This window comes from Ochotona princeps, chromosome 11 (assembly GCF_030435755.1).
Source record: "Ochotona princeps isolate mOchPri1 chromosome 11, mOchPri1.hap1, whole genome shotgun sequence".
Lineage (NCBI taxonomy): Eukaryota > Metazoa > Chordata > Mammalia > Lagomorpha > Ochotonidae > Ochotona > Ochotona princeps.
In genome coordinates this window covers 58,814,542-58,886,374 of record NC_080842.1, presented here as the reverse complement: position 1 = coordinate 58,886,374, position 71,833 = coordinate 58,814,542, and the positions used below count along the sequence as shown (strand labels likewise).

Below are 71,833 nucleotides of genomic sequence, written 5' to 3'. Positions count from 1 at the left end.
AAAAAGTTATAGAGACGAGAGAGTCCTTCCATTGGCTGGCTCACTCTCCAAATAGCTGGGTCATGCTGAAGCTTCTCCCACGTGGATAAAGGGACCCACACACTTAGACCACCCTCTGTTCTTCTCCCAGGTGCATTAACAAGGAGCTGGGGCAGCGGGAGAGCAAAGTCGATATGTACTCAGCAGAAGCCAACTTTGAATGTTGATCTGTTCCGTAGTCACAGTATCTGCCAAGAAGCTCTTTCTTGGTGCTGGGCACTGTGGTGTTGTGGCTGCCACCTGGAGGGTCAACAGCCAACCCTCCACAGAAGACTTGGCTGCCAAGCTGTGATGTTCAACAGGTTAGAAGTTTCCAATGTATCTTTGACTTGAGATATTTTCAACTTACACTAGAGTCAAGGGCAGGTAATCCTGTGGTTAGTGAAGACGCATCTGAACGTGAGCCTCGAGAGGAACTGAAGGGAAAGGGGCAGAGCACAAGGGCTGTCTGCTGTAGCCTGGAAGACAGAGAGGAGAGACAAAGGCCCTTGATGACGGCCCCGATTTGCTTGATCAAGCCTTCCCTGAGCCTGCATCTACATTTCTCGTTTCCCTATAAATTCTGTAGGTTGTTTAAACTAATTTGAATTAATTTTCTGAATTAAATTGAGAATCCCTTACCCCAAATGCTTTTGCCTAGAAACATTTGGGTTTTGGGGGAAAAAAAAATCTGCAGATATTAGCAGTGAAACATTTCTAATCTAAAAATGTAAAATTCCAAATCAAAACCTTTTGAGCTGGGGCCTTCAGAACTTTTTGACTGGGGCCAATACAGGGACATATTGGCTAAACCCCTACCTGCTAGAGCTGGCATTCCTTATGGACACCAGTTCATGTCCCGGATGCTCCATTTCCAACTTGGCTTTCTGCTTATGACTGGAAATACAGTGTAGGATGACCCAGTTCCTTGGGTCCCTGCATCCACATGGGAAGACAGGGAGAAGCTCCTGGCTCTCAACTTCAGGTCAGCTTGGCTCTAGAAACTGCAGTTATTTGGAGAGTGAACCAGAGAAAGGAAGACCTCTTTCTCTCTAAAAAAAACCAAACCAAAACAAAACAAAAAAACCCCTCCTTGTCTCTCTGTAAAAATCTGCCTTCTGAATAAAATTTTAAAATCTTTTTTTAGAAAAAGGCCAGATTTGGGGGCTCTCGGGCGTTTGGATGAAGGATGCAGCTTGGACAGCACCTGCAGCATCATGACTCCCGTCATGTCTTTCTTGGCCTTGTTCCTAATCATTAAATTGACTCACTGCAATGAGAAAATCAGGGAATGACGCTCAAGAGGAAGTTGTACAACATTTCTTCCTCAGCTCCCAGGGGAATTTGCAAGAACATGAGGAGTGACATGTACGGTGGCCAAGTCCTGCAGACCCGGGAGCCACGCTGTGGGAGGGACCTACAGGTGAGCCATAGAGCTGTGTCTTATCGCAGTCGGCTCCGTGGTCCAAACTGAACGCCTTGCCCAGTGCTATGGTGTTTATTCCAGAAAGGCCCACGTCAAAAATCTTGTTGTGGAAACAAAATGAGCTCAAAAGCTTTCTTTTATACTCAAGTGATTTTTTTTTTTTTACAATAAGTAAGTGGAAAATAAGGAGTTGCCATTACGTATTTTGTCTAGAGAGTAGCTGTTGCCATAAAGCATTTGAGAAAGTTGAATAGGGAAAGAAAGAAAAGCGGTTTCTCTGACATTCACATCTTTTTACAGAGGTCCGGGTCCGTCATGATTGAAGCACCTGAGACATCTCTAAGCTCCTCCTCTACAAATCCTTCTACCACCAGGCCTCTCTTTGCTTTCGGAGGTGGGACCCCAGAGAAGCGACACAGTCACATTCCTGATATGGCCACAAGAGGGAGCTCCCGGTAATAGACTGCACCTGTAAAGAAACTACAGTCCAGTCCCTGAAAACTGGCAAAGAGAACTTGATTTAAAAGCTGCCTTCTGGTAAACCCAAGCATCTTCCTTGTGTGCATGCAAAACGCATTCCAGTCTGTGCAGTGAGGCCTCTCTGGGGCTGAGAAGTATTGTCCCATTAAATCTAGGTCATTTGATTTTGGGCATGAGTGTGTCTTGGGAGCTGCTTCCACATTTTGAAAGGTGAATTTCAGAGCAGTGAGATTAAAGATTCAAAATGTGGGTGGAGTTCGTGCTGAGCCCATGGGCTTGGCAAATTGACAAAAGAGCCAGAATGACTATTTACCATGCAAAAGCTCTGGTCTTCATTCCACCATTGTTTCTGAAGAATGCCCCATCACCTCCCATCCCCGCATTTGTCTGAGTCTTTTCAATTCATATTTGAAATCATTCTCTCTCTCTTTCTCTGTCTTGCTCTTTTTTATTATTATTATCATTTTGCCAGGGACTTTGGAACATTATGAGACTGTGGGTAATGACAGACTATAATTAAGCTTAAAACAGATTTTTCTTTTAGGAACGAGAAGAATCCACCCGAGCTCAGACTCCAGATTGCCGGGGCTGTAATTTGCGGGGCTGTCACAAAAGGGGTGCTTTTTCCGCATGGTGCACGGTGATGATGAGCAAGAAGCCAAAGTTGCGAGGTTTGAGCCTGGCCCCGCGCACTCTCCCGAGCAGCAGAATGGACGCTTAATTAGCTAAGTGGAGCTGGGACCTGATTACAGGCCACATCCTGCTATTGCGCATCATCAGTTGTCATTGTCAGAGCGGCAATTGTGCTGGGATGTTTCCCTTTGTCGCCTGCTCCAAGCTCGTTTCTAGGACGGGAGCGGAACCATGGGGTGAGTCTCAGGCCGCGAGGCGGGAGGGGGGGGGTGTTCATCCTTCTGGCGAGTTGCCCGAGGAACAGTTTGGCAGGACTCCGGAAATGACAGACAGCCTGCCTGCCGCCCTGACACCTGTAGCCTGGGCACTGCTGTGGTCCCAGATATATATCTATGTATCTGTATCTATACACACACACACACAGAGTAATATACTTAGTAAACATGAAGACTGCTTGTTTGTATTACTATGGATTCTGTGTAGGTTTGTGTGGTTTCCTGGGGTTAGGATTGAGTTTGATCTTTACTGGTTCTATATAAGCTACCAGGTGAAGTCTGAACTTGATTGCCTACTACTACTACTACTACTAATAATAATAATAATAAATTTGTGTTGAGCGCACCCCATGAGCCAGGCACAATTCATCTTCCAAAACACATGAACTGTGTGGCCACAAACATACGTCCCACCCTTGAAAAGGCTCCGCAGCTCGTTTCTTTTCTTTTCCCTCATTTCAGTTGAGAGGCAGGGCAAGACAGAGCTCCTGCATCCTCTGTCACTCCTCACATGCTTGCTACAGCAGGGCCGGACGTCCAGAACTCAGTCCAGGTCTTCCACAAGGGTTGCAGAACTCTACTCCTTGAGCCGTCATCTCCCACTACCCAGATAACACATGAGCAGCAAGCTGGACCCCAAGTGGAAGATGTAGGACTTGAACCAGGCACTCTAAGAGGGAATATGGATCTCCCAAGCAGTAGCTTAACTGCTGTGCCAAATGCCCACCTGCGCCATCTGGCAGTGACTTTTGAACAAGGAGCCCTGCATGTTCATCATGCGCTGAGTCTCATGAATTTAGCAGCCAGTCTTCTCTCTATAAAATAAAAAACTATTTATTTCACAACTGCAACATGGGAACTAAATAAGAAAAGATCTGTTTTGCGCTTAGCCAAGTGCTTGGACAGAGTCTGTTCCCAGTAAATAACTGTTGCGTATCAGCCCAGCTTCATTTTCCTGTAATGTCATCCCTGGCAGGCCAAGCTCCCAGCCCTTGCCCAGGCAGGGACAGACTTGACACACACCGCAGCATCGAGGCGATAGGGGATCATAGGCGACTGAGAAGTCCCAGAGGTGGGACTTGGTTTCAGTTCTTGCAAACACAAAGGCGCATTGAACCTCTGCTGTGACTTTGACACTGCAGATGCAACTTCTAGAGGATTCTAAGGCAAGACACCCAAGCCATGTGATGAGCCAGAAGTGGCACAGGCATCTTCTAAAGTGCTGGCACCTCTGTCCTGAAAGCCCTCTGGATTCTTTTCAAACTCCCACCTTGTATTTCTGCTGTTAAGTGGAGTGACCAGTTCCATAATGACTTTGACCAGCTCTGTCTGCACAGGTGCAGACACGCTGTTGGCCCCACCACCCACTTCTGTGCCCTTCGCTTTTGGAAGGACGTACACTTTGATGGCACTGGAGAGGGCACCCCCAGAGCCTCCCAACCCAGAAGACAGGAAGTATAAATGTCCACAGTGCCCCCATGGCCAGTGGGAAGTGAGAGCTGCCAGACAAGTGCTTCACTTAGTATCCTCACTTGCGAGGTGCCTGTGGGAGCAGAGAGCAGCCCCTGGAACTCTGGCTGCCTCACTCCTAACCCTGTGACTCACTGCAGCACCTACGGGTCCCAGCACCCCATAGTGCAGCCCTGGCAGCAACGCCTCTGGCTCAGGGCCTGCCTGTGGGAACCCACGTGAAGACAATCCCTTTGGCAACCCTGAAAGAAAATCCACTCACAATGTATCTCTATATGTGTGTAAATGAACACACTGCGCAAACTTTCTTTTAATGGAGAAATAAAATAGAGGTAATCAATAATAATAAAAAAAAAAAACAAAATGGCCTTCATTTAGTTGCACTCCCAGCATAACTCTACCAGAAGCCTCGAGTATGATTAGGAGGCTGGTAGCGTTGTGTGAATGGGACTGGGAGACAGGAACTCAGGAAGAGGGCTGGGGACTTGGCCAAGGTCCCTGCTCTCCCACTGACCTCCTGTACTATTGGAGTCCTCTTCTCCAGATGTGGTTTTCCCAAGGTTAATCTCCTTCTGGAGGGATTTCTGATCTCCTGGCCTTGTCTGAACACTTGCTTTCTCATTCTGGTCTCCCGAGAGCTGCTAGAGCACCAGTTGGAACTGGTGAAACCGAGCTCTCACCGAGGATCTACATGCGCACTGATCAAAAGACAGTGTCCCTGCCATTACAGGGCTCGCCCGTGGCAAGGAACAGGCAAGAGGCAGAGCTGAAGACGTGGCATGGCAGGTGAGTGGTGGCGAAGAAAACCAGCGACAGGCTAGGGAATAAAGGTAAGATTGAGGGTAGCAGGCAAGGAAGGACGCTAAACAAATACACTTCTACAAGGTTCATCTGGAGTCTTCCATTGGAAATGCTCACTTAATTACTGTCGATGCATAAGGAATGATCCTAAAGTACAGAGACTTCAAATACTAATCTGACATTCTTCCTCAGTGCTGCTGCTGGCCCTGAAGCCAGAAAGTGCTCAGTCGGGTGGTTTTGTCTTGCAAACTTGTGCGATGAGATCAGACAGTGACTGACCACTTCCTTGGTGGTACAGAGTACCAGGTGAGTGTCCCAGAAAAACTTAAAGACACTGTGACACATTTTGTGGTGAATACTCCCTGAGGAGGCCCCATGACTCCTGCTCCCTAATGTCTACACTGTGTGTAAACACAGGATCTGTGACTGATTTTAGCCAAATAGGGAATGTCTTCCTGTGAGGCTGTTAAGATGTGATGTGATGTTCTTAGGTTATATTTTGCATATGGAAAGTTTCAATGACACTGCAGATGTACTCACTCAAGGTGCCTAATTAGTTGACCTTGAGTTAGCCTAGAGAGTAACACCAAATGGACCAGGCCTATTCCCCTGACCCTCAGAAAGAAAGTCTAGGCCTTCCCCAAAGTGAAAGAATACAAGCAGTCTCCTTAACCCCAATTCAAATGTTGATTCCTTAACCTCTCCCTTCAAAAATACGACTGCATTTGGAGATGGGGCAAGTTTGGAAAACACAGCCTATGACCCCTACATCGCTGAGCCTAACGCATGGCTCCTGCTGGAATCTGTGGCCGGTGTTCTCTGTCTCCATCATCTCCATGTACATCATGTGTTTGTTCTCACGGCTCCCCAGGCAGGTTGCTTTGAGGTACCCCTTTGCACGATGCCTGCTTGTCCCTGGGAAGATCCCCAGACAGACCGTAAGCCATGCGCTGCATCCTCAGTGACTGCTCAGCATTGGCATAACTTGTCTTCACAGAACCGTTCGTTCCACATACTGTTTTTGCTTTTCCCTTCATTCTTGGAGCCTGGTTCCATTTGCCGCACCTGGAAAGGCAAGAACGGAACAATCTCGGTTCCGGTGGCCGCGGAAGCAGGTGCCTGCAGCCGGTTCTCAGGGGTACACCCCCTCTAGAAGACCCCAGACTGGAAGTGTACTCTTCTTGGGCACCAGTGGCATGCAGAGACTCCAGTTTTGCTGTCTGGGAAGCCAGAGCTGCCCAGGGCTCTTCAGGAGTAGTACACCACCTCTGGTGTGCTCGGTGAGGAGGCCTTTGAGGACAAGCAGGCCAAGCCGAGAGCTGCTGCTCCCTTCCCTCTGCAACAGCCCCACCTAGTGGATCGGCCAGGGTGCTTCTCCAGTGGGGAAAGCAATCATCCCCAGTTGCCCCAGGGAAAGCCAGAAGAAAGAGGCCGTTCATCAGCTGGAGTCTCTAAGCCGCCTTCCTTGACCTCTTTAGCAAGACAATGGCCTTGACAGCCAGCCACTGTCCCCAGAAGAGGATTTTTCTAAATTCCTTTCATTTCCTTACCATAGCAGGATTATTATTACCGACTCTGAAGACAGCGAAGAAAGCCGCCAGGGTACGATGCAAAGGTAGCAGGAGGCGCAATCCTTCTAGTCCAGGAGATAGTCGGGGAAGGAAAAGAGGCAGGCGAGGCTGGGAGGAGCTGGCTCAGGGGGAGGGATAGTGTGTGTGTGTATCACTCAGACGCCATGAGGACGGGCAAGGCTTCTGCAGAACTGGTAGAAGCTCCAAATGTCTGGGAGAAACCCACCCAGTGGCCTCTTTCAACATGGCGCATACTGAGGGACTTTACTTCCAGCCGACAGCACCCTGTGGCCTCGTGGAAGCTCAGTCTTTGTGTACCCTGCAGAAGGGACTTGGACTGGATTGGGGGTGCCGGGAAGTGGAATGCGGTCAGGTGCTGGACATGTTTTTAAATGCAAATGAGCTGATATTTGTTCTGCTGACAAGGTTCATGACTTAGCTCTTCCAAAGCAGTTCCTCCAGAAGGTAAGAAGCCCTGTGCTGGGCAGTCATGTTTGGTGCATGATCCAAGGCCCCTGGGTATCATATTTTCTCAGCATCATCAGAATAAATATCTCCACATGGGCAAGAACTGGTCTCTTTTGTTTGACACCCAGTGTTCAGCACAGAGTGCAACACAGAGCAGAACCTTAAAGGCTTGAGGAAGGAAGAGAGGAAAGAAGGAAGGAAAGGAGGGAGGGAAGAAAGGACAGAAAAGAGGAAAGCAGAAGGAAGGAATATCCCCAATGTAATACAGGCATGCAAGAGAATGCAGTGTAGAGCAGCAGTCTGCCAGAAAGTGTAGCTTTGTGTTAGCATTAAGATGCCTGTAATTGGCTTCAGCATTCCCAAGGTGCAGAACAAGAGCACGGGTGAGATAGGTGTTGGTGCAGGCTGCCCTGTCCCTGGCTTGAGGAGCCAGAGCCTCATAGCCTCCTGGTTGTGATTCCATAAGCCCCAAGGCCATGGGCAGCAGAGAGGGTAGCTGGCTGGTGTCACAGGAAAGGCGCCCACATCAGTGACAGCTGATAGGTAAGTGAGTGAGAGAGGGCATGATGTCCAGCAGAAAAGGCTGGCTGGGGATAACACTGTCAAGCACAACCTGCCCAGCATCTCAAATAACCACACAGCAAAACAGACTCCTCCATCCTTCCAAGGCCCCCCACTGCCTTATCACATCCACTTGCTCTTCTTTAAATGGATTTACACCAGAGCACACATGAGAGCCAAATTTACCTGCAGCAGCATGTGGCACCTGGAAAGCCATACTTTTGTGTATTTTTGGATTAAAAAGAGAATATTTCACAGTGTGTCACAGCACACCTCCCAAAGCCACAGTCTCGGGTGTGCAAGTCCAGGTTCCTCCACCTGCTGGTTGTGTGAATCCCTAGCCTCTGTGTGCCTTGGGGATTTACCTGTAAAATGGGGATGGGAGGGGGATAGTGATTGGGCCTGCCTTGCAGAATTAGTGGTGACTAACTAAGTGACAGCTGGTACTGCCCAAGGGCCACGGAAGGGTTAGAGCTGATGGCTAAGTTCCATGTCACTTTGGACATGTAAAACACTCCATCTTAGCCACTTCATTTGTGAAAAGAGATGAAAATACTGGCCTTTCATGTGGACTGTAGAGATTCAATGCGCAGCATTGTGTACAGTGGGATCTGGGCAAGTGGCCACACTGAAGTGAGGATAACAGTTGCCCAGAAGCACTTGGAGCTCCTTGAAGACAATGCAAGGCAGCAGTGAAGAGCGTGGGTTGTAGGTGCAAGTTGCCACATTTAGCCAACAAAAGCACAGGGCCTTCTGTTAAATTTGAATCTTAGAAAAACAGCACAATTTTTAGCATAAGATGTCCATACCATACATATATGCACATATATATTTATGTGTGTATGTACACATATATGTATATAATGTGTATATATATATGTGTGTGTGTGTGTGTGCATGTGTGTTGTTTATCAGAAATTCAGATTTATTTGGCCATCGTACATTTGGTCTAGCAGTCCTATCCCAAAGGTAAACTCACGTTCATGGATCAGGTTATATCAGTTGTATCAATTTGAAAGAGTTACCCAACCATATTGGACCACTTTTTCTTAGCTTTGATACTCCTTAGTTGTATCTTGGTAAGTCCTTGAACTTCTTTGTGCCTTTGCTCCTCTTATTTGTAAGCAGGAAAATGAGTGCATTTGGGGTGGAATATTCCCTGCCAAGCTCTGGGAACTGAGCAAAAACCAACCATTCATTCCATCAGCACCTTTTCCACAGATACTCGGTAAGGAGGACTTTCAGCCTGGGTGTACTGGAGCAGAATGACAGCACACACATGGACTCTGAAGTGGAAATTCCCCACCCCCACCCACGACTTTAATGGTTACAGGAAATTTAACATCAGGTTCATGCCTTCAATTTCCTAACAGTTCCACCAGCGTTGGCTTGAACATGCTTATTTTTCCTTTACGAATGTCCACTTTTGCCTTCCTTTGGGCCTCATGACCATAAATCATTGTCTATGAGCCCATGCTTAGAAACAGCCAGAGCTAGACCTGATTCACTGGAGGGTTTCCTGGGTTATTTATTGTGACAGAAAATGCAAATGCATTGGGAGCCAACGTGAGGAAGGAAAAGGCTACCTCAGCAGGATGTGCAGGATGGAAATGCAGATGGAAATGGGAGGGGGGTCATTTTTAGTAAGTAGAGCAGATACTCTACTTTGCTGCAACTATGCAAGACTAGAAAATTCTCCTGACTTTCCATGTCACTGAAAGAAAGGTAAAGTTGACCTGCTTCTTTCAAGCCCCCAGGATGACATTCTATTTCACTGTAGCTCATAACAGTCAATACGGAAAACTGACAAAACAGCAAATAAGAAGCTAAGGTGTGGGGGAGAGAACGGAGCTTATAAACTCCAGCAACTCCCTTCGCATCACCTGCACTGCAGACAGATTTTCCCTTTGTGCTGCCAAATTTCCTCTTTCTGGTCTGTTTCATACCAAAAAGATCTTTTCCAACTGGCTAAAAATACATTCCCCAAGTTTGTGTGCATAATTTGGCAAAAGTGTTAGGAAGTGGGGGGCCCCAGCTCCCTACCCCGGCTCTGGGTCACCTGATCCTGAGAAGTTAAACTCAGAGGAAAAAGCTGCCTGCCTACTCCACATAGAGGGAACCCCAGGAGCCCAGTCCTGGCACCCCTCTGTGGACCACCCACCCTCCAATCCTAATGCAGTTGGAGTCAGGGGCAAGGAACCAGTCAGGCTAAAGCCAAGCCTGCCATATGCCATCATCTAACTGCAAAGTACAAATGCCTCCTGCATCCTGCACCCTCCATACCTGTGACCAGATTGTCAACAACCTGCTTTGGGAGTCAGCATGAGGAAGCTCACTTGCTGTACACCCGCAGCCAGGCTCCAGTGAAACCCTCATCAGCAGGGAAAGTGATAGTGTGGCACTCTCCCTACTTTTCAGGCAGTGTAGGACCCTGAACATAAAGATTAAGTTAAACGCCTCAAGTGGATTAAGAGATACCCTTAATGGTATTGGGGACATGCATCCTTGTCCCGCTGAACCACAGCTCATGGAACTCCGTCTGGGAGACATTGCTGCCTCTGCAAGGCCTTCCTGAGAGTGGGAAAGGAGGTGAAAGCCATCTCATTCCTCTTCCACATTCTATTCCAGGTCAAGGTTCTTCCCTGATTCCCGGGCTAAATCGAACATTTCCTACTTTTGATTTCAGTACAATTATTTGCTCCTGAGGCATATACCAGTCTGGGCATGCTTTCTTTGTGGAAAAGACCTTTCTCCTTTAAACAATGTGTGTGTGTGTGTGTGTGTGTGTGTGTGTGTGTGTGTGTGTGTGTGTGTAAATGTGTTTACATATATGGGTCTGGGCTGATCATGTGGCATGGCATGCTGTAGCACGTGCTTATATTCATTTTGAAACTTTCTTAAGTTAATGGATTTATTTGGGAGAAATCTGATTCCTATAAGGGAGTAACAATGCTGGTATAGGTTAGGCCTAGTGGTTAAGTCACTGGTTACAACATTCACATTCAACATCACAGTGTTTGGGTTTAATTCCAAATTCTATTCCCATTCCAGCTTCTTCTAACGTAGACCTTAAGAGGTAGTCAGTGATGGTTTGAGTCACTGGACTCCTGTTAGCCAGATAGATGGAACCTGAGTTGAGTCTCAACCTCAACTATTATGGGTATTTGGTGAGTGAACCAACAGGTGGCAATCCCTCTTACTCTCATTCTTCCTAGATAAAGAAGGAAGTAGTCAAAATGCTTCTATGACCTACTTGGGGCCTTCACACCAATACTTATGAGTGAATTTGACCTCTGAGGGGCAGAAGCTTAGCACAGCTCATACTCTAGATAAGAGAAGTCGGGCTCTACTTCTAGATGGGAGGGGCAGAATGGAATCTAAGGGAGTTGGTGCAGAAGGAGAGAGGCAGAAGAATCTTCTGTTTGACAGCAAGAACAAATGTGTCAAGATTGGAGGGCATGGAGAATCCTCCCCTCTACTGTCTGCGCAGGAGTCTTGATGTGGCAAGCTGGAACAGAGGACTGGGCAGGAGGCAGAGGGATGAGGCAAGGGAGAATTTCTGTGGGAGCAGAGAATGAGGATTAGGGGCTGATGCTGGATGAGCCATTGGAGATCAGCAAGCTGGTGGGGACAGCACCTCAGAAGCAGCACGGGGACCCTTGGAAACAGGCCTTCTGCCTCCTCCAGGAACACAAGAAAATCACGTACTCTTGGGTCTCGGGGTGTCCCACAAAGTGCTGCCCACAGGTCATGCTGTCAACTAGGGTAGCCTCCACCTGCCCTGAGACTTCCAACCACAAGTAAAGGGCCAGAAAGCACTGCATTTAAAACTTTTTTTCATATTTTTGTTTCTTTCTGAAAAGGTTTGCATTCTCAGTATTAACACCAGACCCTTCACATAACTGAGAAGACTCGGGTACAAAAGTAATTGGGATTGTCATATGACTTTTGAGCAAAGATGCTTAGATCCAAAAGGGTGGGGAAATGCTGTTGACCTCAGAGAAGTATGTCTTGAAGTCACAGTGAGTGCAAAACTCTTAGGAGGAGATGAGGACTGAGTCATAGCAATGTCACCGTGGATCAGGACAAGAGTTAAGAGCGTTGCTGGCTCCTGCAGCTCTAATCTTACGTTCACATGCCCTTCAGCCACCCAACCTCCAAAGCAATCAAGGAGATGGCAGAACTAACAGGCTGGCGACACATCCTGGTATCTCAGCCCAACCAGAAGAGGAGTTCTGTGTCATTTCTGGGGACATGGATGGCACAGGGAGCCTGGCTGATTTCTCTCTCCCTGGAACAGTGTGCTCTTGGAAAATGAAAGGAATTTGGTTTTCCCTTTGACTTGGTTTTGGTAGACTTCCAGGAGGAGATACCTGGGGCTGTGTACCCAAGCTTGCTCCTTGGGATTCACATAGAAGTTCTCACAGGTGCATGGGACTCAAGGGCAGCAGGTCCCTTGTTGCTGGCATCTCTTCCTATGCTACTTTCATTTGCTATCTGGCTGAAGGCAGATGTGCAACTTCCACAGGCACTTGCCTGGAGCAGAGGCCAAGGAGGTAGGGCTTGTCCAAGGCCTCGAGTCTCACCTCTGCAACCAATTTGTTGGGGTAAAAAGTCATTTGTGCCAATTAGGCCCTGGTTAGAGAAGGGTTGTCCTGTCTGGGAGACAGGTAAGTACATTTTCAAGGCTGGGTGATCAATGCAAGTGACATGTTACTTATGACTCCAATTCTTCTCAGACAGTGAGTACTCAATTAGCTCTCCAAGAAGCAGAGTGAACAAGTGTCCCACCTTGGTTAGGACTGGGCACCTTACACAGAGAGCAGTTCACTTCCAAGAGGAAATGCACCAATATTTTGCATTGGCCTTGGTCTTAATGAGCTTCTAATTCTCAAGTTTTGAGAAATGGCCCTCTTTACCATACTTCTCCACAAACACAAAAGAGCAAATTAATGCATAGATGTGTGTGTGTGTGTGTGTGTGTGTGTGTGTGGATCCAATGATAATGAAAAAGAACCAGGCCCTTCTCCCGCTATATGGGTCAAAGGAAAACTGCTGGCTTCAAGCAACCTTTGCTCCTATGATTTTATAATCTGTATTCTTAGCTCCTTTTCCACCAGAATGCCATGGATCAAGGGCACATACATAATTGTTCACCATTAGTGCCTGATTTGGCCAACCAGACATCCTTTCTGTTTGGTTGTGAGCTGTTGTGGACATACCCTCTTGCTTCCATGAATCATGTTCTTGTATGATTCCCTCATTTTGATTGACATTGGAATATGAGACTGACCTATTTCAAACTAATGGAATAGGGAAAGATGATGGGATATCACTCCAGTGAGTCCAAATACCTTGAAGAAAACAATAATTGAGCCGTCAAAGATGAAGTTCACAATGAGCTGTGGACAACTGGAGAGCCACAGCCAACAGCCAACTGTAGACAACTCCCAGGACTTGGAAGAACTCCAGCCTACAGCCTACTGTGGACAACTTTTAGTACCTGAGAGAGCCCTGGCCAACAGCCAGCTGTGGACAACCTCTAGGACCTGGAAAAGCCCCAACCAATAGCTGGCAAGCAGACAGGGAGTTCAGATTTATAAGCACAAGGAAATAAATGCTGACAGCAACCTGGATGGATACTTTCAGGTGATGCTCCGAGTGAGACTGGCCAGGCCAACACCTGGCACCTGGACTCCTGGCCCATGGCAGCTGTGAGCTAACATATTTGGTTTTGAGCTACTACATGTGTGTGAATTCACTGCACTGTGAAGAAAATTAATATGATACCATACCATATCAGCCATCAAATATCTGGCTGTGACCTATAACTCCATTGCTCATTGCACAATTTGTCACACATAGCTTTGTGTTGTGAAAATTTACTAAGACCTTGTATTGCTGACTATAACTTCAGGCAATTATGACTTTCTTCTTAACCAGACAGTAAGTGCTATGAGGGTCTCCCTCTGCTCCTGCACTTAAAAAACCCTCCTCTAGCCCCAAGAACCAGCATTGTGGCACAGAAATTAAACTGTCATCTACAAGACCAGCATCCCATACAGGTGCAAGTTTGAGTTCCAACTGGTCTTCTTCTGATCCAACAACCTGCTAATGAGCCTGGGAAGCAGCAGAGGATGGCTCAACTGTTTTGGTCCATGCTCCCACAAAGGAAATCAGACTAGAGTTCTGGGCTCCTGTCTTAAGCCTTGCCAAGCTCCAGCCATTGCAGCCATTTGGGAGTGAACCAAGATATTTTCTCTCTCTCTCTGCCTTTCAAAAAATTAAATATTGTTTAAAAAATTTTCTCAGCCTATCAAAGTACTCGGCACCCAGCTGGTTCATAGCATCAACAGAAATGGTCCACATCTAGTTGGAGAATCAAAGCGCGAGTTTATTCAACTGTCACAGGGAAAACTTCTCAGGGAACAGTCTGAAAGGGCTATTTCACAACTCCTGTGGTGATAGGCTATATAGTTTTCTTATAGGATGGGTATGCTCACTGAGTCTGGTTCAAACAACGTTTTTTATGTGCAGTTGTCAATCACATTAAAAATCATCAAAGATGCCTGGTAGCAGTGACACCCTTGGGTATTGAGTGAGGACATGCACTACATTCCCCCATGTGTGATGCCATCTATCTATGCTGGAAGGGATGAAGGATGGATTCGTTAGCTACATTTCCTATAGTGGCCCTGAGACATGATGCTCACTCCTTAATGGGTTGTGGATGATAGATATTTCCTTGGTTGAAGCAGGAGTTTGTAGAAAGGTTGTGTCACCTGGGAAGCAGCCACAAGATATCAAGCAAATAAAGAATAAGTACGGACACTGCTTCAGCCAACTCAGGCCTCTGTAGTCACCATTTCACTCTCATAAATCACAAGTCGTACATGATTTGTGATCTTTGAGCTGTCAGTTGTCCAACTCAACCAAGTGGGTTTTAAATTAAGAGATGTGCATCAAATAATTACTGTTCATGTATTGTGTGCCAGATCAGATCCCACACCTGCAGAGAACAAGCCCAAAGCTCTTCCTGCAGGAGTTCATAGCTCAGGCCCTCCAATGGACTCGGAAGGTAGCCAAGGTTCCAGGGGTTCTGGATCTGTCTATTGGACCATGCTTCCACAAATCAGACTGAGTGCATCAGTGGCTTTTCAGTGCTTTCCAAGTCCAAGTGGAGGAAGCAGGGAAACCTTGCCAAGGACACCTCATCAGGGTTCTTCAAGATTGTCAAGGTCATGGACAATAAGTAAGGGCTGAGAAACTACCAAAGATTTCAGCAAGCAACAGGAACAGTGATGAAAAAATACAATGTGGTATTCTGGACTATTCCTGGGACAGGAAACTAGGACATACGTGGAAAAACTGATGAAAGCCAAATCAAGTCTGGAGTTCGATTAATACTGGTGTAGCAGTGTTAATTTCTTAGTTTTGACAAATATGCCGCAGAATTATTTGATGTTGATATTAGAGGAAACTCTGGTGTATTTGGGAACTCTCTATATGTTTCTGGAGACTTTGGGGCAAACTTAACATTAATCAGAAATAAAAATATTTAGTTTAAGAATGTCCCCTGTGGTGCCTGTCTCCCACTTAAATGTAGAGTGAGCCAGAAAGATATTGCTACCCTTCGGGGGTGTCCCTTCGACTCTGAGACTCCAATGGACACATCCATATTCAAGCAGACCAGAGATCAAAGCCACATGAGGCATGAACTACTTTTTATTCATAGGCTTGCAGAATATACCAAATTATGAGGCATATCATTTGTTAACTTTATTTACTGACAGCCCACTTTGCTGGTGGCTGGAATGGGGGATATATAGCCTTAAAACACATCCATGACAGCCTACATCCTGCAAAACTTGCTTTCTTTTACATATAAACCATTTGGAATTCACCTAAGTTATGCCTTTCAAACACAGAAAAAAAAAATGGCACCAGACAGCCTGTTGGCCTATTTTGTCACCGTTTTTGGACATGCCTGACAGCCACAGGAATGGACAAGGAATGTACAGCCTGTTATTAGAGAAGAGACAGCTCCTGGTACAAGTAGTATGGGAGAGGAAGCACAGAGGTTCTCAGTTTCTATCTCAGTATGGTTAAGACAACCTGCATCGAGCGAGCGCTACAACATGTTCTTTTTGTGAATAATCAAGACACCACTCACTGCCTGGCCATTCTTCCCTCTGCCTACCTGGCACAGGCGATCACGTTCAATCTTCATTCTTCCTCCGAGTCTCTTTCTGCTTTCCACTGCCACCTTCCCATTCTCTTTCCACTGCTCCCCAAGTCTGAACCATCTTCCTCATCACCTACACAGCCAGTTCACTGTACTCCACTCCAGGGAGCTTTTGGCCACTGTCTCAGGAAAGAGCTTTCTTCAGAAGCAGCGAGTATGAGGCTGATACTTCTGCTGAAGAGTTGGAAAGGCGGCTGAAGAGATCATCTCCACATAGCGGGCAAACAAATGTCCCTCCCACAGGCCTGCATCTCACCTTCTTTACATCCCTAGCCAGAGAAATTTCTACCATGAGAGTTCCTGGCAGCAAAACCGTTGGCATCCCACGCTGACTTCTTACCTAAAAATACACAGCCTCGCACTCCACAAGGAAGAAAATGCAACACTGCCATTTCCAGCATGTTCCCAGAGGCTGCTCATGGCCCCGGGCCACTCATCATCTCTGCATTTTGATATGAATTCTCCTCCCACAGAACTCTCTTGTTTATCCAGCAGACACTGTGACAAGAACCAGATGAGCCCCAACCCTTGCTCAGAGTTGGGGAAGGCAAGGCTGCTGGCTAAAAATCATCTTTGGAACAGAAAACTACCACTTTCGAAAGACTTTCAGGAGTGGGACCTCATGTGTCCTAGTGGCTGCATAATGCTTGCTAATCAGTAAAGGACTGGTTGCTTGAGTGCCATCCTTTCCTTGTGACTGGCTTTTGGCTATGCCTATATGGTTACATTTATTTTATCTGTAGGTGTTGCTATGTCCAAAATCATAATAATAAAAAAGGACAATCTTTCTGTGGGAGTGTATAAGCAAATTGTCACAGAAAGAGAATACAATGCCTGCTGTCTGGAGTGAAAATTCAAGCATTGCCACCTGCTACTGGCTAACTGCGGGCAGACAATCCACTTAGATCTTTTGTCTGTCTCCTCTCTGAAATTAGAATGCTATCTCGAATAGACTGAATAACAATTTACAAGCAAATGAGCTGCACACAAATGGATGCACTAGCTATGTAAAGCTTGGCAGGAATGTAAGGCAGCCTTAGGACCCACTGCCAAGATCACAGTGCTCTTCAGGTTGACAGTGTTCCTGAGTCCGACCCTGTGCCATCTGGGGACAAGTCCTCACAGTGAGGCAGTGGCCTTAAAGCCATGTGGTGGTAAGGAGGGCCCTATAGGAGCTCAGCCTCAGAGACTGTAAGAGGAAGGCAGTGCACCGATGCTCACCACGGGAATGGAAAGAAGCAATCCAGCAAGGACCGCCCCTCCTGCAGCCATCCTGCACAGGATGCTCCCAGAGGCTCCCTGCATGGGAGCTTTTGTCATAGCAGCTGGATCAGGGTTTCAGTTCACATTATTGCTGGAAGAGAACTTCTTGCAGAAATTGTCTTAGACTTTGGGGATTCTTGGGATGGAATGGGAAGATTCGTACGGAGAAGCATCCATTCGCTGTGCCAAGAACATCTATGTTGCTTTCCTAAGTTGGCTGGAACAGCTACTCCTCCAGCACAGGCACTGTGCAGACCACAGATTCTAGTTTTGTATACATTCTTGTAAAAAGAAAGAAAAAGAACAGAAACCTAGCTGGTGGCTAGGTGGTTTCTCCATTACCTCATACTCCACCCTCATCACCTGCTAGTCTTTCTTCACTCAGTGCCCATCTTTGCCCACAAACACACTTGCCCCACCCCCAGCCCAACAGCCTGTGTCTCCTGCTTTCCCAGACTGGATGGAGGTGGGGTCCCCAGCATGGCATGTGTAGCTGAGATGAGAAGTGGGTACCGCTCTGTAGGAGCAGCCTTGTGGAATGATGCCCTGATGGCCCACTTTGTTGGTGGCTGGAATGGGGGAGCATCCATTCCAACCTGTATGAGTGCTGGGACCATCTCAATGTCTCTACACCATTGGCCAGATGCCTGTCTTCCGCCCAAGGTTATCTGAGGGCTGCAGACACCAGAGAGAACAGCTTACCTGTCTTTATCGGCAGAGTCATCCCACTCTCTGGACACTTGTAATCAATCCAAATAAACCAAGAGGAGGAAAAAGTGCAAAAGGAAAGCAGGAATGGTTCATAGTGTCCTCATTAACGTGCTCACAGCTCACACTACAGCATTAGAGCTCCACTCCCAGCTCCAGCTTCCTGCTAATGCACACCCTGCGGGCCAGCAGTGATGAGAGGGATCTGCTTTGAGTTCCTGGCTCCTGGCTTCAGCCCTAACCCAGCCTCTGCTGCTCTGGGTGTTGGTGGGGTGAACTGATGGATGTCTGTTTCCTCTCTGCCTCTGTTTCTCTCTCTCTCTCTCTCCTTCTCCCAAATAGGTGATTAAAAAAAAAAACTTCTTTGCTATTTGTTTTGTACTTGGTCAATTTGCCAGCAACAACATGGATATGCTATATGCGCGTAGGAGAGTTGGTTCCTTAAACTCCTGTTCACAGAATGTATGCGGGGGCTGACTGGCCATCAACAGCTGGGCTCCTTTTGAGCGCTATTTCTGGTCTTGGTCTGTGCTGCTTATAGCCGGGAAATACAAACATTCACACTTACAGTCCAACATCTGCCTACTTACACCGTGCCAGTGAATCATCAAACAAGCACACCACCGTGCTGCTTTCCTGACCAGGGGAGAAGTGGATGGATTGCTCTCCCTGAGAGCCTTCATGTGGTGTTCTTAGCATGGATCCAGTCATGCAAGAAGCCCAGGAGGCCCTTTCTATAAAACTAGTGTCTAGGAGCATTCCCTGTGGACCACAGCAGAGAGGACCCTTTCGCAGTGCCCTGGGAGTAGCCTTAGTCGAGGTGTTTAGCTTGTCTGGTTCCACAGCTGGCCCTGCTAATCAGCTTGCACCCTCGGACCCAGGAAGAGCTCCTGCTACTAAGGCTCTGGGTGGGTGTGCAGGTATCTCCAGGGTCTCCTCTGACAAAGTCAAGGAGAGGAGAGAGTGTCCCTGTCCTAAGTACCCTGAGCTCTCTAGCACCTTTCACTGGACAGCAGTGGAGGCAGCAGTGGCAGCAGCAACACCAGCAAGTTAACCGCATGGGACTGTTGTTGCAGCAGGGAGGTAGGCAGGGTAGGGAGGAAGCCAGTATCCGCCACCTGAAATACTAAGTTGTTCACTGGAGGGCAAGGACGTGCGTCAATCAAAGGCCACCTGTAGGCTTCAAAGCACACTGAGATCTGTGTGAAAGGCCCTTTGCCTCAGTAAAATCTCACTTCAAAAACTGTACCAAATGCACATCAGCTAGCGATGCCTCTCCCTCCCTCCCTCTAAAGGATAGGATGAAAAGCACCATTCAGTCTTTGGCCCTATCTGCTAGTTACCCACACACTCAAGGAAAGGAGAGGCAGGTGTGCGGCATGGAGAACATCAAACAAGCATCATTGCTCTGGCCACCATGCGGGTCAGCTTTGAAGCACAGAAAAAAGGGAACAATGGTTCTGTCTCCTTCCCAGGTCACAGGCCACGCTGAACCCACAAATGTGCCACCAGCACAGTTTCTCTGAGGCAGAGGAGGCAACATCACACGCTGTGTGGTTAACACAGCCATGATAGGCAGCCATAGGAGCTGACAGAAGAACCAGGGTTCTGTTCCTAAGGATTTGGGAAGAAGCAGGAAGGCTCACAGGAGCTGAGTGCTACACGGTGTGCAGAGCCATCACCCGCGCATCTTCCCAAGTGACTGTAGCCTTAAGCGTCTTAACATGAAACAAGCAGGGCCCATAGTAGTTTTCTTTTTTTATTATTATTATTGATTTCATTATAAGAGCTGCTGCACTTTACCCAATTTTCTCCTTCCTCATTCAAAAGTAAGAGAAAGAGAGGAACAGAAGCACATTACTTTTCTAAATGATAAGAGTAAATGCTGTACTCTTCTCAGAAGTAACAGGCGTCACGATGACTTTTTAAACGGGAGGATGGCCATGTCATGCAGTTAGCCAATGAATGCAATCCCTGATTACAATGTGAGATCTAAACAGTTGGAAACTTCTAATTATTTTCCCGGCACATTTTGGAACTTCAGAGCTCTGAGCCTGGCTTTTATTTTATTTTATTGTTTATTTATTTCTCCTCTGCTTGGTCTTCCCTGCCGAGAGCTAACTCTATCCACCTGTTAAACACCCCATCACGCCCTCACAAACTTAAGTCGACGATGATATGTTCAAAGATCTTTGTTTTCCCTTTGAAACTGGATGCAAAAAAGAAATCTCTCCTGTCAGTGGACACGGCTGTGAAGGAACGTGGCGCCTGCACGTAGATCTCCTTGAACTTCTTAAAGAGCTGCTTCTCCTTATCCCACTGGTAGATCTGGGAGAAGGTATAGTCGCTCCCTAGGGCCAGGTAGTGATTCTCCTTAAAAGAAAAGGGCTGTAGGGTCATGGCCCCCCGGGACGGGAGCGCCTGGATCTCCACGAACTGCTTGCTGTTCCACTTCATGACCCTGGAGTCCCCGATGAAGCGGGTGAGCGACAGGTAGAGGGCGTTCTGCATGCGGAAGCTCTTCACCGCCAACACGTCCTCCATGTGCGGGATGTCACCATGAGGGACAAACTTCTTGGAGCTCTTGTTCCACTGCAGGATAATGGGGACCTGGGAGCGGCTGGACAGGATGAGGTGTGATTTCCCATCGATGTCGACAAATTCCGCATCGGTGTCGCGGAACCACTCATGCAGAGATTGGTAGGAATAGAAGCCCTTGCTGCTCCACTTGTAGACGGTGGACAGCCCTGCCTTGGAGCTGTCGGCAATGATGAAGAACGTCTCATCGTCGATCTGAAACAGCTCGATGTCATTGGGCTTGGAGATGCGCGACACTTCTATGTCCTGGAACTTGACAAACTTGGTCCAGCTCTCATCATATCTGTAGATATGCGAGCCGCCAAAGAGCTGGGCCACCACCACGAAGACCTGGTCGTCGATGAGGATGGCCTTACAGCCCACGATGGACTGGCCTGCACACCCAAAGAGAAGCAGGGGCATTAGTGCAACTGCAGTTCAAGACGCATCTCCTTGGGGAGACTGCAGCCTGTGGCATGGCTGGCAGGAAGGGACAAACAGCACTGCCAACATGCAATACGGTATGGCCTGTGGCTAGACAGTTAAACACCAAGTCGCCACTGGACACAGCAATTCCACTTTTTGACAGAGACCTGAGGGAGTAGACAGACCAAATGTTCGCAACTCTTCTTACAGTGAAGCCCATCTCCAAAGGTACGAGGAGAGGAGAGAAGCTTTGAGGAGTGAGAATCCCCTGCGAATAGAATTATAAATTATAGGGGCCAGCACTGTGGTGAAGCCACCACCTGCAACAGCAGCATCCCATATGGACCCTCGTTCAAGTCCCAGCTGCTCAGCTTTACACTCAGCTTCCTGCCAATGTACCTGGGGAGGCAACAGAAGATGGTCCAAGTGCTTGGACCCATGGACATGAATGAAATTCCAAAGTGAACCAGTTGATGGAGAGGCCTCTCTCTCATTCTCTCTGCTATCCTGCCATTCATACACATTTTAAAAAAGCACTTAAGAATGGATAAAACCATTTTTAAAAAATGTATTGTTTAGCATGTGCCTCCAGAGGCATGGGTGGTTAAGGTATTTAGGGTCTCTGAAGTCTCGAGAGGCCAGCACACATTTGAGGAAATGTACCATTTCTCTGAATAAACTGCCCTCGTGCTATTTTTAAACAGGATGCTTGGTTTAGCGATTCCATAATGTATACATATGCTGTACATTATGCTGTACACAATAAATACACACAATTTGTATTTGTTGATTAAAAATTATTTTTCAAAAGCAATTATGTCCTTTTAAAAAAAGTCATTTTCTGCCTCCATGGGACAGAATGAGGTGATTCAAGACGCTTCGTCTGGAAAATAAGGGCAAGGAAAAGGAATCAGGTCATACAGACAGAGCAGTCAGGCATTCAGCACAGCTATAGTGAGGTAGGCAGCTAGTTCAGGGTCACGAGCTTGGAAGTCACTCCTCCACCACCTAGGTGTTCCCTCCTGCCCACCTGTGACTCTCTCCTATCATCTGAGAGGGGGCAGTATTGCATTGTTGTGTAACCACTCCCCTCACAGGCCCTTATAAAGCCCATGATGAGGAGGGGCTCTTTCTCTTGGTTGTGTTTCCACTGCTCTGGCACTCCGACTCTTGGCCTCCCCAGTACCTCTGAGGACAGGTGTCCCCTGAGCATGGCCCCTGTGTGTCTGTATTCCTCACCTTCTGTTTACCTCTTGGGTGGGACAATGAAGACAGTAATGTTAAGATGCTTTGTATTCCTGGTTTGTGCGCTGTCGGGAGTTCCAGGAGAGGTGGGGCCTAGCAGTGGTGCAGTAAGGGCAAGGGCCCGGGGAGGGGTGAATGTCTGCAGCTTTGTAAGCGTGTCCAGGTTATTCGTTGCATGTCTCTTAGGATAACTTATATTGTTGGGCAAGCTGGGACATAGATCTTCAGCTTAATGTATGGACTTGCGGGTAATGACCATTTGTTCCTCTTGGGGTTATGATTGACTGGATTGCCATATGGACTTGTGATTTGCTATTTCTAGTGGGCCCTGTTATCACCAAGCTTGATTAATAAAGACTCCTTAATAAACCTTACATATGTCTGGCATGATCTCGCTCACACCCCATAACATAGCAGTTGCAACACTGCCTGGGATGCCCATATCCTATAGGTGAGTGGCTAGGTTCAAGGTCTGGCTCCCATTCTCAGCTCCAGTATCCTCTCAAGCACTCTGGTACTTGGGCCTCTACCAACCATGTGGGAGACCCAGACTTGAGTCCCATGCTTCTGACTCCAGCCTGGCTCAGCCCCAGACACCGCCAGCTGTTACAGGCATTTAGGGAATGAAACACTGGACAGAGGGTCTGTCTGTCTCTATGTTTTGCAGATAAAATGTAAGACACATCAAAAAGTAATTTTCAAAAGATAATAAGCAATTTTTGATTTCCAGAGCCAAAGGAAGGCCAGAATAATGTTAATGATGCTAGACGAGGTAGTCTGAACTTCAGTCAGCCATGCACCTTGCATGCTCTCGGTGGCCCCATGCCAGGCTTGCTCACATGACTGAGGCTGCTAGCAGCCCTGCCCTTACATGGGGACTGCAGGAAAGACTGAGGTAGACAAGACACAGTCGGAATTTTCCATCCAGAACATGGGTGGTTAATGCTTAGCAGCTACCATTAGGGGATAATTGAAGCAACTGTTTGGGTAATCCAAACCCCAGCCCCCCTTCCCCATGGCAGGTACCACAAAGCATCAGTGAAATAAGCAACAGTTTGGATGGTCCTACTCAGGCAGTTCAGCAGGGCAAGAGGCCAGGTCCTGAGGTCACTGTCCTCTCTGGTCACTGCCCGAAATCCTCTCCCACACAGCACCCAGGCCAACCTACAAATCATGTTTTATAAAAGGCTACAGACATTTGATCCACAAAATTCCATTAAAAGTTATTTCTTGTCCTTAATTTTCTAGGTAATTTAGATCAAAGCGAAGTGGATCTGTAAATTACAAGGATAATTACCCAATTTCTATCCTGAGGATTAAATGTGAGAACAGACAAGGAGTGGTGTTTATTTTATCGCCATCCTGGCCTTCTTGCAAGAACCCAATTCATTTCCTTTGTTTGCAACAAATGATCACATTCTTTTCTGAGTACAAATATGTTCAACTTTCACCAAAGCAAATTATGAAGATAATAACAGAAAAAAAAACGTAAAGTAGGGACTTCATGACCAGCCCGTGTTGGAAACCTTTTCCATGCGTATAATTCATGCCATGCTTCCTATGCTTATGACAAATGTTCTTCTTATCATGCACTGCCATGGAGACAGAGAGAGAGGAGGGAAATTTACACAAAGTCACAAGGAGCCTGGAATCCAAATCCAGGGAATCTGGCTCCCATCTATATTCTACTACTAAAAAATAGAAGCAATATGTAGCCTAGAAGTTAAAACAACAGTTTAGGGCCCGGTGCCGTGGCCTAGCAGCTAAAGTCCTCGCCTTGAAAAGCCCCGGGATTCCATATGGGCGCCGGTTCTAGTCCCGGCAGCTCCACTTCCCATCCAGCTCCCTGCTTGTGGCCTGGGAAAGCAGTCGAGGACGGCCCAAGGCCTTGGGACCCTGTGCCCATGTGGGAGACCCGGAAGAGGTTCCTGGTTCCCGGCTTCAGATCGGCGCGCACCGGCCCGTTGCGGCTCACTTGGGGAGTAAAACATCGGATGGAAGATCTTCCTCTCTGTCTCTCCTCTTCTCTGTATATCCGGCTTTCCAATAATAATTAAAAAAATCTTAAAAAAAAAATAAAACAACAGTTTAGACATGGCCTCTCTTATCAGAGTGCCTGGGTTCAACTCCTGGCTCCGGCTCCTGACTCCACTCTCCTGCTAGTATCCATGCTAAGAAGCAGCAGTGATGGCTGTAGGAGTTGGGTTCCTGTCATCCATATGGAAGATCTGAACTAGGTTCCAGGTTCCCAGCTTCAGCCTGGCCCAGTCCTGGCTTTTGTGGACATTTAAGGAGTCTATAGGAAGAGTGTCTGCATCCCCTGACTCCTTGCTTCTCAATAAATGAATTGTTAAAACTTCAAAAAGCACAAAGATGAAAATAAAGCTAACTTTACCGCACACAAACATTTAGTTGATCTGTTTCTTTCCTCTTTATGCCAATATTCAAATAGCCTCCTTTAAAAAAACTGGCGCTTGGGCCTAGCTGCGTGACCTAGCAGCTAAAGTCCTCCCCTTGAATGCCCCGGGATCCCATATGGATGCCGGTTTTAACCCCGACAGCTCCACTTCCCATCCAGCTCCCTGCTTGTGGCCTGGGAAAGCAGTTGAGGACGGCCCAAAGCCTTGGGACTCTGCATCGCGTGAGAGACCTGGGAGAAGTTCCTGGCTCCTGGCTTCAGATTGGCATAGCACTGGACATTGTGCACACTTGGGGAGTGAATCATCGGACAGAAGATCTTTCTCTGTCTCTCCTTCTCTCTGGATATCTGACTTTCCAATAAAAATAAAATAAATCTTAAAAAGAAAAAAAACCCTGGGGCTTGCACTATTCATGCATTTTAAAAAAAAAACTCACTTTCCTGCTTGTCCCCTATTTTGTGAGCAATTTCCCATACAACTGAATCTTCTGCAGCTTGAGTTTTTTTGATAGTATCTTGTATGGCTGCACCATACTTTATTTAACTAATCCCTTATTGTGGGACACCACAGTTAATTCTAGTTCTTCATTATTGCTAAATAACACTTCCTTTAACATATGCTTAAGTAACATGTTTTGAAACCATCTGGCAATGTTCTTCAAAGCGAGAATTGTTGGGGCAAACATCCTCATTTACACTTGGGGGCTCAAACTGCTCTTCAAAAGCTGCGGTGATTACTCCCCGCCCACGCTAGCTGAGGATGTCTACCTCTCGTCCTTGTCCAAGCCACCTGGCCATGGAAGGCCTCTGCTGCCCAGATGTGTCACAGGGAAGGTGCCGCCAAAGATAGAATCCCTTTTTTGGTGTTGTCCCAGAACACCTCTATCCAGGGAACTATTTCTGGCCTTAGAGTTGTCAGGGAAGCTGAGATCACGGTGTGTGTGTGTGTGTGTGTGTGTGTGTGTGTAAGGCAGGAGGGGGTATTACATGATAAAAATATTTATTATACAGACATCAACAGGCCAACAAAACATAACGAGGAAGAGTTGAACAGAGACGCAGAGAGAGTAAAAGAAGGTGGTCCACACATGGGGTGAACACGATCATGGGTTCCTCTCTTTCTCTCAGAGACCGGTGGGCTGTTGGAGCTGTCCCTTGCATGCCATGGCTATCAGTAGGAACACAAGTGCCCCCCTGGTACTGTAGGGCCCCATACGCGCTGGGCAAGGACTAAGAAAACCCTGCCCCTTCCATCCTGACTCTGAAATCATTCCCCGGCCCAACAAGATGATAAATGAGGCTGGCCAGCCAGTGAAAGGAAGCCCAGCCATGCCTCAGCTGGTGTTGTTTAAAGCCAGTGGTTCCCAGGCGTTGCCCTTGGGTGTGCATGCTGTGAGGTTGTTCTTCACACCACACTGCACCCTAGCTGGCGCGAGTCAGTCACATGCCTTCCTCTACCAAGCAGTCCACCCAACTCTGCAATTACTTTCTTCCCCACCTCACTCAGGTGGTCTCTACTACCATCCCCTCCATTCCTGTGCTTTTCAAAGTCATAGAAAGGTTTTAACTGAAGACAGGAAGTTACTATCTACAAAGAAAAAGAGAGCGCTGTTCCTAGGTGACCCCCAACTGGTAACACTGACATCCGTTTAAGGATTTCCCATTAGCCAGGCATTGTGGTGACAGACATCAGCCCCATGAAATCCTGCCCACACCCCCACCCAGAATCCATTACTATGCTGGTCCCATTTCACAGAAGAAATAGAAAGTGACAAAATTTCCTTTTACCGATGAAGGGGGTCATGCAAATTAAACAATCCAGCCAAGCTCACCAGCCAGTAAGAGCTGGAGCCAGGATGATCCATAACTGGTTGGGCATAGGGGTCCAGAAACTAAATCACCACACTCTTAGGTTTTGTTTGTTGAACTTGACTGGGACAAAAGGATCTGGTAGGCTACATGTCAGGGCTCCCCAGCTCTCAGAAGATTCAGAATTGGAGACCAAAGGGATAGTAAATTCCTGGAAGCCAGCAAAGAGCCATCCAGGACCCTTGCCCTGACCACACTCACTCCACCTGCACCCACCATGTCCTTTCCATTACCTCTGCAGCATGTATGTGGTCCAGACCCCCACTGCTTATGGATTTGGGGTTGTCTGCTCCTGCAAAGGCTGCTGGAGAAAATCTAGCTCAGCTCTGCCCAGGACCTTCCTTGGCTTTGTAACACCCTCAGAGTTAAGTCCAAGTCCTTGCCAGGGTCCCCCAAGCCCTTTCACAGTCAGCTCCTCCATGGTCACCTGCCGTGTCCCTCTAGCCCCTGCAGGCTCTCATGCAGGGAAGATGCTTCTAGCATGGGATCCTGCACTCTCTGTTCCCACTGCCTGGGATGCTTTTCTTCCAGCCCTCCACACGGACTAATCCCTGTGTCCACAAATACGAAACAAGCTGCTCTTTGCAACAGCCATCCCCTGGACCCTCTCCTCCAAGGCCTACCTTTCCACAGCTGCCACTTGCACTCTTCTTTCCCCCTCTCTCCCATAGTGGCTTCAACTCTTTGAGGGCAATAGGTTTTCATCTGGCAGGTGTACTGCCAACTCTGCAGCAGCTACAACATGGCTGGCTCAGAGCACACACGTGCCTGAATGAGTGAATTTGGGGATGCCGCCAGCTGCAGCACATCAGAAGGGCAGGTGAAGGGTAATGCTGTCCCCTTCTACCTAGCGGAAGGAAAAGGCGGGGTGCAATGCTGACTTGACATACTGAGTCATTCAAGAGTTTGTGAGAAAGAAGTCACCAGCAAGAAGTGCTTGCCAAGTGCTCAGCACTCAGTGATGGGCACAACATCCCAAAGGCACCTCCACGACCCATTTCACAGATGAGAAAACTGATCCCTAGAAGCCACAGGGTTTTCCCTGTCAGGAGTACCATCTAAATTCCATTCTGGCACATGGGCCACCTCCTCCTTGAGAAGGGAGCCTTTGTCCTCCACCTACGGGCAAGTCATTATAGCTTGAAGGGCTAGTGGGAGTTTCCAGTGAAATAAACCAGCAGTTGGCACCTCATAGGCCAGAACAAATATGGGCATGGGAAGTCCTTGCATAAGACACAAGACAGAATAAAGATTTATGCTGTTCTTTCCACTCGGGGAGGAGGAGGAAAGCCCAAGAGGCCAGAAAGTCAGAGCACGCCTCTCTGGTCACTTTCCCTTAAAATATCAACTGGGCTTCAGGTTCTGAGGCTGCAGTGTCCCTGGCGGATTCACCTGAGCCGCTCCATGCTGGGTCTGCATTTCCATGTGGCTCCTCTCAGGGAGGGGAACTGGGTACCAGGCACCAGCAGGCCCCAGGGCATCAGAAATACATCTTCCTCTGAGCTGCCAGACCTCCAGACACTGTGAGATAGGCTGCTTAGCAGCTCTCATACCCAAAGGGGTGAAACCACGCTCTCTGGCCTCCATACCTCCACGTACCTGCTGCTGCGAAGTCCTAGCCCTAGGCGCCTCCCCCTCCCAGAATTCTCCTCCATGGGCTTCTATTCAAGGCTGCTGCTGGGGAACTGGGAAAGGAAATCCTCCTACAGGGTGTTAATGAGGTTGGTGTAGCCATCACTGTTTACAAAGATAGGGTTATTATCAGATTGCACTTGGATAAAAGAGAAGTCTTTCAAAGATTATTTTGATTCTATCACTTAAGTTTTGCCTGATGCTAACACACTGAGTGCCCACGACAGTCAAAAGAAGTGATAACTTTAGTCAATATCCCAAGGCCTGGATTTGCAGGTACATTAATTCTTATTTTCTAAGCACTTATGAAATGAGAGCAGTGATAACAAAGGCCTGGCATGGGTGGGGGGCACCAGGAACAGGATGCTGTGTCTATGTGTGTGGTACCACTAGTTAACAATCAGCTTAGTGAAAGCCAGAAGATACCACTCGGCAGCTAAAACTCTGCAGGGCTCTTATGTTGCCTGAACTTCAAGATTTCGGGCTTCCTGGTGACTAACAGGAAAGACCTCCCAGCTCCCACACACAGGTCCCCCTATCTGCCTTCTCCAAAGATCACCAACAATAAATAGGATCACCTGCCAAGAAATTTCCCATGTCTGTTCTCACTAATAGTACTCACACCCAGGGAAAAACTGGCAAGAGGAAGAGGGTGGGCTGCAGTATAGTCCCCAACCCTGATAAGTTAGAGAGCCAAGCTGCCTGTCCCCAACCTCATCAGGGCAATGGAGACAGAGAAAGCCTCTGCTCTCATGGCTTCAGGCCATGCGGAAATCAGGGCAGCCACCTGCTTTCAGCCACAACCCACCTGTGATGTTGTCATAGCTCCGGAAATTCATCTCGATGTGATCCCACTCCAGGACCATGCAGTTCTCCATGCCAGGCTGGGCGATGGCCACGTACACATCGTTCTTGGAGTTAAACGTATCCACTGACACCGACTGGTAGGGCAGAGTCTGATGAACAACAAAATCTGGGAAGGGGCATTAGAAACAAGCACTCAGTGTAACCTCTGGTGGGAACCAGCAACTGTCATCCTGCCCTGCTGGCCTCAAATCCAAAGAGGACAGGGGAGAGAGGGCAAAGTGGAGGACAGGAGGGGAGCCATCACAACATGTGTTACTCTGGGAGATCCCAGGAGGAGTCTGGCTGGCATGGGGCCAGCTCAGTTCCAGGGGCTGGTGCCATGAAGTTGTAAGTTAAGCCTCCACCTGTGGCGCTGGCATTTTAGAGTTTGAGTTTCAGCAGCTCCACTTCCAAAATCCAGCTCCCTGCTAATGTGCCTGGGAAAGTAGCAAAAGATGGTCGAAGTACTTGGGACTCTGCACCCATGTGGGAGACTGGGAAGAAGCTCCTGCTTTCTGGTGGTCCTAGTTTCGACCATTGCAACCAATTGGGGAGTGAATCAGTGGATGCAAGATCTCTCTCTCTCTCTCTCTCTCTCTCTCTGTGTCCCCTTCTGTCTCTGTAAATCTGCCTTTCAACTAAAACTAAATAAAATATTTTTAAAAATGGAAGGACCGAAGAAAGGAAGGAAGGAAGGGAGGGAGGGAAGGAAGGAGGAGGGCTCCAGATACAACCTCCAATAGATAAACAGCCTCATCAGTTGGGCTAAGCAGCTTAGCGTTTTAAATCATTTTGGTGAATCAGCGTGTCAAAATGACAAGACAGCCAGGTAGCTTCAGAACACCTGAAACTGCAAGTGATTGTGATCAATTAGTGCCTGGTTCCCTCAGCCCATGACATCTCCTGCCCTCACAGAACAGCCTCTGCCGACAGACACTTTTCAAACCTAGCAGACGTGGGATTTCTTTTTTTTTTTTTTTTTATTAATTATTATGCATTATGTGACAGTTTCATATGCTCTGGGAATCCCCCCACCCCTCCCTACACCCCTCCCCCCTGGTGGATTCCTCCACCTTGATGCAGTATTACGTGTTTCTTATCACCTGTTACAAATCCCTAGCCAGGCAAACCCCTGGTGGCAAACAGCGCCCCTGCAGGTTCACAACTAATATTACATTCCTAGAAAAGGATGCTGCGAAGCCCTGTGGGTGGAAGTGACCCAAGTGTGCTGCGTGGGTGCCAAGCCTGCAGTGTGGTAAGCACTGTGCCTCCTCTGATATGGATGCGGTTCTAGGCTTGGCAAACGGGAAAAGCAATCGTGTTTGTTTTTGAGCACCTCAGCTCAGGCTCTCGTATCTTTCGTGGCAAGTCCATGTTCCACACCCTTATTGCTGTCCAAGACTACAGCTGACTCACTGCATTCAATCTTGGTAGGGAAGCACAACTACCAGGTAATGCAAGGAACATGGTAAGAGAGTGGGTGTGTAGACAAACTCAGGAAAGAAAGGGTCTCTTTAGGAAGCATACACTGAGGTCGGCATTGTGGTGCAGTGAGCCTCACTGCTCCCTGTAACACCAGCATCCCATACTGGAGCACCGGTTTGAGTCCTGGCTGCTCCACTTCTGATTCAGCTCCCCAATGGAGAGCTACCCAAGTGCTTTCCCTTTCAAACAAACAAATACATCTTTTAAAATAATCAATAAAAAACACTAGCAACCTTCATGACACCTCCCTAACTGGCCAAGCTCATTGCAAGGCACTAATGTGGAGCTACGGGAGGAATCTTGGAGCCCAGAGAGGGTACGTGCCTGGCACACAGCACACAGCCAGCATGCTGTGCATCCTGACCCAGGGCACCTTGAGGTCAGGCTCGGGTCCAACATCTCTCTGAGCATCCTACAGTTCGAGCCCATGGCAGCCAACCAAGAAATCACCAGAGTGGGAAACCTCAGGGGACAGGTCAGATGAGAAAAGCACCAAAGGGGTCATTCAGGAGAAAGACGGCAGAAGGAGCAGATAGCCATGTAACAAGGGATGAGGCGGGGGAAGTGGGTCAGGTGAAGGTACGGTGGCATGAGGCAATCAGGGCTGGGGAGTATGGGCAGAGGCAGGCCCCACGAAGAACACCTGCAACCATATCCTGCCCTTTAGACCTGGGTGACCCCAGCCCAGTTCACCTACTCATGATACAGAGGTACCTCCTCTCCAGCCTGATAGCAGAGACAGGTAAGGCCATGCTATCTCAGGGCTTAACACTGACAAATGGTGAGCCCACATCTGGGAAGAGATGCATGCTGTCCTCCACTGGGGCATGCCCATTTGAGCAGCTTTTAATCTAAGAAGCTGGAGCTGGACCCTCGCCTGCTTGCAAATGATACAACCTATCTCTGCCTCAATTTTCTCACCATGTACTATGATCCCTACTCAGCCTCACACAAAGCGAGGCTCAGTCCATGCTAACTTTTGGAGGTGCCCCTCCTCTTGTTCTGAGGATACAGAACAGGCACTTCATGCTGGGTGACTGGGTCTTACCCAAGAGCCCGTTCTCTGAAGACTGTGAAGAGGGGCCAGAGACTGAGTGGCGGGTGCAGGTACAGGCAGGAGAGATAGGCAGACTGCATCACAGGCAGTGAAGGGGAGGCAACCACTGCAGCCCGACAGGCAGGAGGTAACCAAAGAACAGTGGGGGCAAGTGGGCAGGTGGCCTCTGCCAAGTGACAGCAGGGTGGCTTTGAGATTAAGACAGCCAGGACTTCAGGCTCCTGTACTGCCATGTGCAGCTATGTGACCCTGGACAAGAAAGCTGAGCCACAGGTTCCTCATCAGTAAATGAGTTCCGTCTAGTTCCTGAGGTTGCTATAGAGACCCAAGAGTGCATGTCAGTGTATAGTACCACACCTCATCTGTGGCCATCAGTCCATCATTGGGCAGACAGAACAATGAAAGTAACATGTGACCTGTTAATAGTTCAGGGAAGAGTCCCAATGGCTCCGAGCTCATCCTGGTAGCCCCAAAATAGCAAAGATTGAGAACAGGAAAAAATGACTTCCTGTTTATTCCAGCTGGCACAAGTGCAACCAAGGGAGGAGCCAGAAGGTATTGCTGACTGCACAGGTTCAGCCACAGGTGAACGGGAAGATGGAGACATGTGGCTACTGTACGTTCCTTTATCTGGGTGTTCAAAGGATGCTGAGATTACTGCTGTGTTCAGTCCATCACAGCCGAGAAGGTGGGATACTGCCCTCCCACATCTCCAAAACTGCCAAAAGGTCTAGCCTCCAACTCCCACCCCAAGATGCCCAAAACTCACTCCTCTCCTTGTTCCTGTTCATCTCCCAACTGCGCTTTTAATTCTCAGAAACCTGAGAACCAGCTTGGAAAAAATGCTGTTTAAATTGCAGACTCAAACATATCCGTTTTTACTGAGGTATTCCAGGATGAACAAGAGTTGCCAGAATGGAACGCATTTTATAAATCTTGTTTTTCCTAGTCATTTTCTTATATTTAATAAAAAAAAGATTTCTGTATTTTCATTGAAAAGGCAGATCAGAGAGAGGGAGAGACAAAGAAAAAGATCTTCCATTTGCTAGTTCACTCCGCAAATGGCTGCAAAGGCCAGAGCTGAGCTAATCCCACATGGGTGCAGGACCCCAAGGCTTTCGGCTGTTTTCCCAGGCCACACACAGCGTGCTGGACAGGACGTGACACATCCAGGACACAAACTAGCACGCAGCACTTGCAAGGTGAGGATCTAGCCAACTGAACCGTCATATCTGGACTTTCTGGGACAACACCGACTGTCAAATCATGTGAATTTCAAATTTCATTCTAAATAGGAGACCCTATCCTGAGTCCTTCCTCAAAAAAGTGATGAAGGAGGGGGCCTGGCACAGTGGCCTAGCAGCTAAAGTCCTCATCTTACACCAGGATCCCATATGGGTGCCGGTTCTGGTCCCAGTGGCCCTGCTTCCTTCCAGCTCCCCTGCATGTGCCCTGGGAAAGCAGTTAAAGACTGCCCAAAGCCTTAGGACCCTGCACCTGCATAGGAAACCTAGAAGAGGCTCCGGCCTGCTGGCCTCGGATTGGCTCAGTTCCAGCCACTACGGCCACTTGAGGAGTGAACCAGTGGACGGAAGACCTTTCTCTCTGTATATGTGACTTTCCAATAAAAATAAAATAAATCTTTTTTTAAAAGTGACGAAAGAGAAAGAGAATAAATAGGTGAACCTGTGTGCTTGGGTGTGTCTGGAGGAATTTAGTACCTTCTCTAACTTCCATGTCCACTTACATTTCACAAACACAAAAGGCATGTGCATTGTAGACCAATTTCAAGGATCATATGTGTTAACATGACATCAATTTCCTGGCGCTAAAATATTCATGCACGCTCTGTCAAAAGAGCTGCTACTTCCATTCATACCAGATTAAGTTCATGATGTCAGTGGGACTGTTAGGATTTAGGTCCTTTTCCCACTGTAATTGACTGCTTTTTTTTTGTATTGCTATTTATAGCACTTGCAGAAAATAAATTATACATGAGGCCGAGCCTGTTGAGAGGGAAACTGCACATGAATGCATTATTTCTCTTTGCATTTCATCAGCCCTGAAACAGGGAAGCTAGCAGGACAATTAGGATGCAAGATTCACTCCCTCTGAGGGAAAGCAGTGAATTATCCACCCAACACGGGAACCATTGAAAGGTAACAGGGATTTTTGAGGCGGTTAAAAATAGATGGGAAGAGGAGAGTTACGGCATGACTGTGATTAATCTAAAGAGTTGTGGTAGCCCAGTGGTGGCTGTGTGGCATTAATTATGCTCTGTTTCCATGCCTTTCTCTGTCTGGGGAAACAGCTCTACCTGAAGGTGTGGACTCCTTTTCGGCAAATCTGAGCTATGAGGCAAACCTAACACTGGGACTGTGCTTCGTGCCAGCCCCCTCATAGGGGCTATTCACTGGAGGACAGAGGCCGACGCAAGCAGAGGACAGGGTTCCAGATGCTCCCACTTAATCGAGCCAGTTCTTACAGGCTGAGATTAGTCAAGGGGACTTCAAACTGTTCATAGGAAAAATGGAATAAAAAGGCAAGTCTAGTTTGATGTAGGCATTTTGGAAATCCATGCGTTGCATTTTCATCACTCTGCTTTCCATGAACTTTTGATGACCCTCCACTTGTGAAGGTGGCTCATGATTTCATTGTGCTGTTTTTATTTTATTTCTTTCTTTTTCGTCACGATGGGAGAGATTGTGAGCACTAGATAGTGTGTGAGCCTCAAAGGAATAAAACAACAGCTAAGACCAAGTCATCTGCTCCATCTGATCTGAAAGCCTCATGCTATTGCTGACTTTCCTAAGTGTCACGAGAAACATTACCAAGCAGGAAATGTTTACCTAAGACAGAAAGCCTGAAAACTCAGGAGGAGACTCATGCTATCCAACCCAATTCTGGATTTGGGTCCATATTGCCTCAATTCCCAAAGCACCCCCTTGCAATACCAATTCTGTAAACCTGGGCCATTTTTATAATCATACTCAGGGCCCTAGATCAGAAATCGTGTTTTTGCCAATAAGTTCTTCTTATGCTCCAGGCCTTCAGAAGCCCGTGTCAGTCCTTTCAAAGCCTGGCAACGTTCACTAACGGGGTGGACTAGTAGAAAATGAGCAATGGAAAACATGTTAACTTGACTTTGGGCTTTAGAGAATGCTCCAGGACATTTAGGAAACAAGAGAAAAGGAGCTCCAGTGAGCTTGGGTTGGCATTTTCTACCAAAGACCTTGGCTGCCATTTTGGGAGTGCAAATGTTATAAGGATCTTCATCACTGTTACACACTGCTAAACAGTGGCTAGCCTCCCAGTGGCCTACGCTGGCTAAGGGCCACCTGCCCTTTATCACACAGCTGCAAAAGCCCTGCTTGACAAAGAAAGGGCATTTTCTGAAGGCTCAGCTTTTCTGTCAAAAAAGAGCAGAATTTGGCAGGCCCCTTATTTACATAGAGTCTTAGAAGTAATTCTTACTTTGCAAGCTCTTCTTTGTTCTTAGATGGGTAAGGGAGCAGGGACTAAGTTAAATGTGACCCTTTGTTCTTGACATTTGTGTGTCTGTTGAGTCTCCACTGCCGTTTTCGGAGTTCTCATGCTGGTGTCTTCTCCCGACCTGCCCTGGGCCTTTTGCGGAAGTCAGCTCCCAGCCCAAACGTCTGTTTGCGTCAACACTTGGTAGACAGGACATACTTGGGATGCCTGTTGGTAGAAGCTGCAGAGACACCACTGAGGCCTTGTGAAGGGAGACACTCACCTGCTCCCTGTGTGTGCTTACAGTGCAAAGCATGATATTTTAATTTTCTCTTGGAGCCTGAAACTGTATAAACAGACCCAGGGGACAGCAACCAGAATCATTTAGGCCTTCTGCCCTGGCTTTCCATAAGATCTACACTGATGACAATGTGTTTTCATGTCAAACTCACATGTTGGTATTTTCACTTTAACAACAGTGGGGGAAAACCTGTAGAAAAATCTGAATTCTATAAAGAATCAAAATGAAAGCCAGTGTAGATAGCAAAAAATCTTTCTGCATGAATATTTTTCCTCATCACGCTAATTTCTTTTAGAATGCATAAACCTTCTCTGAAATAGTGCACCTATGTTCACATATCCCCACACCTGTTGACAGTGTAAAGTAGATGCTCATCCCGAACACCCATCTTCACTGACCAAGGTTCTTCATACCTGTGGTTGTACACTCATAGTCAAAGCTAGTCACGTCATTGAGCTTCTTCTCCTGGTACTCGGGTGGTCCGAGGCAGAGCACGTCCGAGACAGTGGAATTGGTCATCTTCAGCCACAGATACAACCACTTGGCTTTGCAGTCACATTCAAATTTATTACCCCTTAAATCTCTAAAAACAAAACACAAACATGGACCTGAAGAAAGAGACATGTCCGATGTGCTTTGGTAGTGGCATAAAATCCCAAAATTCTTAACATCCTGATACACTGAAAACCACTAAAAAAAAATGGAAGTTTGAAAAACTGACATTTCATGCATCTGAATCCTTGTACTTACTCAACAGCTCCATTTTCCATTCCTCAGTGTCCAGGATTTAACGTGCAACACTGAGAGTTCTCAGAGATGACACAGCACCCTCTCCCCTACCATCTCAAAGTTGTCACTGTGCCATGCTGGCTGTGGAAGAGGTGACAGAACACCTCCCAGTGTAGGGTCTCAGAAACAAAAGCAGGACACCAGGGCTGCGCTGTGGTGCAGTGAGACAAGCTGCCATCTTCAGAGCTGGCATCCTATATTGGAGTACAAGTTCAAGTCCTGGCTGTGCCACTTCTGATCCAGCTGCCTGCTAATGCACTAGGAAAGGCAGTGGGAGATATCCCAAGTACTTGTGTTCCTGCCACCCATGTGGGAGACTCAGAAGGAGCTCCAGGCTTCTGATTTCAGCCTGGCTCAACTCTTATTGTTGAACCATTTGATGAGTGAGCCAGTGGATGGAAGATACTCTCCCTCTCTTCTTCTCTCTTCTTTCTCCTACCTCTCTGTAACTGCCTTTCAAACAAATAAGTAGATCTTTAAAAAATGTTGCAGGACATTATAAAAAGACAGTTTTCCTAACCACAGTGGAGACCTGAAGATCTTATTAAACTCAGCCCAACAGGAACAGAGAAACACTTGACAATGAAGCAGATCAGTATGCTGTTTTGGAGACAGTGGAACCTTCTATCCAGCAGGTCTAATTTGCCATTGTCTTAAAGAACACATATTATAAAATGGCAAAAGCTAACACAATACAACTCTATGCTGTTAACCAGCATGTATGCCTTTGTTACAGATTTTTGGCTGTGCCTTAAAAGAAATGCAGTAAAGGGAAAGAGGGAATAGAAAGATATAATTAACAGTGCACAATGACGTGTCCACACAACCTTAATTTCATTACTTACAGTTCAATCAGAGAATCCAATTCACTGAAGACATCCCGCGGTAGGGCTTTGATGTGGTTGTTGGCCAAAGAACTGGAACCAGAAAGTCTCATTTTACTATGGTTATTAGCTTCAGGTCCTATCACTGTGACATTCCTTTAAACAAAGTTAATGATTTACAATAGAATTCCAAACCTCCTCTCCACAGCATAGCTCCATTTCTGGCTTTGGTTATCAATACTGAAATAAAGAGAAATGAGTTTATCTACACAAAGATAAGCTTATAGATGCTGCATGGCAGTGCAAGATGGTTTGATTTTCACCTGCATTTATTCATTGTTCAAACCGCATTTAGCGAGCTCTGAATGCCCGTTTGCTGAGCCTCTGATGGCTTTCCCTGATTCCTAGAAGCTAAAGTCCCTTTGATAGTACTCAAGGTCCTCCATCCCTGGCTGCCTCCGCATCTGCTAACCTGTGAGAGCATATCACCTCTGCTACTGAATCCAGCCAACTGCCTCCTATCTGCTCCCCACGTATGTCATCCAGGCTCCTGCCTCAAGGTCTCTGAGCTGGGCGGCTCTGAAATACTCTTCCCCAGATACCCACACAACTTACTCCATCCCCTCCTGAGGGTGTGTCCTCACGACCACCACCTGCCCTGACCGCCACACACTCCCTTCTTGATTCCGTTGACCTTCACCACACATTACATACTTCAATCATCAGCTTGGGTTTGTCGACTGCGTATCCTCCCTGTACATAAGCAACAAGGGAACAGAGAGATATCCACTATTGTACTCCTAGAAGAGGGCCCAACACACAAGAGGTGTTGAATAAATCTTTGCTGGATGAGTGAGGTAAGCACCGTAATTAGAAGATGTAGGGCCTGGTCCCCAGTAGCCTGCTAATGGTGGTAACTAAGGGGATTCTATCACAACTGTAGGAAAGGACTCAGTAAGAACTCTTCTCCATAAAGATACTCAGTGCTAACTCTTTGGGATACTCTGATAAAATCCCAATGAACTGAAGGTTGGGGGAGTGATTATAATCAGCTTCATTTTCTAATTAACAAAGGTTGACCTGAAGCCATGTTGCATTCTTGCCCTGAATGCTGGAAATCTAAGGTAGTCTACAGTTCCCACCCTACCCCCATCCAGGAAACAGACAGCAAGGAATGGCATCATCACCTCTCTCATTGATGATTCAGGGTTTTGCAGTGCTCTGTCATCATCCTGCTGAAAATGATTGTCCACAGGGAAGGACTGCTGATGGAGGAAGACCCGGGGGCTGGAGCCATGGACATTGAGGCTGTCATTCCTCAGCTACCATGCAAGTTAACTGGGAAATAGATGCTCACTTGTGTTTTCTTTTACACATATGACTATAAGCAGCAGGACAAGTATGTGGTCAACACATAGGCAATTCAGCACCAACTACTTTACAATATGTCTGAATCAGTCATTTGTAGCATCATAGTAACCCATTCCAAGAAGATAAACTAGAGAAAACATGATATCCCTCCCTCCTTGGAGTCAGCTGGCACAACAGGAAGCTGTGTGATCATTTTTAATCCAAATATTCTTGCGCTACAAGGCCAGCTGAATGCCAGTTTCTGAATTATGTTCTTTCTCATCTAAGTAACTACAATTGGATTAACTTTCAATTTCATCAACTTTCACCTTTCTTTTCTAAATGATTTATTGGCATGTTTCAAAGTGTTGGAAGATGGGTTGAACAGATAACAAGACTGAATGTCACTTGGAAGAAGCTTTTGAAAATGTAAAAAAAAAGGTATTGCAATTTGATTCTGGCTGACAGTCTCTTCTGAAAAGAAACATGCAAAAATACTTTCATTAATTTCAGCTAACTAAAAATTGATTATTTTGTTGAAAATGTCAGCTAATTGAAAGCGATTACACTAAGTGATAAGCATGTCTGGAGTGCATAAAGCCAAGTCAAGCAGAATGCTGAACAATTGCTCCAAGCATCCACTTTGAAGGCTGGAAAGCAGGACAATGTGTATGGTCATCCAGCCCACTCCCATGGAGGGCCTCACTTCGCCCCTTCACTTCACTGTCTACAAATCCATGGCACTTCCTTCATTTCTAAAACTACTGAACAGTACCTTGTCCTTAGGAGTTATAGGAAGAACAATGTGCTAGGTTTTAGTTACAGATTGGCTCAGTTCCTTCCAATGCTTTGAAATCTGATCTGTTTCCTTGCCTGCAAATGAGAGCCCACAGATATTGGGAAAGTTCATCAAAGTTAAAACTCAGATACTAAAACAAGAAAATTCCAGATAAGGGCTTCCTTATAAGCCCAGGAGTAGACCTCAAATAGTTGTTTTCTTTTCCCAGGGTTGGGAAACTTTTTTTCTGCCAAGGGCTAATTGGATATTTATAATTCATTTTAGGCCATACAAAATGATCAACTTAAAAATCACCCTTCTATAGGGTTGTTGAATTTTCAGTCCTATCCGTGGTCGCCTTCAGGGATCTTATACAGTCAGTGGGCTGGATTTTTAAAAGAGGGTCACTGGGCTAGAGATTTAAAAACAGGGAGAGAAGAGAACTGCCTCTTCTGCAACATATTAAATGCTTTAATTACCAACTACACCTCCCTCCCACCTAGAACAATCAATTTTCCACATCACCTGATTTACCCAGAGATGGAAGAACAATGGAAAGCCAGCTGCTAGGAACCAGCTGGTCAACCAGCAAATCCTGTGCTAGACACAGGGGCGAGCCAAGCAAATGCAAGATGGGCAGGGTCCCTATCCTTGTGAAGCTTTCAGTAAGACTCAGGAGTTAAAATTAAGACCCAGGCCAGATATCAGTTAACATAGGAAGGGTGGACAGTCAGTGTTGGGTATGTGTGTGCAGTCAGTTGAAGAGGGAGACCTCAACGGTTTCATGGAGGAGACAGACCTTGAAGACTTTGAAGGACATTTCCTGAGTTCACAGGCAGAGGAGACAGCATGGCTGGCAAGGGAAAGATGCAAGGAAAAGACCTGTGATGGGGGGAGATGGGTGCCTGGTGGTGCACTGAAAGCCTGCTATTTTAGAACATGCATGGAAACATGAGGCTGGAGATCTGGGGTGGGGCCCTGGTTCTCCTCAGGGACCTCTAATGTACTCTCAACGCAGGCAGAAAAGGCCATCTGTCTCTGTGCTCTTGGTGTACACACACACAAAAGGAGGTGCCCCTCACACACTTATACATACTACTACATGTGAAATAACAAATGTACAAGTTTGCACAGTTATGCATACCATGGGCACACATGCACTGATATGTTAACATATATGCCCAATACCTGCCCATTCACACCCTCCTCCTAACAGAGGAACCATAGTGAAATCAAAGTTGCCATCTGGGCTAACTCAGCCAAGCACATGGGCTTTGCCTTGGGTTCACGAACTGCCCAGAGTCTAAGCCCTTCAGTCCTGGCTTGTGGGAACTAGACTGATTTGGCTGCAGCTGTTGCTCCCCAGCCATACACAGCTGTCTGTTTCACAGACTTCCTCTCGCCACCCATTCTGCCAGGACTTCCTAGCAACCCTTGGAGAAATCTGAGACCTCCTAAAGCTGAGCAAGGGCGCCATGGTATTGTGAACCAATGACCATGATGACGATGACGACAGCACCCAGCTATATTTGAGCATTAACCCTCTATGTCCAGCAGTCCTTCCACATCAAAGTCATCAGCCTCCTGAGTACATTCAGACACAAGTCTCTTTGACTCTGCACCCATGATCTCTACGGCAACGTGAGAATTTGGCATCTGAAAAACTCAAAGTTTTTTTGGAAGAAAATAAAACCACACCAACCAGAGTCTGGTACCTGGGGATGTGCTGGTTCAGAGGTTCAGGTTTCCCATATCCCTCATTCATGTTCACAGGTTTTAGTGCTGGCAGAACTGCTGCCTGGGAACAATTCACAAGTGCACCCTGGACCCGCCAGCAGTCACCTCTGCCAACAACGGGACTTGCGCAGTAACTGTCCACACTGCATCGGTCAGGCTTACAAGTGCTGGCATCCTTGCCAAAGGCCCACTCAAAACCCTCCAGGTTCCCACTTGTCTTTTTAACACACACAGGCTACGGTACGGGGAGGAGACATGCTGCCTGCTCTATCCCCAAAGATCTATCATGCAAATGGGACCTGGCTCCTGGCTGACAAATTACTCCAACCACAATAATGGTTATACTTTGCTTTTTCATAAACGCAGCCACTATCTTATCCAGTTTTGTAAATTCGCTTAATGTGTACACTTGCCTCATCCTGACATGCCAATTCAAATCAATTTGTTTCATTTGTTCCCCCAGAAAGCTAATAAGAACCTGAGAGTTTAGCTGAACAAGCAGATTAATCCAACATAAAAGAAAAAGATTTGCATTCAAATGGGAAGAACTACAAAACTCTCCATTCCACTTCATTCTAATCCTGATTCTCCGTTCATCATTTTTTAATGAATCACCTGAGCTTTGGTTCGCAAACCTGCAAAATGGGGACCCACCGATTACCACAAAAGATAAAGAAGAGCAGGTTCAGTGAGTGTTGGACCCTGTGTCTGGCACCAAACTGTGACAAACTCCTTGCTGCTCTGCTTCCCACTTCATCAAGTGACATGGGCCATTCCCTACTCAGAGATCCTTGCTTCCTGTACAGTTACATGGTCCCCAAGGGCGATCAGGATGATGGAGATCACAGAACAACCACGTGCACCTGCATCTAATGGGCAACGAGGAAATAAGCTTCCTTCCAGGAAAGATCCTATGTAGACACAGCTGGATAAGAGAAGAGCACCAGGAGGAGACTCTCACTCCATGTTCAAGCACTTAGGGCACTTTTTAGTGGACTTACAGGTGAGTCAGGTCCCGGAGGCCACGGAAGGCATTTCTTGAAATGGTTTCAATCTTGTTCCCTTCAATAAACCTAAGGACAAAAACAGTGAGAATAAAACTGAGTTTTCTCTGTCAGGCATCTCTACAAAGCAGGTTGGCTTCCAGAATAAGCTCTGAAAGCACTGATGAGCTAAAAGAGGCTCATCTGAGTCTCTCTGGTGACACTGGATTCCACGTGGGAGCAGGCGACAGGGCAAGCATGCAAGCATGCACATGGTGCCTCACGTTCCTTCCAGAAGCAGCAGGGAAGTTACAAATTCACAGTTGGCAATGAAGACTAAAAACATCCCAGAAGGGAAAACAAAGAAAGAAGAATGTACTGTACAAAGGCAAGCATTCGTCTATCTCTGCAAGACAGGCATGCTGCCAGCCCTTTTCCCTACTCACTCCTTCTTACATTTGCCAGTGCTGGCTATTCATGCTTTAGTTAATATCACAGTCCCTCAAGGGGAATCCTTTGTTTTGCATCTCCATATTTAAGTTTTTGCTGAGAAAGAGGGTTCCAGTAAGCTTGGCTGCCAGCAACCCAGAGTTCATCACGTTCTACTCAGTCCAATCTCCGAGTAATGGGTGATGAGGCAGGGAAATGCTCCAGACCTCTGTGTCACCAGGGAGTCAGAAGTACAGCAAAACTGATGAGGCACTGACTTTCTCTCTCTAGGCCAAAGCAGGACGGGGCTTGCACAGAGAGTCTGCCCTCAGAACCATCGGCTCTGCTCTAATTCTCTGTAAGAAACCTACACCAGGAACATGTCACAGCTCTTCCCCAGGCCAGACAACTCCAGTGAGCTCATGGCACTGCACTAATCCACATGTACAAGAGGGGCTAGAGGGAGATGGCAACAGGACATTCCTAATGATAAAGTTGCTCACTCTTTCACGTAAAAGTACCTGCTATCTGTTTTTTAAAACTTGGGTGTCTTTTTGCTAATGGACTTCAACAGGAACCAACAGGTAAACTTCTCTAATAACCTTCACAGTAATATCACTGTTGATAAATAAACAAACAAACGAAACCACCTCACAAGGGCGGGCATTTGACTCAGCAAATAAGATGCCATGTTGCTACATTGGATGCCAAGCACCCTATTAGAGTGCCTGGCCCAAGTCTTGGCTCCACTTCTGATTCCAAATTCCTGCTGTTGTTTTTTTTTTTTAAATTTTATTTTAAATTCATTAATTACATTGTATTATGTGACACAGTTTCATAGGTACTGGGATTCTCCCCACCCCTCCCCAAACCCTCCCACCATGGTGGATTCCTCCACCTTGTTGCATAACCACAGTTCAAATTCCTGCTGTTGTACACTCCAGGAGGCAGCATTGGCATTCAGGCAGTGAACCATCGGGTATCAGACCTCTCTCTCTCTCTCTCTCTCTCTCTCTCTCTCTCTCGCTCTGTCTCTCTCTCTCTGTTGTTTAACTAAACAGGAAAACAAACAAGCTAACTGGTAGCTTTGCCTTTGCTGCACCACAGGTTACTTTGTGCTTTGTGAGGTCACTACAGAGATCCTGCTCTTTCCAGTTGGACCCAGGACATCAGGAGAGGATTCAGACCACACACACATGATCACACACGACCACACATGATCACACACGGTCACACACAATCACACATACACCCGATCACACACACACATGATCACGCACATGATATCTCTCTCTCACATATACACACACACATGCAAATACACACACTGGAGAGAGAGTTCCCCCAAGACACAAAACCACCAGAGAACTTTCTCAGACCCAGGATGTATCTAGAATTACAATACCCACCTGTTGACCTCTGATAAGGAAGCAGAGACAGACTTTCAAAAATCCTTCTGAATGTTAAGTAACAAACCCCCATGTGATAGCGGGATTAGCATTATTACAAAGTTAGTGGGCACACGCATGAAGGAACTTAAGAGGGAAAAAGACATGAAAGTAAGAAAAGGCACAGATCAGACTAAGGGTAAGCTCCTTGCTCTGGTGGGGGGAAAGGCTACACATTTGATAAGGGGGGAATAATCTTTCCTCTCTATTTTTTGGGGGGACTAAATAAGGAAAATTAGGGGTTGGTGTTATGGTATAGCCGGTTAAGTCATCACCTGTGACACCATATCCTGTATGAGTGCCAGTTTGGATCCTGGCTACTCCATTTTCCATCTAACTCTCTGCTAATGATCCTAGAAAAGCAACTGGGGATATCCCGAGTACATGGGCTCCTGTCACCCATGTGGGAGACCCGGGTGGTACTCCTGGCTCCTGGCTTCAGCCTGGCCCAGCTCTGATCACTGTGGTCATTTGGGAAGTAAACCAGTAGATGGAAGATCTCTCTCTCTCTCTCTCTCTCTCTCTCTCTCTCTCTCTCTCTCTCTCTCTCTCTCCCTGTCTCTCCATCTCTCTGTAACTCTACCTTTCAAATAGATAAGTCTTTTGCAAATAAAAAGAAAGGGAAGGAGGGAAAAGTGGGAAGATGGAGGAAGGGAGGGAGGGAGGAAGGAAGGAAAGAGAAGGATGCTAGAGGGAAGGAAGGAAAGGAGAGGAGAGGGGGAGAGAAAGAGACTAGAGGGAAGAAGGAGGAAAGGATGGACACCAGCCACGGCAGCAGATCGTAGCAGGTCCTGCAAAGGGGAGGTGTCCCCGGACAGGGAGACTGTATTCAGAAACCTCGTTTTCTATTTCTGGCTGAGCAGCCAGTCTGTGCCTGCTTCGGAGAGGTAAAAACATCCAGCACAGGTTCCCCTGTGCTTACTACATGACAAATTAAATGCCAACCAAAGATGAATGGGAGCCTGCCTGCCATCTTTGTTGCCTTTCTCCTTCTTGTTGCCAACTCCCCAAGCCCCTGTGTGTTCTGCTGCCAAGGAAACCCTCAAAGATCAGGGATGACAAGACCGTAGGGTTGCCTACACTCCCTCTCCCCACCTCAAGCCCTGGGAGCGAGGGAATGCAGCCACACCAGCCCTCCCAATGGGACATCACCCACTCAGCAAGCAGATCCCACCCATAGCTTACAGGTATTCCAGATGGAAGAGACCAGCAAAAGCATCGTCCCGGATGACTGTGAATGAGTTAGAATTCAGCAATCTGGAAAAAAAGGGGCAGATTTCAACGCACACAAAGAGTCTCCAGGTCCCATGGCAAAACCCTCCCTAATTCTCATCTGTGGGCAAACATGGGTTCCGCTCAGCCTGAGAAAAGCCTCTCAGGGTCACAGGCATCCTACCTGTTGATAAACCCACCACACGTCTATTCCTTTGGCTGGGTTTTTGGTCAGCCCAAATGCTCCACCTGCCTCTACCCTGTGGGTCTCAAAAAATACGATCTGAGAGCTGTGAGCTGGAAATATACTGATGCCAGGCACATCTCAAAGCCAGAGAATCCTTCATGACATCAAAGTAATCATAGAATTAGAGACTTAAAAATATCCAGTCCAACTCTATTATTAGAGAAAGCTTAAGCCAGAGAAGTTAGGTGACTAGACTGAGGTCACACAGCTACAGCCAAAATCTAAAGCAAACAAAATAATCTTTTTGCTGTATTAGACACTGTCATAAAAAAAATTCAAAGTTCACTGAGAGAAACTTCAGAGGCAGGCATTGGTGTAGCAGTTCAGACTCGGCCGGAGATGGCCACACTAGGAGAGTACCTGGGTTCTAGGCCCATCTCTGCTTCCGGTTCCAACTCTGCTATTGTGCACCCTAAGAAGCAACAGGTGATAGCCCAAGTGCCAGTGTCGCAGCCATCCTCATGGGAGACCTGGGTTGAGTTCCTAATGTCTTGACTTCAGTCATAGTGGACATTTAAGGAATGAACCAGCAAATAGGAGACCTAGCATATTCTCTCCCTCTTTCTGAAAATAAATACATACATTAGATATGTATTTACTTAGAAATAAAGAAATCCTCACCAACTAGCTTTCTATTTGTCATTACTAAATCTATTTGATTGAAGTCTACATAGCAACCACTTAGCTCCGTATGTCAAAAGACTACCTAAACTTGTATTTCTATCATACAGAAAGCATGTATTTTAACAGCTTACAATTCTTAAGATAATTCAGATTTTAAAATCTCAAGTATCATAAGTAAGCATATGACACTTTATGAATTAAAACACCAATGGCAAGTTTCATTAGGATGAAGAATGGTCGCCTATATCATCTTTCAGACTTTACTATGGCTTTTCCTTGTTTTAATTTCAATTTCATCTCAGATCTAGGAAATCTATATAGATAAAGAGTTATATGTTCAGTACTTGGCCTGTCTCCGATTTGCTTTTGGAAATTGCTTTCTGGCCTTTTCTCCTTTTTTCTTTTAGAAAATATTCGAAAGGCAGAGCAACAGAGAGAAGAGAGGAGAGGAGAGGAGAGGAGGGGAGGGGAGGGGAGGGGAAAGGAGAGGAGAGGGGAGGAGGGGAGGGGAGAGGAGAGGAGAGGAGAGGAGGGGAGGAGAGGGGAGAGGAGAGGAGAGGAGAGGAGAGGAGGGAAGGGGAGGGGAGAGGAGAGGAGAGGAGGGGAGGGGAGGGGAGAGGAGAGGAGGGGAGGGAAGGGGAAGGGAGGAGAGGGGAGAGGAAAGGAGAGGAGAGGAGAGGAGGGAAGGGAGGAGAGGAGAGGAGAGGAGAGGAGGGGAGGGGAGGGGAGGGGAGGGGAGAGGAGAGCAGAGGAGAGGGGAGGGGAGGGGAGGAGAGGAGAGGAGGGGAGGGGAGGGGAGGGGAGGGGACAAGAGAGGAGAGGAGGGGAGGGGAGGGGAGGGGAGGGGAGGGGAGGGGAGGGGAGGGGAGGGGAGGGGAGGGAGAGGAGAGGAGGGGAGAGGAGAGGAGAGGGAGTGTGAGAGACAGAGAGATCTCCCATAGCCTGGTTCACTCCCCAGATAGCCCAGCCAGGCCTGGGGCTGTCCAAAGTCAGGAATCAGGAATCCCATCCTTGTCTCCTGTGTGGGTGACCCAAGCACGTAGGTCATCATCTGCTGCCTTCCCACGCACATTAGTAGGGAGCTGGATCAGAAGCTGCGCTCAATCTGCTGCGCCAGCCCTGGCTATTTCTTCTCATCATCCATGATAAACCAACAGGGACTCTTCCCACATGGACCTGGGTGTTGCTCAGCAGGAGAAGCAGAGACCTAGCCCCCAGATGTGGACAAAATGCAGCACTGCACAGCTTCCCCGAGCCTCAGTTTCTCCATGTCCAATGGGGAATTAAAAATAGCCTCCTCACCAGGTAACATGTGACCATGGAAAACAATGTACAAAAGTGCACACTGTACAGCCTGCGTGTGAGTGCTCAGGAAACTAGACACTTTTCTATTTGTAGAGTGACTATACTATTAAAAGTGCAACTTTTCCTTTAAAGCAAGATGTCTGGGGAACAGTTCATCTGGTTAAATCGCAAGCCTGATCCAAGGCAACGATATCTATCAACTGTAAGACCTGAGCTGGAGGGCATTTTGGGGGGGGTGTCCTCAACAGTTTGCCAGGAAAGCATGTTCCACACTAACAATCCAGGAGCCCTGTACTTTGTGTACAACACAAGGGCCAGTTTCACACGAAGAGCCAGCTGAGCTGTGGAGTCAGGACGTTTAACAAAGAGACACCTACTTCCCTACAAGGACTGGGACACCTCGAGCTTGCAGAATGTCCCATACTCACAGCAGCTGCAGGGAGGGCAGGTGTGAGAACATCCGGTCCTTGATTTCCGAGAATGTCCCATTGACCAGGCTCCTACAGCAAAAGAGGACAACAAGCCATGGGGTCTACATCTTTCTAGAAGGTGCCAGATAGGTGGGTCATCGACCCCACCTTACACTAGAACTTGCAGCCCTGCCTCCAGAGGGAGGCACACAGGCTAGAATCAATAGGAATATCTACTGGATGTGAAACATCTGTCCCAGCCACCTGGCTCCCATCAGACACCAGCTCAATCCCCTCGCTTCTTTTCTCTGTCACTCCAGAAGGCCCTGGCTAAAAACAGGTCTGATTTCACCCCTGCCCATGATTCTGTTGGTGTAGACACAGAGTTAATGTTGGCTCATGGAATTCCGCAGTGGGCTCTGGAAGACACACATAGCATTTTTGATTAAACGTGCTGCGAAAGCCTTGGGGACCAACCCAGAGACACCTAAACATACCTGTACCAAGGGAGGCAATGCCATCTGCCAGATCAAATAGTCAACTCAGGGGCACGGGACTTGGCTCCATCTCTGTCCCCAGAGCCCCTATCCCTTCTGGCCAAGTGCCACCTCCACATGTGATTGCAGAATTATTTCACTTAATATGCAGACCCACTAAGCAACTGCTAATCTAAAGGATTTGACAAGAACTCTAATTTCTGGACTCCTCCATGTCATTCAATTTGTCTCCCCCACCACCATCACCAGCCAGACCTTGTCTACAGCGGCAAACAGGAAGCCCCTCCCTCCTGGGGACAGGTCCCTGCCTCTTGCCTGTGGCGGAAGACAGGGGAAAGCAGCACGTGAGAAATGTGCTCCAAACACAAACTACGTCACCCTGGGGACTCCCTTCCTCTACAACTGGGTGGCCACCCGGGGCTCTGGCTGGAACAAGGGTGTGAGCTTAGCAAGAAACAAGTCCAAAGAGTGAAGACAGGGTTCCCCAGCCCATTGCTCGGCCATTAAGAAAGTTGCACATTGGATTGAGAGTTGTTGAGGTCAAGTTGAAAGCATGTCCAATCACTTGAAGCCTGTGCTTGCCAGCTCCCACCCCAGCCCTACTCCCTTCTGACCGTCATGGGAGGTGGCGGAGAGCAGGCGATGAAGATAAGAAGCCCTCTTGAAATCACAATCAGGCCTGTTTCCAGCACATGGTCCTGGCTGGGTGCCCAGAATCCCCCTTCCCGCCCACCCCCAAGACGCTGCCAAGCCCTCTATAGCCCCCTCATTCCAGCCTCATGGGGCGGACCTTCGGTTTCCAGGTGCTACATGACTTTCTCCAGGCTCTTTCTAGCTTGCAGTTAGGCAAGGCCGGAAAAAGACCATGGTGTGACCCCCTGAACAAACCCTAGGTGGGGCAACGAGGCCTCACCCTGCCAGTCTGCACTCAACCCAGTCATGTGCAGTGGCTCCTCTGCATGCCGCTGCACACACACGCACGCACACGCGTGCACACACGGCCACTCAAACTTTAACACGTCCTAGAATCACCCGGGAATGTCAAATACACACTCCAGGACCCCACTCCAGAGACCCTGCCCGGCGCGGGCCAGAAGTCTGCATTAGCACCAGCTTCCCCCAGGTGGGTCGTATGCAGCTGGCACGCGGGACAGGGGCCCGTCCGGGTTCCCAGACTCTGATGCTCGCGCCCCTCCATCCTCCCCTACCCCCGGGGACAAACCCCCACCGGAGCCCCGAAGCTCTCCCCTCACAAAGGGAGCTGAGAGTGTGAGATTGGGGTCGCGCCGTCCCCCCTCGCCGGGACGGGAGGGGTCGCACTCACAGGGAGCTGATGTCGCCCGGAACGATCCTGGGCACCCAGGAGGAGCCCACGCAGATGATGGACTCCTTGGTACAGCTGCAAGTGGCGGGGCAGCGCGCCAGCCGCCTCACCTGCGCGCTCCGCGGGATTAGGCACGCGGCGCTCAGCAGCAGCAGCAGCAGCGGCAGCCCCAGCACCGCGCCGCCGCCGCCTCTCTGCAGCGCCATGCCCGCTGCCCGCTGCCCGCCCGGGCCAAGACCCCGACCCCGGCCGCCGCCGCTGCCGCGCTGCGCGCTCGGACCCCGCGTCGCTGCAGACGCGGGCGCCGCTCGCTGCTCGGCCGCCGCTGCTGCTGGCGAGGACGAGGGCGCCGCGGGTGTGGGAGGCCGAGCCGCAGCCGAGCAGCATGCTGGCCGCCACCCCCACGCGGCACCCCCACGCGGCGCCCCCACCCGAACCCGGGCTGCTGGGCGGCCGCCGCCGCTGCGCCCGCCGCACTCGCGCCCGCCTGACATCAGCACCCGCGCCCGCAGCCCGGCGCCGGCCAATGAGTACGGCCCGGCGGGGGCCCGCCCCGCGGGGAGGGGGCCCCCCGCACCGCTCCCGCAACGTCCCCCCAGGCCGAAGGCTGAAAAAGAGAAAAGTTGGGTGACCTTGGGGGAGGGGCCAGCCTAAGGGTAGAGACCCTCCTAGGGGGCCTGGCCGAGACGAGGTAGACCAGCTGTCTGCAGCCTTTGCACTGGCTGAAAAGTGATAGAGGGGAGGATGTAGCAAGAGGCCAGAGCTGAAGACAAACAAAAGTGAGACTGCAAGGGGGAATCGCCTCTATTAATTTTAAAGAGAGGAAATGAAGTGAATGCAGCATGGTGGGTTGGGGAGGTGGTGGTTGTAGCTTGTCTGTGGCGAGAGGCTTAGGGGTCTGGCTCTCTGTTCCCTGCACCCTGGGGTTACTAAAGCCAGGACCCTCTGCTGTTAGAGGAATGCGGACCCACAAAGCGGCCTGCTGGAGTGCCCAGGCTTTGTGCAAGTTTCACTCACCGGGCCTGATGGCTCCCGGGCCACCTCTCACTCCAGGGCAAGGAAAGAGGAGAGAAATTACAAGTAACCACCAGGGTATTGTTACTGTTCTTTGCTTCCCGATGGCTGGAGTGGAGGCAGACGGAAGCCTCTGGGTAGGATGAGGGTGGCCATGGGGAAAGGGCATGGTGTCCCAGCAGAGCCCCTCTCCCACCCCTTGGCACTGAGTTCCGGGTTTTCCCAGGATGGAGCGTGCAGCTGGGAAGTCAGAGAAAGTGACCAAAGCAGAATCAAAATAACCAGGGAGAGCCCAGAATGCTGAGTGCGGAGTCTAGGGCCCCATTAGCTGGCTGCAAACCAATGACAACCATTGCTTCTGTCAAGGTGCACCCAAAAAAGACGATAACCATGCCAAACACCCTCATCAGTACTGCTGCGCACTTGTACTTGGGGAAGGCCCCAGTCCCTGGGGGCACCGACACAGAACAGGCCCTCTCTTCAGGCAGCTTGAAAGTTAGCTGACTCCACAAGGCCACAGGGGGTCTCAGACTGACCGGAAGTTCAACTGTAGGCAACTCTGTGGAGGCAGACCACTGCTGGCCACATCTATGCTACACCAACTGTCAGTGCAGAGCAGCCTGCATTCATCTTCATTTGATTCTCACATCTGCCCCGAGAAGAGACCCACACCAAAGAGTGGTCCTGCTCCCGAATGTCATAGGGAAAGACCCTTGGCATGTGGGTGTTAAGAGATGCAATTCCAGGCCTGGCACCACCACACACAGAGAAAGCTAATGGCCACATCTCCCACCTCCAGCCACTGTTCTTTCTTCAATAAAGTGGAGCTGGGAGAGAAGGCAGAAGGAGACCTCTCCTTACTGTCCCCAACCCAATGGCCAGCTCCAGCCTACCAGCTGCCATTTGAAAAGCTAGTACATTCCTGGTAGGCTGCAGAGAGAAGACTTGAGTAGCAGAGCTGGCATGGGTGGTATTTGTTTCGGCTCTGTTAGAGACGCTGAGTGAGTGCATGTAAATCATAAGGCGTAGTTTAGAAATTAAGATATAAAAATGGAAATGCAGATTACTTTGGTTTGGTTCCAATATCTTTAGTAGTTTTTTCTTTTTTTTAAAAAAAAAGAACCTTAACAGACAATCAGAGAGACACAATCTGTTTCCAGGAAATAGCAAGAGTTTTGAAAATGGAAAATCCTCCTTCAGATGCGTGCCATTCAGACATACTCAAGCTTTGTGACGAAGCACATATTCCTACCATGAATGACACAGGTGAAGATGCCTTCGCCAGGTCTACCTGATCCTGTCTCCTGTGCCCGCAGCTCAGAGGCACCCAGCCAGGGGCTGATATTGTGGCACAGTGGGCCCATCTGCTGCCCAAGACATTGGCATCCCATGTTATGAAGTTCCTGGCTCCTGGTATTGGCCTAGCCCAGGCCATCACAGCCATTTGAGGAATGGCCCAGAGGTTGGAGGATCTCTTTCCTTTCTTCTCTATCTCTGCCATTCTACCTTTCAAATCAATAAACTCAACCTTAAAAAGCATTCATTCCTACACTCTCATATCAGTTCATCCAGTCAAGATTGATTGAGAGCCTCTGAGGTGCTTGGCAGGTAAAAGAAAGCAGTGACCGAGCCAAGTATGACCCCATGTTTATATCAGAGTTGGTCAGTCACTGAAGAGCCTATGCAAATGCAGATGTGGTTCTGAAGTATGAGGAACCCCCTGGAGGAAGGTAAAAAGAAAGATCTTACTTAGTGAGGATGGCAAGGGACATGAAGGCCTGTGTGAGAACTCCAAGATTAGAAGGAGCCAGGCAAGTGAAGTTTCACTAAGAGGAGAGGCAGAGGCTAAGGTAGGGGAGCCCAAGCAGAAAGCATAGCTTGTGCCGAGGCCCCTAGACCAGAAAGAGGTAGGTGCCTCCCAGGACCTAAAGGAAGGTCCATGTGACCAGAGCATGAAAATGGGGAGACAGGAGACAATGAGCTGAAGCCTGAAGGACAGGTGGCATCTAACCCTACAGCCGCTGGTCCTTGGTGCTTTTGTGTCCTTGTCAATGCTGAAGGGAGCCACTGAGAAACCACAGACCACTGGCATGGTATCACCAATGCTTGCAGTTATGTCTGACCAATAAGCAGAGAGTGGATGGAGCTGGTCTTAGAGGGAGGTGGTGGTAGCTGTGTCTTGACCAGTGGCAGAGAAGATGGAGCAGAATAGGTGTGGGTCCAGGGATATCTAAGAGGCAGGATCAACAGGACTTGCTCTTGAATAGGGACAAAGTCCAAAGAAATGGCCAGAAGATCTTCTACAAATGGGCTAGAGGTGGTGGGTGAATGGAGGAAACTTTACTCAAAAAGAGCAAAGGGTTTACTTGGGACAGAGACATCAAAACTTGGAATTGGGATGTCCGGTTTGCAAATATCCCTGAGGCACCCCATGTGGATGCTAAGTTGGCAACTAGATGACCAGTCAAGACGGGATGGCCAGGAGGCCACGGGTAGCTGGTCTGTGGGAAACCTTGTCACTCTCAGTGAAACCTGGGTTTTTCTCTGAAGGTATCATTTGTAGAGTGGATGAATGAGTGACATGTCAGAATCCCAGACATCACAGAGAAAGTGTCTCCCAGGTACAAATCAGCAAGGAGCAACAGCAATCTTACAGAACACTCTGCAGCTTGGAAATCTATTTTTAGATCCAGACTCATTTTCAAATCCAAAGCCAAATCATAAATCTTGTAAGAATTTCAGAGGTTTCATTATATTGCTGCTCTCCCTTCCCATTTTCCAACCAAATTCCCCTCTGCTACCCTCCCAACCTAGTCCTCTCACCAGGACTATAAGCTTTGGCAAACCTTCCCTAATGTCTGATATTTCTGGCTCCGATGCTTGCGGTAACAACCAAAGAAACATTATTCACCCACATCTCACAGATACTTGGTTCGAATGGCTACAAATTAGATCCTCTGGGGTAAAATTCAAAACAAAGCAAACATAAAGGTCTGTCCATTTATATTTTCCTCAATTACTTTGCCAATCTCTCTTGGACCACATGGACCCAGTCTGCCACTGCTGTGGTTGGCTGCCAATCTGATGCAGATGTTGTATCTGGCTTCCCATCGTTTCCTTTTTTTCAACAGCTCACTGGGTTTCACAGGTTGGGGATCCATGCTGAATCTGGCCTGCTTGTTCTCTTGAATTCAATCAAGCCCTGAAGGGGCCACCTGTGGGTATCTTGCTCTGTTTCCGATATCAGCCCAAACCACCTAGGACTGTGGCCATGGTTTCTGGTAATCTGTCACCTCCTCCTACCACCAGCTATGGATTCCTTGTGGGTGGCTGTTACCAATCACCAGTTGCCCTATCTCATGACAATGGGCTGTGGGTCTGCTTCAGACCGTGTCACCCCTCCTTAACATTCAATACAGGTGGCTTGCTCGAGGAACACCTTTGTCACTATGACACATATCGTCCAGACTAACACATTCCAGAACATTCCATCCCCAGCCACAATGACTGGGTTAGAAATGGATGCCTGATTCAACGGGAACCATCTTTTACTTTTCCACTGACCCAGGAGTGGAGCTGATGTGAGCCAGGGAACCTGTATTTCCACAGAATAGTTGTCACTTAGGAGGGGGTTCATTTTGGCATTGGCTATGTCTCAGTTCGTGGAACGATAAATGTTCCTTATCTCTTAACCAGCCTGAATCTCCATTACAAGGGAGTGAATCTGAACTATTCCTTTCAGCCACCCAAATAGCAGAGGCAGAAGACAGGCAAAACTGAAGTGTGGGTAGAACTCAGTCAACATCCTTTTTTCTCCGTTTTCTCTTCTCAGTTTTGAGATGTCCTAACCCTCCCCCCTTTTAAGGGATTTCTTAAATTCTGCCTCCTACTTGGTTTTTCAGTCATTTCCTTCTCTTGAATAATACTGCCAGAGTTTTAGCTGTTTTATTAATTTTCTCAAGGAACAAGTTGTTGCTTGTGTTTTTTTTTCTCTGTTCTATCTCAGTCTTCCATTTCATTAGTACAAGATGTGATTTTTAACATCTGTTTTCTTATTCTGAATGTCTGTGCTTTGTTTAGAAAGTTGATCACATAAGGTCACTTTGTTCTACAAGTCACTTTATTTTATGAGCCACTTCATTTTATGCTTTCTTTATATTTACAAGTCAGAAAGTTTTCCATGATGTTCCTAGTCCTGGGAGAATGAGCCAGTGGGGCTCAGAGGATAGGAAGTACATCTCTGAGGTCACAGTGGCGGGTGGGTTTGTAAAATGCACCCTCAAAGGCAAGCACATTTGCTACACAACAAAACTTAACAGGCTCAAGTTTACAAGTCAACTCTGTAATTCATGGAAAATCTCTTCATGGATCTTCTTAGCAAAACGACTTGGTAGAAATTCTACTTTGGAAAACCAAATCACAAAATAATCTATGATTTTGCTAAAAGTTATAGTAAGGGGTCTTCTCTTATCCATAATCCAGGGTTAATCCAATGCTTTTGCATTCTTCAAGGTCACATATCCTTTTCAAGACTTGCTGTTGAAGGCTGTGGCTTCTGTCCTCAACTGTTTGAATAAGATTAAAAAAAAACTCTATCTGGGATTTATAATTTTGTGTCCTATCGCATCTTGAGTAATTCTGAGATCTGATCTTTTAATGTCTGTTCAATCCAGCCCAGACCACACTGAAATCGCCTCTGAGAGCAATCTCTGAGATGCATCCACATCGAATTCCAAGGACCACTTGTTCACTGGGCTACCTTTCCCAGGACATCTGTATTTGCACACAGCATTTAGAATAAAGTTAAGCACAATATTGATGGTGGTGTCAGATTCCTAACATGTGAAAAGAAACTAAGATTTCCCTGTCACTCATAGACTATGGGCCCTCAGCACTTCATTTATGTCTGTTGTTTTAAGGATTCACTCTCTCTCCCTACTGCTCAAATAAATAAATGAGTGAATCTTTAAAACAGGGAACTGAATCATAGTGGAGGAGCTGGGACACAAACCAGATCCCATATGGGATGCCAGATATGCCAGAACACCCCAGTCCCCGTTAAGTAATCCTTAAGGTGACAGTGTTTGATGTTCATACAGCTGTTACATAGCTTACAAGGTCTCTTACTATAACAGTCTCAACTGCAGCTCATGATAATCCTAGAACAGGAGTTTTCAGAGGAAGATTGGATAGATGAAGTGTCTTGTGGACACTTCCACATTGTTAGGCGGACGATGTCCAAGTGTCAAAGACTAGATTGGATGGAATCATCCTACTGAATCCACAGCGAAGGTACTAGAGCAAAGGGGAAAGTCTTGATGCCTTCTACAAGGTTCTAGAAGGCATCAGCACTGACATTCCTTATTCTGTCTCACCCCCATATTACTCAAGAGCCTCTCTTTGGTGTTGGAATATTGTCCAAAGGCAATGTTAAGTATTCCAACTCTCGAGTCTTCTAAGGATAGATCTTAATGACTTTTAAGCAGATGTAGACTACAAGATGAAGCTATCCAAACGTTCCAGAAGGCACTGGTTGAATACAAAAGGAAGAGTAGCAGAATGGACATCTTTGGTCATTTATTCCTTGATGCAAATGAGCCCTGGCATGAGACATGACGCTCAGCAGCTGAGAGAGCTGCTGAAAGGCTGACAAAAGCAGTGAGAGGAATAGGTATGCGCATGCTTAGAAACCAGAGAGCATCCCAAAGGCTCTGGGCCAGGGCAGAGCGAGCTGGACAAGCCTGCCCCTTTCCCTCCACATTGCATTCCAGAACAGGCTACAGCAGTTCTCCAGGGATTGGAGAACGGGGGCTCCAACCCGAGACAGCACCATTTATTTCTCTTTTCTCTTCTGAGAAGAATAATAGGATTCATCAATAATGTCTTGTTTTGAAACTCATTTGGGAAATCAGAATGTTTGCTATGAGAACAGCATTCTTTGTGATGCATTTCACTGAAGTGTTTTGGACAGTTAAGTTGTACAGTTGGAGTTCCCAGAAAAGCTGAAGGGCTCAGAGTGTCCTTCCTAGTCTATAGGTAGGCTACTGGGAAAGGACCTCAGAGGACCACATCAGAGCCAAAGCTGGTGCTGTCAAATACATCTAGTCATCTGTGAGTCCTCCTTTGTCCACCCTTCCTGGGGGGTGGTGCTGCTCCTAGAAAATAAAGCCATGATCATCCTCCATTGCAGTGGGGAGCTGTTTGGAATCTTTGGGAAGCAGAGTTGAAGTACAAAAGACTTACTAGGGAGTAACACCTGCAAATAGAAAAGGGAAGCTGGGCAGACACTTAAGACAATATCTCTGTCAGTCCTGCAGGGAGCCAGAAGCAACGACCATCTGTTACAGAAGTCCCAGCATGGGACAGCAATGACTGGACTCTGTTTACGACCCTGCTCAGGCACAGTGGGGGACTTTGGGAAATGAGCAACGTAGACTTTTAACAGAAAAGCTAGGAGCTGGAGGAGGCACCTGCTTCCTCAGCTCACAGCTGGGCAGCCAGGCTCTTCGTGAGAATGGATCCGAGGCTGTCCTTCTTTGGGTCTGCTACAAAGGGCTTGGTCGGCAGACACAGGCTGGGAGCACCTCCTTGAAAGCCATCACAGAGCTCCAGGCCTCTTGGAGGGATATTAGCAGTGACTTATTGGTGGAAATTCATTGCCTCACAGAAGTTAATGATAGCCACTTACTGAAGCCCATTCTTTCATAGTTCATTGATTAATCCAGTAAACATCTACTGAGCACTTTCAACACACTTGAACTTCAAAAAAGTTCAAGGAGGATGGATACGATGAAAAAATTATCTGAGGATTTCAAACATTTTTTTTTTTTTTACAGCAAGTGGTTCTTTTAATTCCGCAAACTTTTTGAAGCAGCCTGTGGATCTGCTGAGTACCTTGAACCCTGGCAGAAGCTACAAAGCTCCCTTTGCCCTGAAAAGTGCTTGCATTTCAGCAGCAGACAAATGAAATCTACAAACAACAAAAGCAATGCAAGCCAGCAGGGGATACGTGTTATGGAAAAGAAAAATATTTGGGTTTGATTCGTTGGCGACTGAGAGACACTCGGAAGAGAATTGTTACAGAAAATCAGAATCTTCAGCTTTTTTGGACCCAGGAGACTATTTTAGAGGATCTGCCCCATAAATCCACTGCTTCGCTGGAATTGATCACACAAAGGCCATCAAGGCACACAACAGAGTGTGATGTCTTCTCCACGGTTGGAACCAGCTTCCCCTGACTGCTATCCTTGGAGCCAGCCCACAGAGGATGGGTAAGATCTCGACAGAAACGAGGGAGGGGCATTCTGTGGGAAGGAAATGGAATGAGCAAAGCCACAGCATGACATCGACAGCAGGGACAGGTGTGTGGGGTGTTGATGCTTTTCTAATTTGATTATGCGACTGGCAGCAACAGCTCTGCTTGGGCAATGTAATCAGATTTATCACTGAGGTTTGGGGCTAGCATTCGTGGCACGTGACTACAGCCTCCTCCTGAGTTGCTGGCATGCCATAAAGGCACCAGAGTCTTGGCAACTCCACTTCTGATCCAGCTTCCTGCTGATGAACTTGGGAAAGCAGAGAAAGATGGCCCAGGTGTTTGGGCTCCTACACCAATACGGGATACTCAAATGAAACTCCTGGCTTAAACATGGCCATTTGAGGTGTGGACCAGTGGAGGGACAATGTCTATCTTTCTCTATCGCCTTCCCTCTTTCTGTTTTCGTAATTATGTCTTTCAAATAAATAAATCTTTAAAACAGGAAAGTCTAAGGCAAAGAGACTATTCTCCTAAAACTAAATAGCAAGTGGTAAAGTCCCATCATCTGATCTGAAAGCCATTCCCAACCCTACCTGGGTGAGTTTGAAGGTGATGACACCCTCTGCCACAGAGGGTAGCCAGCAGAGTGGGGAATTCTGGGAGTCATGGTCACTGCCACATTGGAGGTGGAAGCCTGCTTCTTCATTCAGGGAGAGAGCAAGATCTGTTCAGAGGAATGCTGCGCATGTGAGACCCCACGGGCTGTCTTGTAGGAGGGCAGAATGTGTTTTGGCCAGTTCAGAGGGATCTAGAAGGGATGACAGACACACAGACAGCTGGGGCAGGTCCTGCTAGCGCTGAGCTCTTCTCTGGGACCCACCACTCTGGGGAAGCCACCGAAAGCCCAGATGCTCTGGACAAGTGGTCTCACTTCATGCGTTTATTTTGTAAAAGTAGGCAAAGAAGCGTCTGACCAGAGCAGACAACTGACAGACCAGCAACTGAGTCCTTGGAACAGGGCCCCAGGCCTAGGAATCTGCAGAAGTCACCGTAGGACACTGATCAGGGCTTTGAGTCAGTCCTACCAGGTTCTCTATAATGAAGAGAGGCCTGACTGAGAAGCTGCCACAGGGTGAGTGAGAGCAGGTGGCTTGGGGCTAGTAAGTAGGAGCAGATCCCTGGTCTCCAGGCTAGGAGATGTGCTCCATGTTTCATTATGTGCTGAGCGTAGCTGTGTTTAGCTGCCCATGACATAAGTGTCTCTGGCCCCACATGGAGTGGACCAGCCCTGAGGTGCATCCTTGGCAGGGCTGCCCACTTCTCAAGGGCGGCACATTCCGTCCTGATTGCTGACCCATTTCCCAGCACCAGGTGACAGGAGCCCCACTGCTCAGATGCATGGCTCCGGGGATAATTAGGCTCAGCTCAAACAGTTCTGGGAAATGACTCTCTGTCTCCTAAATGGATGAGGGACTCCCAGGAGGCAGGAGGCACACAAGCTCACACAGCGCATCTCCCTTCTGTTGCTCTGACTTTGACTGCTCCAGCTGGCTCTCCACAGTCCCCTGGCTACACTGTTTCCGAGGGGAGAGAACATGGAGTCGCATCAGACAGGACTTCATTAGCCACAGGGGCAGACTGAGGGATGCTGGGAAGACTCCCACACAGCTATGACAGATACCGTGGAGGGCCAAGACCACAAGGAAGTCCTCCATGGCCAGTTCTACCCTTTGCAAAGATAATAGTCCCTTATGCATTTTCACTCACCCAATGGTTTGCCTTGCACTTAATTTAAATCTTTTCTCAAAGCCTTTCATGCCCCCAGAGTTTAAAACAGGACCTCCATCACTCCTGCCTTTACTTCCTGAGCAATTCCCACTACCCATAAAGCATCCATGCATCTACTTGTTCATTTGCTGAATGGTCACTTTCCTTGTGAGAATAGTACCTCCCTGGGGGCACAGATCATACCCATCCTATCCTCTGCTGAGTCCTGCAGGCCCAGCAAAGTTCTCTAGGAGAACATAAAGGTGAGTGAGGACATGGACCCCGTGTGTTCCTGACAGATTCCAAGGGCAGAGCCTGGGACACTTGGCTTGCCCCACAGTCCATTGCCTGGCACAGATCTTGGTGTAGCCCAGGGTCTCAAATGTTGATGTGATAAATAAATGAATAGAGAACCCAGGCAGTTTCCAGCAGCTGCACAGTGTAGCTGAGGAAGTATCCCAGGATGGTACTGGAACCTGCAGCATGTGTAATTGAATGCTGATGGAGCGCGGGCATGTTTGCAGGGAGTCCAGGGGTTCTCATGGCCCTGAGGCCACTCGGACCCCTGAGCCGAGGCAAGGCCATTACTGTCATCCTGGGGGTGCAGTCATCTTGAAGCCCTCTGCCCTCCATGCATGGGTGCACAAATGAATGCATTTGAACACCGTGCTCTAGGGATTTCCAACGACCTGGACCCTCTTCATGCAGCATGGAAGTAGAGGGCAATTAGACTATGGGTGAAATCAGATCACCTCGAAGATATTCTTCCCATGCGAACCGACCCCATTTCCATTTTTCAAAGTCTAGATGTGCTTCTTACCAGCTCAGCAACCAAAAGGCAGCAGGGCTGAGCTCAGAAACAAACCCAGGGTTCTGCTCCTCTCCCCTCTTCATTCTTCCACCTCACTGAGTAGTGTCCTGCAAACCCCCAGCTCAGCAGGCCGGGTCAGCACCCTGTACATGGAAGAAAGGAAGCTGTTTTCATCTGGGTGGAGATTAGAACCCAAGCAGTCTCACTTCATGAGATGTTGTGGTTCTGATCTCTGATAACTCAGTGAGAACGGATCCTCTTGTCTGGCGTGAAAAGCACACCGCATGAACGACAGTGGAGTGGGGGGTGGCATGCTGAGTTATGTGAAGACTCAGGGAAGATTCTAGTCACTTAACATTATTCCCCTTGATAACAGGCTCATTTTGTCTTCAAAGCATGCCTACATTATTTACATCTGTAAATAATTAGATTAATTATTTACTTTAAGCTTTCAATTACATGCCTTGAGCCCAGTAAATTTTTGCATTTTTGTTGGTTTGGTTCAATTTTTCTTCCTAAATTCCATGATCATGGCTTTGTTCTTCATGCCACTCAGCAGTGGGTAGAGCAGGGAAAGCGAAATCTTAGGGAACTGTTTAATCTATAGGGATTAAATGATTTGGGGCCAGAGGGGCATTTCATTTATGGGGGCAGGAAAAGGGGGGCTCAGCCAAGAGCCAGAATTTTCCAGCCTACTGTACAAACTGTTCCCTCTGTCGGGAGCCCTGTGCCCCACCGCGTCCCACCGGCTCTGCTCTCTCAGTTAATTAAGCCCTAGCGAGTCTTCAGATCAGGCTGCACACCGCTTCTTCAAGGATGCTTTCTCAGAGCTCCCTGGGTAGGTCAGCCCTCCCTGCTGTGTGCCGCTTAGCCAAGGATCATGCGCAGAAATCAAATACAAAGCATGTGTATAGAGAATATCAAACCTCTTATTAATCACATTATGAGAAGTTGAAGAAGTGAAATTAGCTTTGAAAATTTTTATTTATGAGTTATTTGAAAAGCAGACAGGGAGGGGGGTAGAGAGAGAGAGAGAGAGAGAGAGATCTTCCATCTGCTATTTCACCCACCCAATGCCAACCAACCCAGAAACCCAATCTGGGTTTCCCACATGCATAGTAAGGACACCAGTTCTTCAGCCATCCTGTACCATGTTCATTATCAGGAAGTTGGAATAGAGAGCAGAGCTAGAACTCAAAGCTAGGCAGTGCCAGCACAGCTGCATTCCAAGCTGTACTTTAGCCACCATTCCGAACACCTACCTCATGATATTGGCTGTAGTCAGGCACTTTGTATAACCGATTCGTTTCTAGAGCTGCCATAGCAAAATATCACAAACTTTGTAGTTTAAACAACAGAAAGCATCATCCACACATCTGGAGGCTGCAATTCTAAGATGAAGCTACCAGCAGGGAGGTCAGCGTTGTGGTACAGCAAGTTAACATGTTGCTTGCAACTCTTGCATCCAATATTTGTACCAGTTTGAGCTTCGCCTGCTGTGCTTCTGATCCTGCTTCCTGAAAGTGTGTCTGGGAAATCAGCAGAAGATGGCCTGAGAGCTTGAGCTTCAAAGACCTGGGCTCCCGGCTTTGGCTGGGCTCAGCCCTTGCCACTGAATCAATTTGGGGAGTGACAAAGTGGATGAAATCTTTCTCTTTCTATCTATCTTTTGCTCTTGCTCTCTCTTGCTCCATTACTCTCTCTCTTTCCCTCACTTTCTCACCCTCTCCTACCCTGACTTCCTCTCCCTCTCTCCCTCTCTTTCTCCCTCACTCTCTCTTTCTCTCTGTATTATTTTAAAATAAAATAATAATTAAAAATGATGTCAGCAGCGTGGCTCCCGTGAGGGCTGGGGAGAGAGGCTGTCAGAGACCTCTGCCTTGCCCTGGAACTCGGCTGGCCAGCAGTGGCTTGCTTAGGTTTGCCATTATATCGTCATGCTGTCTCCTTCTTCATCTTCTCATGAGGACACTAGGTCTGTTGAACAGGGAGCCCACCCCACATCATGATGCCATCTTAAGGAATTTCACCTGCAGGGACCCAGTTACCAGACCTCCTGGGGTCCTGGGGATTAGAACTTCAACACAGGAATTTAGTTGAGGGGAGCATGATTCTAAATCCACACCATTTTATTCAAAATACCATCATTTCCTAATATAGCCTATATAAAAATTCTGTGGTATTCTACTTTTCTTCATGCTAAGTGTTTGAAATATGGTATCAAACTTTCTACTTACAGTATATGGAGTGTAGTTTATAGTCACACCATAAACTGTCATCAGCAATATTTTATCTGCATTTGTAATTCATCACAATCCAATGGAAAAGGTAGAATCAAATATCCAAATCTTCCCAAACACACTGAGAATGTTTCCAGTAACCGAATTAATTTCCCTAGACACTCCTTTTCCTCTGGACTCACAGAGTACACATAGCTCATCTTCTTCCCTGAAGGAACAGGTGGTAAGTGGTGGAGGCTCATGAACCTGGGTCAGTCCAAGCCTCCTTCCTGCCCCACTGGGCATGCATGGGGTTGCCTTGGCCAACATCATCAGTGGAGTCTCCGATGATTCCGGTCCCAGACTGTTTTGTTCCACAAGCCAGGAGATGTTCTGTGTGTGATTTCCATCCATTCGAGTTGAGTTTTCAACAATTGCAGCCAGCATGAGCTCACTTTGTTCTCACATTGGGGGTCACTGTTCCTGCTGCAGAAAAAGGGAGCTCGAGGTCAGAGGTTCTAAACGACTCCAATTTCATGCAACTCAGAGCGGCATCTCTGGGGCTTACCCCTAGTCCCATGATTCCCATGGGGATGGCATTTCTCAAAACTGCCCCTTCTGAGTGCAGGACATGGAAGAACCAGGAAAAGTGAGAGCTGAGAATAAAGTAACGCAGGTTGAAGAATGTTAACACCAGAAACACTAAATGTAAGGAACAGGAAATCATTTTCTGTGCATAAAAAAGGGGGATGGGTAGATTTTAGCACCCTGGGTAAGAGGAGTAGCTGGGTAACATACTCTTTAGAGCTGTGCTAAAATGAGGGAAAAGCATAGTTAGCAATCACTGTACATGGGAGGTTAGCCAGGACTCCTGCAGCAGTCAACAGTACTGGAAGCAGTCTCATGTTTGCTGTGGCTTTGCTATTTACCTTCGTCATGGTTTTGTGATCATGACTGGTCCTCTGGGAGGCTCCCCAGAAGACTTGCCCTGGGGTTCATAGAGGGCTCATCGCCTCCACCCAGGGACTCATCAGGAATAAAGCAAGCAATGAGATGGCATGGGTGAACTCTTGGAAAAGGAAACCACTGGTGTCCGAGTCTAGAAGGTAACTTGTCCTCGTTACACGGCACCAGGGGCAGAACTGCAGTCCTGTGTCTCCTGGGCTTAGGCACCTGCACTGGGGAACCTGTTTCCTTCTAGTTTTCCTTAACGCCTCATAGTGCTTTGCTATGCCAGCCCTAATCCCTCTCCCAGGAAGATGCACAAGTATTAAAGACATAAGTACATTGTCTCAGGCGAATTGACAAGTGGAGTTCCGGCTGCTGAAATTAGAAGGACGCCCAGCTCCCGATTCTGTCCACTGCACTGTCAACAACGCACTCCAAAGGTGCTGAGTGTGTCTGTGCTACTGCCTGGGATTTTATGAGAAACAGTTGTTCTGGAACCATCTGGTACTTTGGAGCTTCCAGTGCCTGCTCCCCAGCTTGCAGCTAGGTGAACTTCACTGTACTGTTTATCTGAAAGTATTTCCGTGTCTACAAAATGGTCAGCATGGCCCTAACCTTACAGGGTTTGCTGGGGCAATTATGGATCTCACTTAGACAATTTTTACCTACTTAGCAGATCCCACCCATAATTTGTGCCTGCCTGTCTTTGCTCTCCATATAGGACAAGATTCTTTCTGCCACCTCAAAACTGGTTTTCCCCCTGAGGATGCATAATCCAAACTGTCTCATAGCATTTTTTTCCATTAGCCACTGAAACCAAGACCCAAATGAACCTGCTTCCAATACAAACCCTCAGGCCTAAGAATCTGCTGTATAGGACCCTGTTCTTTCTGAGTTGTCCCCTTTATATGCCAGGCGTCATGTAGCAGGTCTGAAGACCACTGAGTCGCATGCTTGTGCGATACTGATTTGTGTCCCAGCTGTTCTACTTCTCATCCAGCTCCCTGCTTGTAACCTAGGAAAGCAGTGGAGGATGGTTCAGGTCCTTGGGACCCTACACCCATATGAAAAAACTAGATGAAGCTCCTGGCTCCTGGATTTGGATTAGCTCAGTTCTGGCCTTTGTGGCCATTTTGGGTGTGAATCAGCAGATGGATGTTCCTGTCTCTCCTTCTCTGAGTAAATCTGACTTACCTTTCCAATAAAAAGAAATAAATCTTTTTTAAAAAACATTAAAAAGAGATGGCCCAGACGATATCCTAGCAGCTAAAGTTTTTAGCTTGCGTGCACCGGGATCTCATATGGGGACCAGTTTGTGTCCCAGCTGCCTCACTTCCCATCCAGCTCCCTGCTTGTGGCCTGGGAAAACAGTAGAGGATAGCCCAAAGCCTTGAGATCCTACACCCACATGGGAGACCCAAAAGGAGCTCCTGGCTCCTAGCTTTGAATCAGCTCAGCTCCAACCATTGCAGTCACTTGGGGGAACGAACCAGTGGATGAAAGATCTTTCTCTTTTTCTCTCCTTTTCCCTGTGAATCTGAATTTCCAACAAAAATAAATAAATCTTTTTAAAAATTAAAAACAGAAGCTCCTGGTTCCTGGCTTCATTCTGTTCCCCAAGAGTGGCCATTGCAGACATTTGGAGAGTGAGCCAGGAGATGGAAAATTTCTCTCTCTCTGTGACTCAGCCTTTCAGATAAAATAAATGAATCTTTCTTAAAAATTAGATACTGCAACATTAAGGAACAATATAAATACGCTTCTTCAAATTCACAATTTGAGAAAACCACAGTTGTGAAATACTCACTCATTCATTCAACAGGTATTCACTTGGCACCAGAGCCAGGCTCCAGTTCCCAGCATTAAGCTGTGAGTGCGGCAGTGTGTGCACACTGAACTTCACCTCTACTGCACGGACAGACGTCAAAGAAGTGAATTGTGCACAGCAGGAAGTGCCACAGAGGCCAGGCAGCAGGGCAAGGGCTTCGGGAAGAAGACGAGATGGCTGCCTTTGAGGAGCAGAGATGGCATTTAATGAGGCAGAGAAAGTCCAGGGAGCGGGGGAAGGTCACTGCAAATGGGCAGAAGGCACACAAGCCTGGGGGCAGGCAAGGGCTTGGTGTGTTCACGGAGCAGAAAGGAGGCCCAGGTGGCAGCTGAGAGACATTTACGTGGCGATCAGCAGACCCACGTCAGAGCAGCAGTGGGGCGTTGCAGGCGGGGGAGAGGTTTGGGCTTCATTTGCCTTGCATCACGAAATCAGGAGTTTAACAAGGAGGGCCAGCAATTTCCAAAGAACATGCCTAATGGAGGAGAGATTGTAGCCAACAACAAGGAAGCAGCAGTGTGTGGCAGTAAAGGGGTCTCTGCAAGACAGAGCAAAACCTAGACATGAGCCTCAGGGATCTGGGGGCTGGAATAGTCACCAAAACATTCAGCCTCATCACTATACCTTCCCAATGTCAATGTTAACTACAATATAAACATTTAGATCTGATATGCAAATATTAGACACTCATGATAGAAGAGAAGATATACAGGAAAAAGCATGGTAGTGACAGTGATGTCGAATTGATACACCTATTGAGCACTTAATATAGAAAGATCCTGGGCCCAGCACATTGGTTCAATGGCTAAATCCTCGCTTCGTATGTGCCAGGATTCCATATGGGTGCCGGTTCGTGTTCTGGCTGCTCCATTTCCCTTCGAGCTCCCTGCTTGTAGCCTGGGAAAGCAGTCTAGGATAGCCCAAAGCCTTGGGACCTTGTACTTGAATGGGAGACCAGGAAGAAGCTCCTGGCTTCAGGTTGGCTCAGCTCTGGCCATTGTGGCAACTTGCAAAGTGAACCAGCAGATGGAAGATCTTTCTCTCTGTCTCTCCTCTCTGTAAATCTGCCTTTTCAATAAAAATAAATCCAGAAAGGAAGAAAGGGAGAAAGAGAGAAAGAGAGAAAAGAAAGGAAGAAAGAAAGAAAGAAAAGGAAGGAAGGAAGGAAGGAAGGAAGGAAGGAAGGAAGGAAGGAAGGAAGGAAGGAAGGAAGAAAGGAAGGAAGGAAAAAGGAAAAGATCCCGCACTGATTGCTTTATGTCATCTCAAGTCAACCTGCCCCCAGCCCTCTGCAGGGGTGGAGAACCTCTGGCACAGGGCTTTATAAGATCTGTGGTACCGTTTGGTCTGACCCAGCTCAGGCAAGGGCAAATAGGACCCAACTCCCTAACTTTTAGGTTGAAAATTTTCTATGACCTGCAAATAAATGATATTAAAAGTATCCACATGGCCCTTGGTTAGAAAAAAGTTTCCCCACTCTTGCTAGGGTATGTATTAAAATCACCACCTGCCTCCACCTGCCGCCACCTGCCAAGGGAGCAAGTGCAGTAAGTTTGTGACCCAGGGCCATCTGATCAACCTCTTCTCTTTTCCCTTGAAGATGCCTACAAGGGCTCTTCAGGTGTAGGTATTGTGGGTCGAGGGTACTGCTCAAGTTAGCAGAGTAGGTTTCTATTTCCGGCCATATGGAGAGACCGCTGACACAGTGCCCAAGCATGGTAATATCTCAATGATGCCTGTTCAAGGAAGGACTGAAGGAATAAACGGACAAATGAACAAGCTCAAGCCATTAACTCTTTCCCACACCAGAAACTGTTTTTGCAACACATAGATTTAACAGGTAACCTTCCTGGTGATGTGCAGGAGCCGGTTAGATCATTTACATTCATTTATTCATAGATGACTGTGATAAATATTTAGCAAATGCAGACCATGTATAAATTTTTATTACATTGAAGTATTCTCCAGTTTCCAAATGATAGAAGCAACAAACTGGGAAACAAAAACCACTGGATATGGCACTAAAAACACTTGATGTAGGTGTTCCAGCTCAAATGTTCACCTCCTGGGTGGACTTCACCTGCCAAGACTCAACTGCTTCAAATGAAAAATGTGGCTAAGCATTCCTCCCTCATTAGGCTATGAGAACAAAATGAAAAGGCTATTCCGATTCCCTCTCTTAACATAGGTTCTATGTGGTTAAATTACACTATCATATTGTTATTATCACTACTGTTATTATCAGTGTACTATCCCTTAGTGTTAAAAGACCAAGGTTCTCGATTTTTCCTATTCTCTCTCTTTCACTACCTTAGAATGGAGAAAGAATAAAGGAAAAGTAATATCAATGCCATTAATTAGATTGTAGGGACTCTCGCAAAAGCTTGAGCTATTATTTAAGAAAATATCCTTTCTCAATTTATCTGAATCAAGTCTGCTTCATTTAATGAAGACATTCAAGTAATAGCACAAGACGTCTTATAGCATTCATAAATGTCACCAGCACAGTGTTAGCCAAGTCCAAAGTAAAGTGATTACACCTGAATGTCAAAAAGGGGCATTCATTGGACTGTAACATGATAACCAACCTGTTGAATACAGTATTATTGTATCCAGCCCCTCCCTATAGATGTAAGTAAAACCGCTGCAGCAAGTCTCCAGCATCATTTACCACCACAGTGTGACTTGTCTTCCTTCAGACTGCAGGAAATCACTGCCCTTTTCTCTTGGCCACTTGACTTTACCTTGAACTCTCTCAGTGAAGGGTTGCTTTGAGCAAGGAGCGACAGTGGTGAGTGAGTGCATTCACACAGCATGTCTGCTGGGGAGAGAATCATATCGGGTGTTTTATCTGGATATCTGAAGAGGCAGGTGCAGCAGTGTCCTTTTTGCTGCTGCTGTCAGAAGTTACCCTGATGTTGCTGGATTAAGCCAACAAAGTGAATTCACTTGGAGTGCTGAGCTCAATGACTATGGTCAACCCTCTGCGTTGAGGCCACAGGACCAGCAGGGCCACAGGCCTTTCTGGAGGCTCCTGACAGGAAAGCGTTTTCATGCCTGTTTCAACTTCTAGAGTCTTCATACACTCCCCGCCCTCAGCCCCTTCCTCCTTCCACATCCTCTGCTTCTGCTATATCCCAAATCAAGACAAGCTCCCTCGTGGCTCTGACAGAGGTCCGCTGAAGTCCGATGCACTGTCTGGCAGCTCTAGGTGTCCCTAAGCTGTGACCAAATCCTTCTCCTGTCCTGGACCCCGTTTCAGCTTCCATCGTCACAACCTCGTCTTCTTTGCTATTGCAGATCTCCCTCTGCCTGTCTCTTGAGTGGACGTCTACTGGACTGAAAGCCACCAGGACAATACGGGACTGCTTAGTTCCAGATCCTCACCTTCATGCCATCCAGAAAGGCTCCTTTCACACTGAAATCCGCATTCTCGGTTCCACAGATTGACACAGAAACACATCTGGGGCGAGAGGAGCACCATATAGCTGATGGCCATCAGTGTCATTGTTTAGCTTTTGCTTTCTTCTTCTTTTTTCCTGTTTTGTTTAAGATATATTTGTTTGAAAGGCAGAGTTACAGAGAGTGAAGAAAAGACAGAGAGGAGATTGTTTATCTGTTAGCTCACTCCCCAAATGGCCTCCACAGTTTCGCTGGGCCAATCTGAAGCCAGGAGCCAGAAACTCCATCCTGGTCCTCCACATGGGTGGTAGGAGTATCTTCTGCTGCTTTCCCAGGTGCATTAGCAGGGAGCTGGGTGGGAAGTGGAGGAATCGGGACTGAATGATTGAAACTCATGCAGGATGCTCATATTGTAGGTGGTTGCTTAACTCACTGTGCCACACTGCCGGCCCCTGTCACTGTTGCTGTTTTATATTCAGCTAAGAATCTCTCATTCTCTCACTGTCACACACACACACACACACACACACACAGGAATTCCTGTACTCCACTTTACCATGATTTCATTCACTCTGCTCTCAATGGTTTTTGTTGTTTCCATGTTAACTCCATGCTTAGGCAATAATGAATGAGTTCCATGGGAAATACTGGGAAGCCTTGTACCTACAATAGCATAAACAGAAGGGAGGAACAACTGTTAACACATGCTCAGGCAGCCAATGGAAAAGGTGTAGACCAAATTCCTTCACTGTGGTCAACTTCCCTGATTAGCAGCAAAATTTGGACCTCTTTCCCCCAAAATTCATTCCCCAGCAATTCATTTTTTTCTATACCTCTACTTCACCCCAACTCAGCCACTACTTTTTTCTGCTCTTAATCTTAACCTGTTTTCTAGTTTAACCCAAATAGTATTGATCAAAACATCTGTTGGGTTGGTGATATTTTAAAGAGCAAAGGGAGATCCTTCATCAACTCAAAGATTTTCACAGAATCTTCTAAAGCCTTCATCTATTTCATTGTGCATGTCCCAGTGGAAACTGATGAAAGAACACAGTGACGTAAATGAGGACTTCAGATGACTTTCCCGAGATTATACTCCAGTTACTGCTTGGGAGCAAATAGAATCTGCGACCGCGATATAGCTGCGCTGACTAATGCTCACCAAGAATAAACTGGAAATAGCATTAGATGTAGAAATAGAACAAGTAATTGCCCTGTGTTTAAAAAAAATAAAATGCAATTTAAAGTGACGTGTTTGGTAGATGAGTCAAATTCCGTATAATTGGGACTGGGCTTTGTGGCACTGGCTGTTTTTTGGGGGGATGCGACATCCTACATTACAGTATTTTGAGTTCCAGCCGCTCCACTTCTGATCCAGCTCTCTGCTGATGTGCTTAGGAAAGTAGCAGAAGAGGTCCAAGTATCTGGGTCCCTGCCACACATGTAGGAGACAAGTATGGAGTTCTAGGGTCCTGGCTTCAGCCTGGTCCAGCCTCTGTTTTTATGGCCATTTGGGGAGTGAACCAGAAGATGGAATATTTTTTTTCTGTCTCTCCTCTTTATATCACCCTGCCCATCAAGTAAATAAAATAAGCACACACACACACACACACACACACATATATATATTTTAAATTTCACATTGTTTTCAATGTTGAGGAGAAATCAGATCCTATGAAGAATATTTATAGAGTCTTTAGCAAATAAAATGCTGGGTTAAATGGCTTCTCTCTCCTGGTGGCTAGTACTGGCAGAACCTGTTCCCACAGAGTACAAATGCAAGGAAAACATTTGTGCAGCACTAATTAAAATGTAAGGAAGACAGAGTTCCCCAAATAATTTCTCTCACTTCTTTTCTAAAATCATGAGTAGCCAGATATATGACTGACCATGCAAGAATAAGGATTATTCTAGCAAAGTACTAACCTGACATGTATTTTGTGAAATGCATAATAGACTTTATATTGATGAATTAAAGCTTCCTTCCAGTCTCTGTGCAACAACCCTGCCCTTTTATAGATACAGAAATTTAAATTCAGAAAAGACTTTACCCAAAGCCACAAGCAAAATTTCTTCAACATTGCCATTGACTGTGAGACTTGCCATTGATTTCATAACTGCTTTGCAGGGAACCATAAAAACACACTTCATTAACTATACAGCTCTGTTGTCGGAAGAATTCTGCTTTCAAAACCAGAAAAACTCCCAGGGGTGAAGAAGAACTTCTGAAATCCACGTTGCCCAGAGGATACAGGCTTGAGGTCTTTCAGGCCTCCCAGCCAGGCTCTGCATGTGGTATTCTGTTGGCTCCCAGCTGTCTGTGCCATGCCAAGTCACTGGGGAACCTGTAGCACATCCACTGGTCACACAGGAACACCCCACCTCTGGTTCTTCTGCCCCTTGTCAGTGCTATGCTTTGGAAGGTCTCAGTCCCCTGAGGATTCACATACTGGCCACTTGGTCCCCAGCGCGTAGATGTTGAGAGATGGGAGCACCTTTGTGGGGAAAATGTTGACAAAGAAAATGGCCTTGATTCTTATCTCACATAAAGCAAAGAATTTCCACACAGACTAGGCAGTGAGAGAAGCAAGATTTATTGAAGTCAGAAATTTCCTTCCATAGCAGTCAGGAGAGGGGAGCTCCAAGGACGACTCAAGACTCTGGTTGGAGTCTTTCAAGCACAACTCACGAACAGTTTAATCATAAGGTTGTGACAAAACCTACCAGAGTGCCACAACTGCAGCCATGTCTAGCCTGCTCATAGTAAAACAAAACAAAATAAAAAAAACTATCAGAAGGGTGGTATAGCTAACTTCTTTCTACTCATTTGATAAAACCAGAAACTCTGAAGAGTGGAATCAGCAATTTTTGTGTTGCTAAAAGGCAGGTTCTGGGGAGAAGCAAATCTCTTAAAAGGACTCCTTCTTTTCTCTTTCCAACAGGAACCTGACAATAGTTACCTCCCAGTGTTGGGGAAAGCCAGGGCTGAGTTTAGGTCCTTAGGGATGGTACCATTGGATGGGATGCAAAGTTTGCTCTCACAAGACTGGATTGCTGTAAAAGCTGGAGTCTGAATCACCCTGGCTTTCTGCCTTTGCCACGGTAATGCCCGCCTTTGGGAATGATCCCTCCATGAGGTCCAGCTGAGGCAAACACTGTGACCTTGAACCTCAGAAGTGGGAACTAAATAAGCCTCTTGTATTTTTAGCTACCCAACCTCGGGCATATTTTTATAGTAATTAAAAATGGACTGATACTCACACAGCTTGTTTTTTCCCCCCACTACAATCTGTATCAGTAAGGACTGCTTTTGTTTTGGTCTGTTTTTCAAAACTTGACATCAAGCATCACTGACTCATCAACATCTTCCTCAACCGTTTTC

General features: G+C 47.4%; 1 protein-coding gene across 1 annotated transcript; it reads right to left on the bottom strand.

Annotated features, from left to right (window-relative positions):
- Positions 1-19,693: 19,693 nt before the first annotated feature.
- LGI2 (leucine rich repeat LGI family member 2) lies at positions 19,694-49,789 on the bottom strand. The gene is made up of 8 exons (XM_004579172.3): positions 49,205-49,789; positions 47,402-47,473; positions 44,771-44,842; positions 41,727-41,798; positions 36,882-36,953; positions 35,661-35,830; positions 28,896-29,060; positions 19,694-20,891 (listed from the first exon to the last, which is right to left on the bottom strand). Exons 1-8 carry the CDS (start codon positions 49,696-49,698, stop codon positions 20,074-20,076), a joined length of 1,935 nt encoding a protein of 644 aa, XP_004579229.2. The 5' UTR covers positions 49,699-49,789; the 3' UTR covers positions 19,694-20,073.
- Between the last annotated feature and the right edge of the window lie 22,044 nt (positions 49,790-71,833).

Excerpts from the sequence above, each read along its gene's own strand:
- LGI2 (XM_004579172.3), bottom strand. The coding sequence starts at position 49,698 with ATGTCAGGCGGGCGCGAGTGCGGCGGGCGCAGCGGCGGCGGCCGCCCA. Across the intron at positions 47,474-49,204 it reads CCGGGCGACATCAGCTCCCT|GAGCCTGGTCAATGGGACAT; the intron begins GTGAGTGCGACC and ends CTTTTGCTGTAG. Across the intron at positions 36,954-41,726 it reads CTCCGGGACCTGACTCACCT|TTCTTTGGCCAACAACCACA; the intron begins GTAAGTCCACTA and ends TTCTGGTTCCAG.